At 59.6% G+C, this 68,563-nt stretch overlaps 2 protein-coding genes across 2 annotated transcripts in view; both read right to left on the bottom strand.

The window, feature by feature from the left end:
* LOC123353810 (adhesion G protein-coupled receptor E5-like) overlaps window positions 1-23,677 on the bottom strand; it is a 29,576-nt gene extending 5,899 nt beyond the window's left edge. The window contains exons 1-10 of the mRNA XM_044995224.1: window positions 23,550-23,677; window positions 11,873-11,980; window positions 11,212-11,268; window positions 9,796-9,933; window positions 8,928-9,083; window positions 2,876-3,007; window positions 1,781-1,830; window positions 1,270-1,371; window positions 706-877; window positions 67-183 (exon numbers count right to left, since the gene is read on the bottom strand). Coding sequence (XP_044851159.1) covers window positions 67-183; window positions 706-877; window positions 1,270-1,371; window positions 1,781-1,830; window positions 2,876-3,007; window positions 8,928-9,083; window positions 9,796-9,933; window positions 11,212-11,268; window positions 11,873-11,980; window positions 23,550-23,580 — 1,063 coding nt within the window. The 5' untranslated portion in view covers window positions 23,581-23,677. The remainder of the gene's footprint in view (window positions 1-66; window positions 184-705; window positions 878-1,269; window positions 1,372-1,780; window positions 1,831-2,875; window positions 3,008-8,927; window positions 9,084-9,795; window positions 9,934-11,211; window positions 11,269-11,872; window positions 11,981-23,549) is intronic.
* Window positions 23,678-33,735: 10,058 nt separating this feature from the next.
* On the bottom strand, window positions 33,736-67,217 carry LOC123353436 (adhesion G protein-coupled receptor E5-like). The gene is made up of 19 exons (XM_044994518.1): window positions 67,099-67,217; window positions 57,481-57,537; window positions 56,177-56,314; window positions 55,364-55,519; window positions 48,063-48,218; window positions 42,500-42,631; window positions 41,354-41,403; window positions 40,831-40,932; window positions 40,266-40,437; window positions 39,894-40,010; window positions 39,438-39,670; window positions 39,000-39,164; window positions 37,929-38,120; window positions 37,257-37,477; window positions 36,804-36,870; window positions 36,399-36,490; window positions 35,816-35,984; window positions 34,803-34,892; window positions 33,736-34,379 (listed from the first exon to the last, which is right to left on the bottom strand). The coding sequence occupies exons 1-19, from the start codon at window positions 67,127-67,129 to the stop codon at window positions 34,371-34,373; spliced, it is 2,349 nt and encodes a 782-aa protein (XP_044850453.1). The 5' UTR covers window positions 67,130-67,217; the 3' UTR covers window positions 33,736-34,370.
* Between the last annotated feature and the right edge of the window lie 1,346 nt (window positions 67,218-68,563).

Raw genomic sequence — 68,563 nt, 5'->3', positions numbered from 1 at the left:
GCTGCTCCCAATGCCCTGGCCGGGCCCATCGCTATGCACACCCCAGCACAGGGGATGACCACATACCTTCATTTTTATGCCCTGGGGCTCTGGCCCACTTTAATTCCATCTGTGTCTTCCTCTGCTGCAGCGTCACGGTCTCCTGGCTCTGGTTCCCAGCCTGCCTGACCGCCAGCCCCAGCTCTGCAACCACAATGCCAGCCAGGGCTCACAACAGAGAACAGGGAGAGGAAGCCTGTAGCTAGGCAAGGTGCTTTCCTGGCTGTTGGGGGAGCTCCCAGCTACTCCAGTCCCAGCCTCTCCCAGGAGGGGGCGCTGTGGGGAGTGGGGCAAAAGCACTGGCTGTCAGGGGGAGCTCCCTTCTCCCAGCAGGGAGCAGTGTGGGGAGCAGGGCGGGAGCACTGGCTGTTGGGGGGAGCTCCCATCTCCCAGCAGGGGGCACTGTGGGGAGTGAGGCGGGAGCACTGGGCTGTGGGGGGAGCTCCCATCTCCCAGCAGAGGGCGCTGTGGGGAGCAGGGAGGGAGCACTGGGATGTGGGAGGGAGCTCCCGTCTCCCAGCAGGGGGCGCCGTGGGGAACAGGGCAGGAGCACTGGCTGTGGGGGGGAGCTCCCGTCTCCCAGCAGGGGGCGCTGTGGGGAGTGGGGCGGGAGCGTAGACTGCGGGTGATGAAAGCCCAACTGGGGCCGCGTGGCCAGGTGTTGACCTGTGCCACTGGGGGATGCGATGCTGATCCTATCATGCAGGGACAGGGCCAGCGTTCCCAGCAGCTTCTCCACTATGGCCATCAGCTCCGTCGCGATCCGGTGTCTCCACTCCACGCTCTCTCTCTGCTGCCCGACCAGATTTATCTGCTTCTCCAGAATGTCCAAGAAGCCCTGGCCAAGCAAACGTGGGGGGTGTTGGTGTCACAGTGCCTGAGCCCCTGCCGCGCCCCCATTCCCAGATTGCTAGTCCTCCACTGCCTTCCCACAATCCCCTTGAAAGGAAAGACAAGTTCTCCTGCCATTGACATCGCTGCCTGGGAGGTCAGACTAGATGATCACAATGGTCCTGTCTAGCCTAGGAACCTAGGAGAGCCAGCTTCTTGGGCACAGAGCCCACTGGAGAGGCAGGCATGGGAATTTCTGGGCAGTGACACTGTTTATTTATCTCCTGTTCCAGGCGCTGCATCTCTATAGATCGCCCTGGGACTAGATCTGAGTAGGAGCAGCGATTCCTCCCCCTTACGAGAACAAACCCAGCAAGGCCCCGAACTTTGGCTTGGCACCTGCAGCTTCCGCTCAGCGTTCTGAGAGTTCATCTGCTTCAGCTCCTTCAGCATCACCTGGCAGAGGCTTCCCACCTGTGCCTGGAAGCTGCCCAGGAGGTTCTGCAAAACAAGGCCCAGGCCTGGCTCAGGAAAAGAGATCACAGAATTGCAGCCCACATCCCCCCGTCCCGAGAGGATCCCTCGGCTCAGAAGCCAGGCGCCAGAGGGAGCGCGGGCAATGCCCCGTCTGGCCCCCAGGGAGTGCATGGCATTTGCAAGGGATGGTGGGGGACGGTGGTTGCAAGCTGAGGTGTGTTGCAGCAGCCTGATGTTGCTGATCCTGGATGGTGAGAATCACCTCGGGGGCAAAGGCCTGGGCCGTGGCTGGACTCCAGGGGCTCCAGGGACTGGCCACTGGCTCTTTGCCCAGGGGCGAGTTTGGCCCCAGAATCCTTGTGGGGCGAGATCAGTGAAAAGCAACGTGGCCCTAAAGGGGAATCAGGTCTCCCGGTGTCTGTGCCCCACTCACCTTGGCTCCGGCAGAGCTGTCATCATCCAGCAGCAGGGGGCAGATGAGCTCTGGGGATGGAAAGGGAGGAGGAGTGAGAGATGGGCGGGGGAAATGTGGGGTCTGGCTGGGTAGGTGCATGCACCAGAGCCAGGCACAGAGAGCAGGACTCATTCCCTCCAGCAGGGGGAGCAGTGACCCTCCCCCGCTACACACACACATTCAGCCAGGGCCGCCCAGAGGATTCAGGGGGCCTAGGGTCTTCGGTGGCGGGGGGAATTGCTGTCGAAGACCTGGCACTTCGGCGGCGGGTCCAGGGATGGAAGGACCCCCCGCCACGGGTCTTCGGGGCACTTAGGCAGTTTTCCGGGACCCCCGGAGCGAGTGAAGGACCCTGCTCCGGGGCCCCAAAAAATTCTCGTGGGGGCCCCTGCGGGGCCTGGGGCAAATTGCCTCACTTGGCCCCCATCTGGGAGGCCCTGCACTCAGCCCCACACATGTGCGCAGCCCCTTCTGCCCATCCTCTGCCCGCAAACTGATCTCTGTGAAAGGATCCCTCCCGAACCCCGTCCTGGGGGGACTGAGCCGCAGTGGGGTGGGGCGGGGGCTGTGGAATCATCCCAGCCGTATCTCCCCTCAGCCCTCTCCCCCCAGCTGTGGATGGTTCTGGGGTGTGTTTGGGGAGCGGGGAGGAGAATCCAGCAGGGAGCCCCTAGTGGCCCCTAGGCACAGACTGCGCCCCCTGCTGCCTCTTCCCAGGGCAGAGAATCCAGCCGTGCAGCAGGAATACAGGCACTGCTGGAGGGGAGACACCCGGCCCCGGGCTGCTCTGCTCATCCCTCCCCGGCCTGGCCCCTGCTCCGCTCCCAGAGCCAGACCTGGGCTCGCTGGTGCCTGTGGCTCTGAGACAACCGGAAACACCCCAGTGGACGGACAGGCTGGGCTGGGGAGGTGAGGGCCTGGAGGCTGAGCCCTCCCTCCCCAGCTAGGGCTGGCGCAACATCACAGACCAGTTCCCAGCTCACTGCCCCCTCGGGCAAGACCTCTGCCTGTGTAACCCCAGGCCCTGCCCAGCCCCCCAGGTGTCCCCTCCATGCCCCACGCGGCAGGACCCACCTTGGCACAGGGTCGTGTTCCTGTTGGAGGGGACGTCGCTGGCCCGGCACTCACACCAGTAGCTTCCATAGGTGTTGATACACGTGACGTTGGGGCTGCAGACAGCTGGGGTCTTGTTGCACTCGTCGATGTCTGAGAGGGGAAAGTGTGTGTGGGGGTGTCACACACAGCATGGCTGGGGGCTCACGAGGGGAAAATGACCATGGAGACACCCCACCCCCATTGCAGGGGGTGTGGTCTGTCGGTCAGTCTGTCTGCTCCATCTACCCTCCCCCCCCATTCTATTCTCCTTTCTTCCCTGCTACGTGCAGGGCCCCAATCCCTGCGGCACAACCCCTCCCCCACCCCCCAGATCGGGGGCCCAACCTTTTCCAGACCAGGACCCTGCGATCCCCTCCCTGCACCGGCCCTGACAGAGCGGGGTTAAGGGGGGGCCCGATCAGCCAGTTAAGCTGCAAAGGGGAAGTGACTCAGGCTGCGTGCAGGGCGCTGGCTAGAAGGAAGCTCGCCTGGGAGGAGACAGGTGGGGCTTCTCTACAGCCCGAGGGCTGGGCCCAGTGGTGGGGGCCTGAGGCGAGGGGGGCTAGGAAGCCCCGAGGGGGGGCTAGGAGCCCCGGAGGAAGGGTTTCACTAGCAGGCATAGGACAGAGGGGTCTGACTTTGAAAGGCTCCCCCAGAATGGGGATCACAATGTGACCTGGCCGGACGGCCGAGACACGGGGCAGCCGCGACTCTGGGAGCTGCAATGGTGGAGGAGAAGAAAGGGGGCGCTGAACTGGAGCTAATCGCCAGAAGGGGGCGCCACACTCAGCATTACAGACCCCAGCCCCATGGGTCCCCTCCGCGTTCGGGATACACCCAGCCCCTCCCCTCCCCTGGAGCACTAGGAGAAGGGTGGGTGGGCTGCACCCAGGGGAGTGCAGGGAATTGGGTGGTGTCCCTTTAAACTAGTTTCTTTGCTCTCTGGTTGTGCTCACGGGGGTCTATGGCAGAAGCCCACAGACCCCGACATGCAGCCAGGCCCTGCACGGCTGGTAAACGGGTTGTTTGGAAGCCAGCTGGATCCAGGGGATCCCCCTATTCCTAACATCGTGCAGTGAGCAGCGGCCCAACGTCCTTTCCCGGACCCTGCTGTGACCCCCAGGCCCAGGGCCCTGCGGGGTGAATCCACTGAGCCCTCGGACGGATGATGCCAGCTCGACACTCGCTGCAGATCCGGCCTGTGGAAGCCAAAGCCAGAAGAGACCAGCTCAGCCTGACCCCCAGCATAGCCCCAGCCGGAGTTGCCAGCCAGCAAGTCACCAATCCAGCCCCAAATGGAGGGGACTTTACTGCCCTCGCTGGCTCCTGGGGCCTTTCACCATGGTGGAGAGTCTGATCTGATAGACGGGCCCCGCCCTGCCTGGGCACAGAGAGCCCTGCCGTGATCTAGCCAAACATTGGAGGGACGTGCACCCGCCAGGCTGCCAACGCGGGTAGCGCCAGCTGCCGGGCAGAGGGGGATACACAGGGGATGTCGGCGCTCCATGGTGCAGCGGGGTCACTCGCCCCGTGCAGGGAGTGGGGTTTTCTACCTAGGGACCTGGCTTGTTTGTGCAGACGCGCACTCATTCTGGCCAGCCCCTGGGGAGCCTGCAGTCCCGTCTGGGGCAATGAGAGATGGAGAAGCAGAGAAGGGATGAAAACCCCTTGAAGTCAGTGGTGCTGCACCAATTTACACTACAGGGGTTCTGGTCCCCACTTTGTGACCATTTCACATACAGCAGCACTGAGTTGGTGGCGACAGGTGCATCGTCCATCATTCCCATGGGTTGGGGGAAGCGGTTGACCTGCTGCAGAAATGGCCATGACCGATTCTCCCAGAAATCCCAGCCAGGAACAAGTGCTGGAATTCAACATTCGCCTGCTTATTAACCCAACATTTCAGCCGTCCAATCAGGAAGCAGAGAAAGACCATGGGACTGAGGCAACCAATTGTACAACATCAGTGACAACTTTTCAGAGCAAACAGTTAGCCAATAAAATCACAGACATTTATCCACCCGAACAATTGAAGGGTCAGCCGGTTTGCAGGCTTGGATCAGCATGCAGAGCTGTTCTGCTGACTCCCCGTGGTGTTCAGATCAGCAGTGGCTTATCAGTCACCATCCCTGGGGACAGATGGGTAGTGATCCTTCCTGAGGAAGTAGGGGCAGAGCCACAGAAGAAAGCTAAGTTCTCCCCGATATTTATCCATAATGCTTCTGCTTCTCACAGAAATCCTTGTGGCTAAAATCCCCTTCATCTGGACATCAGCAAACAAGTCAGTCAGCTGGGAGAGTCCAGAGCGCTCACGGATCCTTCCCTTGGGCTGAGTTCCAGCAGCTCTTTCTCAGACTCCACCCCCTCTCTTTCCCATGACAGCGTTTTCCTATTTCCCACTACGCCCCTTCCCTTCGGTCGTTATTTGCATAAAGGCAGCACCCAGAGCGCTGCACACACACGGCCATAAAGAGCTTCTAGTCTAAATAGACAAGAGGTGGGAGAGAAAACTGAGGCAGGGAATTGCCCAAGGAGACGTAGCAGGAACAGAGCTGGGACTAGAACCCAAGTCTTCAGAGTCTCACACCTGACCCACTAGACCTGTCTCTTTCAACTTGCTTCCGCCATAAAAGGGCAAGAATGTGTCTCCCCTGCCTCACCATGCGGGTTCTACCCTCTGCTCCTCTCACTGAGAGGCGCTTTGTGTCTCCTGGCTCACGGCCGGGAGTGCATCAGGGCTGGAAAAAAATCCCTTGTTCCTTTGGCAGGAAATTCAACTTTTGCTCCATTGTTAAACCTCTTGGAAGGCAACAGCCCTACACCATGCCTGTGAGGGGGCTTATATGTGCCAGCCTCTAGCGAATGCCGCTGAGCCACAGAACAAGGAGAGAGCAAGTTTGTCTTGGTCTAGCGGCTGGTTCCCATAAGTAGATAACAGCCTGCTACAATGACTGGTTGTCATTTTTGAGCCCAAGGTGTATTAAAGATTGTCCAACACAGAGTCCTCAGCCCAGTTTGCTTTGCAAAGACCTGACCTTCCCCGACCTCAAGCTCTGCTATGAAAGAGCATCTTGGGCTCTGATTGCAGCTGCAGGTTTGGGGGGATGCTGCCGCTTCTAATGACATCCCCAGTGCCCTACGCTCGTGCCTCAGTAGAATTAAGCAGCACAGCAAGAGACATGGCGACCTTCACTCCCCGGGCTCAGTTTCCAATTCGTAAGACAGGCTGGGAATCAGAACAGACACTTTGCCCACATGTGGCGCAGAGAAAGAGCGAGACCTCAGAGCAACCTGGTTAGTTTCCCCATCCATGAATGCTGGTTAGTGTCAGAGATCCCGGGTAAGCTCAGTGACGGTGCATTAACAGCATCGCCAGCACCAAGCAATCAATAAAAACCCCAAACCGTGAGCCAGGCTGCAAAAATGTCACGAGATTGGTTTAAAAATGACAAGATTTTTTTTTAAATCCATTTGATTTTAGCCAAAAGTGGAATCACGTGACTCTGGGAAGTGGGGCTTTAAGGCAACACCACACGTTAGCAACACTGCAGACAAGCCAGAAACATCAAGACTTTGCCACCACTGTTTCCAGCTTCTATTGTACCTGTGCAGATCTTAGCCGTATCCTTTTGACTCTTCCCAAATCCGCAACTGCATTTACACATGTAACGCCCTGGCATGTTGATGCAGTTCCCGTGGGGCTCACAGATTGTGGCATTTCACTGGCACTTGTCAATGTCTGCAAGGAGGGAGAAAGCGCTAGGCCAGGCTGATCTAGGAGCTGGACCTTGGGCACTGGGGGACGCTGCTGGGGGATAATCCAGGCGTCCGACATGCACCGTGCTCTGGGGAGACAGGACTGGTTAGAGCCAGGAGTTCAGTGACTGGGCCAGCAAACGGGAGCAAGTGGCTATTGTCCGGAATGAGCCGCTTCAGCTGGGAAGGGAATCGCAGCCCTGCCCGGACACGCGCTTGCTGCTTGCTAAAGCTCCCAAGCGGATCTGGCGATGCCCAGTGCCGCAATATCAGTGCAGACGGCAATGCCTGAATGAGCCGCCCGCCCCTGGAGGGGACAAATGGGGAGCTGCTTTGGAGGAAGGGGATAGAGAATAACATGAGGGCTGGTCTAATGCCTGGATATCAGTCAATGGGATGACCTCCTCTGCACCCCACGAGCTGCCCTGGGCACCCCCTTACAGGACAGTGCAGAACCAGAGGGGTTCAGAGACAGGCAATGAGAATGATCAGGGGCCTGGAAAAACCCTCTGCGTAGAGAGACTGAAAAGACTGGGACTGTTACCTTAGAGTGAACGTAAGAGGGGACGTGTTAAGAGTCTATAAATGCCTGACGAGGACAGAGAAGGGAGATGGGGAGCTTCTGTTCTCCCCACCTCATAACACGAGAGCCAGGGCCAGTCAGGGAAGTGAGAAGAGGGGAAATTCGGAACTGAGCCAAGGAAAGGCTGTTTCACGCAATGTGCGATTAGCCTGTGGAACTCCCCACCACAGGAGTCACTGAGGCTAAGAATTTAGCAAGATTCCAGGAGCGACTGGACATTCCTATGGATGATGAGAACAGCCAGAGGGATCATAGTTAACGGGCACAAACACTTGGGAAGAGAGAGAAAACCCCCTGCTGTGGGGCTTCAGCCCTGCTGAGTATTATTTGAGACCAGGAAGTGAGGGCAGATTATCCCCCAGCTGCCACTGCAGGGCTCTTCCACCGTCCTCTGCAGCATCTGGCTTTGGCCCGTTGAAGCCGGGATACCAGGCTAGATGGGCCTCAGCTCTGATCCCATCTGTACTGTGCAGGTGCCAGCGTTACTTGTGTCTCAGCCTGGCCAGCGCCCGGTTTTGCCTCTTCAGAGGCTGAGCTGCTCCTGGGGCAGAACCTACCGGCTGCATCCTGCCAAGTGCAGCCTCCTCCGCCCCTCGACCCTGCGACACTCGCGGGTTCTCCTGACAGCACCGAGACGGCTCCGCGTTTCCAGAACCTGCTTTATTCTGGAACCGACGTACAATCGGGTTCCGCCCCCGAAGGCTTCCAAGAGTCCATGCGGGATGGGAACGGAGCTTCCAGCGTCATTATCCATCCCGTCCTGGTTCCATTGGGATGTTTATAGCGGGTAGCGCCGCAGCTTGGGCCCTGTGGTGCCAGGTGCTGTACACACATCCAGCCACAGCACAGCCGCTGCTACAAAGCGCTTTCCCCAGCTCCGACGCTCTGTCTGCTGGAGAAGGGGGGCCATGCGCTGGGTTCTCGGTGGTGCGGCCAGAGCTCACCCCTCCCTCGGGCTCACGGGTGTCCCACGGCTTCCAAACTCGCTCCGAGTTGCAGGGAGCTCTGAGATTGGGTGTCTCTAGGGGCTTAAGTCCACGGGGAAATTGAGGGTAACAGCCCCTGTGGAATCGCTCCCCATCCGGACACTCTGGTCTGGAATAATCAGTGCGCTTCCAAAGAGAACAGCAATAGCCATCAATTCCCCCGGGGCCAAGCCCTAGGGATTCTCCACACGGCTCCCGATACCAGCTATCCCCGCACAATCCCCGGGGCGCTGGCTGAGATCCCTGCGGCGCTGATTTCTTCTTGTGCCTAGACCCGCCCCAGGGCACTGGCTGGGGTGATCCCACGCGGCCTGGGGCTGGCGCAGGAACGGCTGGGTGAGGTCTCTGCCAGGGGAAGCGTTTGAACCAATGGGCTCCTGAGTCCTCCCAGTGCTACGGGCCCGGTGCTCTGTGCCCCCCAAACGGGGGGGTAACGGGCGGTTTCCATGGGAACGGCCGGCTGGGACTTGACACAAGCTCTAACTACCGGCTGAACGTCACAAACAAGGGCCTGGAACGCCCCGGCCCCTTCTCCGGTCAGGCCGCCCTGGCTGCCTAAGGGGGCATAATGGCCCCCTAGGAAACACCCTCCCAGCCAGGGGGCTCCCTATCAGTGTGGGGCTGGAAAAGGCTCTGCTCCCAGCCCTGAGGGAGGGGGCAGATTGGGGGCCTGATCAGGGTGCGGTGGGGCCAGAGGAGAGCTCACCCCGGCAGCTGTTCTCACTCGCATGCGTGAAGTTGGCTTTCCCAGAGCTGGGCTCGTAGCCATCGATGCAGGTGCAGTAGTAACTCCCAGGCACGTTGTTACAGTTTGTGTTGGGTCCGCAGTCAGGCTGGCTCGGCCCCAGACACTTGTTAATATCTGTAATGCAAGAGGGGACGCTCTGTACAGTCCTGGCAGGGAGACACTCCCCATATCACCCCCCAACCCCCGCACTGAGCTGGGTGATGGGACCCAGGCAACTGGGGCCCTGATCGGTTAGTGATTAAGGGCTTGATTCTCAGTTACCCATTTCTGCTGCTGGAATGTCAGAAACAGCCCCCCCTACCCCCCTGTCCCAGGTACGTGGGGGTTGGGCCTCACAAACACCCAGATCCCCCATGGGAGGGGAGGGGAGGAGACGTCCCACTGCGGCTCCAGGCTCCCTGTGTGTTGCGGGGGGGTGACAAGCTGCCTCTCCTCTGCCCCCCTCCCTCCTTGGATCCTCGCATGGTGTGTGGGGGGGGGGAGTTTAGCCAGGGCTTCCCCATTCTGCTCCCGTGGGGCCCCTCTGCCCCTGCACACCCAGAGGCTGATTAGGGCCCAGGCTGGGATTCAGACGGGTCAGTGTGATGGGCCCCCCCCACCCTGTGCCCAATTCACAGAGCCCAACACTCCTGGCTCCTGCTGCTCACTCTGGAGGCCCCGGTTCGATCCCCAGGAGGGCGGCCCTCACCCGAGCTGCTGACCCCCCCCATTCCCCAGCCGGGCTGAGCACCCCCAGCAGGCCCTGCAGTCAGTGGATTTGGCTGCTCCGGCCCTTAATGCCCTGCTCTGTCCCAGCCCCCCCAGGACAATGTGGGAGCCCCGTTACCATCACAGGTCTCCGTTGAGTCAGTGAAGAAGCGATTCCCAAGTGGCTGGTATCCATCCAGGCAGGTGCAGTGGGTGCTGTTCACACACTTGGCGTTTGCTGGGCATATCACATGGCTGTTGCAGTCCCCAGTGGTACCTGCAGGGGCGGGAACAGCTGGGCAGGGTCAGCCAGTGCAGAGCGGCTCCACACCCCCCCCCCCACACACACACAGGGGGATCGACTCCTTTCACACGCCCCATTCGCTGATTTTCATCCCTGGGCGCCTTGCAAACAGCTCCGACGCCATCCACCACCTGGCCACAAGCTGCCCTCGGCTGCACAGGAGGCCTTGGCTCCCCAGGGTGTCCCTGGCACAGACAGGCAGAGCCCCCGGAGCCGGGCGTCGCTTCAAGTGAAACGTTTTCAGTCTCACCCAATTTTTCTCCTTTTTGTTGCTGTCGTCGTTACTCTCGTTGACGTTAATTTCAAACCCAAACCTCGCTTCGAACGGGAATTGTTCGTTTTGAAAATTATTTCATCTCCCTCCCTCCTACCCCCAGCACAATTTTTTCCCGGGTAAAACCAAACATTCCTCTGAACCGAATCGGCATTTTCTGGCAAAAAATGGTTCCTTGGGAAATCCCTGCCTGGCTCTGCTCTGGATTGACTGAGAGCGGAATCGGGCGCGAGGCTCGTTTCGATCCTGAGCTGCCTCCCATGACCCAGATTGTGACCTGCTTATGGGGGCTCCTGGATCCTTTAGCTGCCCGGTGTTTGGGGCTCTGCTGGGATCCGTCCCTCTGACCAGCGTGAGGGGAAGGATCCCAGCGCAGCTCAGCCGGCTGCAGGGCTTGGGATGGGAGCAGACGGAGCAGGGGGGTGCAGCACTGGGGGACCCCAGTGGGTCAATGGGAATTTGCCCAAATCCCATCTTGGAATTCGCAGCAGAGCTGGGCTCAGAGCACAGAGTCCTGATCCCAAACACCCCCCAGCTGGGCACGAGGGTCCTAGGTTTCAGTTCAGCCCAATTTTGGGAGGGGGGGAACCTACAAATGCCTCTTCTAACATCTGAGCAATCAGGGGTTTGATTCGGGCTGGTCAGGAACACGGCCCTTGGCTACAAAGGGGACCTGCCCCTCACTCCAGCCCCCAGTGTAGAGCCCTGGGCCCCAGGGTCTATTCTCTGCTGGCCACGGGGCTGGGAAGGGAAGGGGAAGGGAGGGCTACACAGGGGCCTTCTCCTCTCCCCTGCACGCACCCACTGTGCTCTGTAAACCCACCCCAAGACACCCATGCCAAGGGGCTGCTCCCGGCTCCCCAGACCCCTGACTCTGCTCTCCTCCCACAAGGGACAGGGGCCGGAGGGGGCGGAGGCAGCAGATCCCGGGCAGCCGGAAGCGCTGGGGAAGGTTAGCCAGGAGGAGTCGGCCTTACCTTGTACGCCAGGAGTCTGGGCCACGGTGCCCCACAGGCACAGGGCGATGCAGAGCCCTGGAAGGCAGAGACAGGGTGAGGCCCCATGGGCAGATGGTAACCGCCACTCAGCTGCACCCACCCCCAGCCACCCCAGTCCTGCCCATCCCGGGCCAATGGCCAGTCAGGGTCCTGCCGATGGTGGAATTAAAAATGCAGAAACCTGGTGCTCTGGGAAATCAGCCCCAGCTGGGATCCCTGGTCATATTTTTAACTGGTTCCAGTTGGGTACTGGGCTTTTGGCCACGGCAACTGAGTCTTCTATTGTGTGTATTAGCAACAAAGACCAGGAGCCCCCATTGTCAGCGCTGGATTTACACTTTGGGTGCCCCAGGCACAGGGGTTCGGTGAGCGTCCCTGTCCCCCCCGCTCCCCCCCGCCGGTTTGGAGCTTTGGGGGCCCCGCCACCCGGAGGCGGCCAGGAGCTGCAGGAGTCCCCTGCTGCCTGGAAGCTATTAACCGCCATCGGCAGCGAGGGTTCCCCACCACTTTTAACTTTTAGTTGCCGCCCAGCACCCCGTCCACCCACTGCCCAGCACCCCCCACCCCTCTGCCCAGAGCTGCCCCATGAACTCCCACTGAGACCCACTCTCCCAAGCCCTGCCCCCCGGCCCGCACTCACTGCCCGCCTGGGAGGTGACGCTGTCTGCCGGGCGGAGGGAGGAGCGCTCCAGCAGCAGGGCTGTGTGGGGCTGTCTCCCCATCAGCCGGCCCTGCCCCTTGCTGGGACCTGGGAGCGGCAAAATTTCAATTTTTAGGCACCCCATAAAATGCTGGTGCCCCCAGGCATGTGCCTCCTGTGCCTAATTGGAAATCCAGCCCTGCCCATTGTGCCGGGTGGCATCCAGAGCCCACCAAAATCAGGGCTCCCATTGTGCCAGGTGCTGCCCAGAGCGGACCGAGATCAGGGCCATGTCATGCTCGGTGCTGCACAGACACACAGTGAGCCAGTCTGTGACCCACAAGACTCATGGCAATAGGCAAAGGGAGGATAGGGAAACTGAGGCACAGCGAGGGGTAATAACTTACCCAAGGTCACCCAGTGCGTCCATGCAATGGACAAACCCACTTGGAAAGGGGAAGCACCGAGCAGGGGATGGGGCACAACACAGGCTGCGGTTGATCTGCTTTTCACTCAGGTATCGGCCCAGATCCGCCCCCTCCTGCTGGTGTTTATTTAGAGTCTGTTGCTCTGAGTCATTAACCACACGTGGGTATGCAGAACCTGATGCTAAAGGACCCGGGGCCGAGTGCCCGAGGTGCTGTGCAAAGGGGAAGCCCAGCGGGCTGGGGAACCCCATTGTGCTTTCCTAGGAAGGAAGCTAGAAAGGGGGCGCGGCTTTGAAATTCAGCTCCGGCCGATCTCCCCCGGGGAGACTCCATGGAGGACGAGGGAGCTGGGGAGGTGACGGCACCACAGGTCCCCTGGGAGCGAAGGCCGAGCCATTAATTCAGAGAGTCTAAGGCCAGGACGGGAGCAGGCTGATCCGGCCTCTCGCACTGCACGGGCCAGAGAATGACCCAGGGATTCCTGCATCCAGCCCGTAGCTGGGGATGGAGCTAGCGCAGAGCTGGAGAGGGGACAGCCCGTCTGTGCGACTCCACGTGATGGAGAAGCTGCCACGTCCCAGGGCAGTCGGCCCTGAGGGTGACGTCCCCTCCCCGTTAAAACACGAGCCGTCGTCCTGCCCTGAGAGGGGACGTGTTGGCTATTCGGGCTCTTTATAACAGGGGCAGCAGCAGGGCCTGTTCCCAGGCAGCCCCAGCCTTGCTGGGACACTCCCCACCCCACCCGGGGCGAAGGGCTTTGTCCCTTGGAGGCCTTTCTTCTGAGATGGGCCATTGGTGCAGGGGCAGAGCTAGGAATAGAACCCAGGAGTCCTGACGCCTACCCCTGCTCTAACCACTAGACCCCACTCCCCCCATCCCAGAGCTGGTTCGGAACCCAGAAGTCCTGATGCCCAGCTTGGAAGCAGGGCTAAACTCATTTCGTACGATGCCTGTCAGCAATTTTTAGTCTCCACCATCGTGGGCTAGACTGGAGCACAGGGGACCTGATCCTCAAGGCCAGTCCAGCCCCCCATCGCCTTCCCCTGCCCCCGTCGAACCTTTGTGTCCACAGAGCGGCACTGCACAGCCTCAGCCACTAGGGGGCGCCACAGCCTCACACCAAGGCCACAGCCCCAGGGTCCATGCTGGGCTGGGGCTGGTCCCTCAATTGTCCCCTGAATCCCCATAGTGCCTGAGCAGGATAGTTACCCACACGCCAGACACACGCATTGCACATGCTAGTGCTCACATGCACACACACTCCGGCATGCACACAAATGTGCAGATGTGCGCTCACGTCTGTGAACAAGTACCGATGTACATACCGGAGCGCCCACACTCACGCACAGGCACACACGTGTGCCGCACACTCATGCACGGGCACAGAGGTACAGACATGTATGTTCACACATACCAGCAGCCTGCTGCAGCATCAGATACAGGGACAAGGAGCCCCCAGGACCCTCCCTGCTGCTCAAACACCAGCCAGGCCGGAATGGAGGGAGAATCCTTCAAACCCTCCTGCCGGCGACGAGCTGCTGTGACTCTGCCCAGAGAGGAGTGATCGTGGGGCCCTGTCCCCTCTCCACCCTCCAGGGACATGGCCAGAATCTCCCATGTACGTACCCCCTGCTGGGTCAGCCCAGGACTGCAATAATAACACTCCAGCACTTTACCCAGGGCTTGCTGCTGCTGCTGCTCCTGGGGTCCCGTGTAGCCGGCAGGAGCCGGGGTATCGCGCCACCCCCAGGCTGCCCCCTCAGACGGCAACGGCCGGGCGGTGACCACTACCAGTGAGCGCCGTCCCCTCCCACCGCGCCGGGAAGCCGTGAATCACGGAGCAACCCCTCAACTCAGTCGGGGTCTGTAGCTGTGACCATAATACACCTAATGCACGAGAGGAAGTGACCTGACTCAATCTCAGCAGAAAGGCCACAGACGGGCTGCACCTAGAGACCCAACACCCAGGGCTGAAACAGTGGGGCAGGGGGGAAGGGGCAGGGGGAAAAGGGAGGGGGCAGTAGTTTGCTAGGCCAATGGGGCGAGGCTGTCACCCCAGCTGGGGGGCTGCCCCACGGAGCGAGATCGTGGGATCTGGGGGAAGAACCAAGGCCGGCTCTGTTGTGAAAACATCCGGGGGGTAACTAGGGGTTTTATCGGTTCCCTTTTCACGAGCCACTTATCTCCTGGCTACTTCCCCCCACTTCTCTGCAGGGCAGGACTCAAGCGGTGTCGAAAGCCCTGAGCCGTTAGGGGCGGCAGTGGGGCCGGTTGCTAACAGGGCTCGCTGAGGTCATCCTAGCTACAAGTGCTGAGCACAGAGCCTGTCCCACTAGGGAGCCTGGCCCTGCGACAGCTGTTGTGAGGGACCCTGGTGCTAGTGCCCGGGTGTGTGAGACACCCAGAGGCCGGGGATTGGTGCAAGGCTGACTCCCCCTTTGCTCTAACCACTAGGTATTAGTGTGTGGACAGGGGTTGAGTTAGGGGGAGCTGTGTCTCCTGTTAACTCACTAGGGAAGACAGGCTCTTAGACCTGGATTGGCCAATGAGATCCAAGCACGGGGGGTGGGGGGAATTCCCACTGGGGAATTTGGCCCCAAAACCTTTTACAAATCTGCCTCTTGGTGCCTTTGCCGGCACTTTGCATCCTGCCTGTTTCACGGCCTCTCCCCGCCCTCCGGCCCCAGCCTGTTCCTTATTCTGAGGTCGTGTCAGAAACCCAGCCCGCCCGTCAGTCTCCTCAGTGTTTGTGTGGATTTGTCGCTCAGCAACAGCAGAGAGGAAAAAACACACGTGAACGGGGACATTGCGGTTGTAAAACCACAACATTTGCCTGGGATGGAGGAGGGAGCTGAAAGGCAGCCTTTGAATTCCACTAGACGGCAGGTGTCCCCGGGAAAGGTTAAGATCTGTGTCCCTGCAGCGCCAGTCCAGAGCCCAGCTGGGGTCAATGGGCCAGGTTCCCGGGTGGGGTCAATCCGCATTGCTCCACTGGAGTCAGTGGGGTCACTGTACATCTGCTGGGGACCTGACCCCACTGCCTCATTTTTAACCCTGGGATCATAGGGAGGAGCCATTCCATTTTACTAGTAACATCAGGGCATAATGCTGGCTGGAGGCAGCACCGCCTAGCAGCTCGGCCACAAGCCTAGGAGTCAGGACACCTAGGTTCTAGTCCCACCTCTGCCACTGGCTTGTTGGGTGACCTTGGGCAAGTCACTTCCCCGCTCTGTGCCTCAGTTTCCCCTCCCACACATCATCAATGTCTATTGTGAGCGCTTCAAGGCAGGGGCTGTCTCTCTTAGGTGTCTGTGCAGCACCCACCACATTTGGGACTCCTAGATCTTGGGCAGGGTCTGTGCAGCACCCATGACAATAGGGGCCTCTGATCTTGGGTGGGGTCTCTGAGTTTCTGTAATCTAAGTACTAAGAGTGTGATAGCCAAACCAGACACTGGTCAGTAGAACAGTGTGAATCCACTGGCATAACTGGAGCGACTCTGGATTAGGTGGAGGGGCAATAAGAAGAGGATCGGGCCAGGGGCTCCCACCGATAACAACGGAGACCTGCCCCACCCCCGCTTTCCTTCCCACCGAGCAGAATGCCAGGCGCTGGACATGTGGGCAGAGCTAGATGCCGGCTGACAAAATCCTCCCCGGTCTCCTATTAATACTCAGGCCCCTGAAATAAAGAAGGCAGCTGGGGGCAGGAAATATCCCCGGCTGGGGGCAGAGGAGACGGGGGACAGGGAGCCAGGGCTCCATTGTGGAATGGGGCCAAGCGGAGACACCGGGGGTGGATTGGAGTCAGAGCGGCAGCAGGCTGGGAGCGCTGGCCTGTGCGATTCGCTTCCTGCCCAGGCCCCGTTAGTCACCAGGAGAAACGTTCCCAACAGGGTCAGTGCCTGGTGCTCAGCGGTTATTGAGACGGGGGCCTTGTGCCCCAGTGACCTCAGCCCTGGGAGGGCCGGGAGGGCAGAGCCCCAGCCGCTGGGAGCAGGGTTAGAGCACACGGCACAGATCGGGCTCTGGGGCGGAGCCTCAGCTGCTGGAACCGGGGTAAGTGCATTGAAGTCGATGGAAGCTGTGGGGTCCGGCCTCACTGACTCCCAAGGAGCGACGGCCAGTTTACACCAGCTGGGATCTGGCCTCACCGGAGTGACACCTCTGTAAGGGAGAAACGTCTTTCATCTGCTCGCTCAGCCAGATCCTGGCCCTGGTGTAACCTCCTCCCCCAGTGCAGCCATTTACCCCAGATGGATTGGGCAGCACTTTCAAACCCAGTCCCCTCCCCAAGCTGGGGAAAGCCCCCAGGAGTCAGCCCCAACCCCAACTCCTCCACCCAGGGCCGGCTTTAGGAAGTGCGGGGCCCAATACGAACATTTTCGGCGGGGCCCCAGCAGAGATGACTAAAAAAAACCAAAACATGTAAAAAAAAGCCTTTAATTTCTTAGCAACCTGTTCCCTATAAAAAGTTCTGACTTAAGGGATGTGCCACAATATGTATTTTTTTGTACCAATAGGGTTACCATACTCCATATTTTCCCAGGTGGAATTTTTAAATTTTAAATTTTAAAAATTCCTCCCGGATGGCAATTTAAGAACCAAAAAGCCGAACATGTCCCGGAAAATACGGCTGTATGTTAACCCGACCTAAAGTTCTTTTTTAAAAAGATGGGCCTGAACTAGAACTGAGCTCCATTTCACATGTGTGGGTCCACGCCACTCCCTGGGGGTGTGCTAGGGTGACCAGATGTCCCGATTTTATAGGGACAGTCCCAATTTTTGGGTCTTTTTCTTATATAGGATCTTATTACCTCCCACCCCCGTCCTGATTTTTCACACTTGCTGTCTGGTCACCTTAGGGTGTGCACATGTGTGGGTCCCAGCTGCTCCCTGCCCCCCCTCATTGAAGCAGGTGTGCTGGGAGCCCCAGGCCCTTTATATTGCCCCCTGGGGAAGCCGGGCCACCCTGGGACAGCGCACCGGCTCTTGCCAGTACACCGTACTGGGGCTTGGGCGCAGGGCCCTCTTAGGGGCGGAGCCCGATTCAGGGGAATTGGCTGAATCGGCCTAAAGCCGGCCCTGCCTCCACCCACCAGCCCACACACGTGCAGCTCACAGGCTGGCAACGTGCCCAGCGAGGTGCTGTTTGGCCGGGACACGGGAGCTCCGGACCAGCCCCACCACTCTCAGGAGGGTCAGGGGGGAAACCCTGAGCTGGGCGGGTGACGCAGAGTGAAAGCCAGTGTCATCCTGCCCAGGGAACACCCCAGGGCAATCCCCTGCCCCCCCTCCCCGGAGTGCTGGCCCGTGGGAGGCAACAGCTTCCCCCAGCCCCACTGGTCCCACATTCCCAGCCACACACCAAGCAGAGACTCCCCCAGCCCGGCCCGGCGGGAAAGAGCAGATCTGAGTGCCCCCCTCCATGCACCCGGCCTGGGAGGGGGCGGCAGCAGAACCCCTGGCTCCCAGCCCCCCTGTTCTAACCGCTACACCACACTGCCCTCCCAGAGCTGGGGCTAGAACCCAGGAGTCCTGGCTCTCCCCCACCCACCGGACACCAGTCCCCTCTCGAAGGGGACACTTCCACCCCTCTTCTTGGAATCAGCCCCTGATGTTCTGGGCAAGTCCCCAGCTGGTGTAAACTGGTCTAGCCCTATTGAGCTCAGTGGAAGGAGGCTGATTCACACCAGCCGGGCTCTGGCCCCCCTGTGCTTTCCTCTGCCCTGGGTAGTTTCTAGGAATCGCTGTCACCTCAGCATCTCGCTGCTACTGAGTAACCCTGCGGGCAGGGGCGGCTCTACGTTTTTGGCCGCCCCAAGCAGTCATGCGCGGGAGGCGCCCCGGAGCCGCGGGAGCAGCGGACCTCCCGCGGGCATGACTGCAGAGGGACCGCTGGTCCCGCGTGGCTCGGCTGGACCTCCCGCGGCTGCGGACGGTTCGCGGGTCCGGCGGCTCCGCTTGAGCTGCCGCAGTCATGCCTGCGGGAGGTCCAGCCGAGCCGCGGGACGAGTGCCCCCTCCGCAGTCATGCCTGCGGCAGGTCCAGTCGTCCCGGGGCTCCGGTGCACCTCCCGCAGGCATGACTGCGGCAGGTCCGCCGGCCCAGCCTGCCGCCCCCCCCGGCCGCAGGGGACGCCCCCTAGATTTTGCCGCCCTAGGCACCAGCTTGTTTTGCTGGTGCCTAGAGCCGCCCCTGCCTGCGGGGACCTGGAGAATTGCCCCCCCCCCTCCTTGATACTGTATCTGCATTTCTGCCCAGCCCCCGCATCTCACAACGGAGGCCTGATCCCCCAGCTGGGCCTGATCCACCACTGATCTGCTCCTTGCATCATCAATTCCACCAGCACCAAGTGGGGGGGGCGGTGCCTGCGCTGCTGCCATGGTGACCTGGGAGAATTTACCCCCCCACACATGCTGGCTCATGCTCACTCTGCCCATGTGCCAGCCCTGGCACAAGACGAGGGGGTCTTGGGGGGGATGAGGAGAGGTTACGGGACCCGTCATTTCTCAGACCTCTCACCATTTCCCCACAACTCAGCACCCGCCTTTCAGTTTTGTTCTTGATTTCGAAATCAGACGCGCAACTCCTCACCCGGCAAAACAGAGCCTGCTTCCCCACCTGCCAGGTTAACTCATCCGCCAACTCCCCCCGCAAGATATGAGGTGTCCCTCTCCCAACCTCCAGCCCCTGAGATACAACCAATCCCCACCCCAACCCCCAGCCAGCCATTTCTTCCAAAGCTCCGGGTCCCGATACAGGAGACAAAGGACATCACGGTGCTGCCGACACTTGTGATTTTACCATCGGCCTAGTGACAATTGTTGCTTTTCTTAAAGCCCCAGCTTCTGGGCTCCTGGGATTGTGAAGATCTGGGCTCTCATTAAAAGCAAGATTCTAACCCTCCGGATGGCAGAGTGGAGCTCAGAAATGTGACACCCCCCAGAGGGCTACGAGACCACAAGGAACCCAACATTGCGATCTCACTATCTTCTTCAAGCCACTCGGGATTTTTGAGGGCCTGTCTCAATGCTTCAAGGCTTGGGGCAGCAAGGTTGGAGTTAGTATTACGTGTATTATGGTAGCGCTTAGCCTGGGACAAGTCCCCACTGTACCAGAACTACGGGCCCTGGCAAAGAGGAGACAGGCCAAGGAGGAATCTGCCGACAGATCCCGGCAGCTCAGTTCCCACCCAGGCCCGTAGCTCAGGACACTGGTGAGACTAGACACGTTCGCTCCGTCAGTTCTCGCGTTACAGCCCTGCCAGCCAAGGGGCGATGGGGAGAGATGCTGCCAGGCCAAGGCCGACACCCAGACACGAGCGCTGCCGGCCCCTCCCTGACAGCGCGTTGGCGGCACTTCGGCCCCATCCAGCCCTAAAGCGCCTCATGGGCATTCACAGCGCGCACGGCCCCACTGCTGAGAAAGAGCTGCCACCAGCCCCATTTTACAGCTGGGAAAACTGAGGCACTGAGAGACAACTCACCCACTGTCTCAGAGCAAATGGCAGCTGGGAAGAGAACCCAGGAGTCCTGGCTCCCAGCTCCCTTCTCTAACCACTAGACCCCACTCCCCTTCCAGAGCCAGGAACAGGAGTCTTTGGCTCTTTGCTCCATATTATCATTGGCTCTTTGCTCCATATTATCTCCCCGCACGACATTTTATGAAGCCAGGAAATCAAATGTAAAAAAACAAAGCCACTGATCTAACAAACGGCTGTCATGCAACTCCACCATCACAGACACAGCTGGTATTTATTAGCCATACTGCTGTGGCACCAAGGCCCCATTGTGCCAAGCTTGGCACCTACAAGCCTTGGCATTGAAACCCGATGGCCCAAACAGACAAGGCAAGTGAAGGACCATTTGCCCCATTTTACTGCTGTGGAAACTGAGGCACAGAGTGATTCAGTGCCAGAGCTGAGAACTGAAGCTGGATTTTCCCTGTGCCAGTGTAGCCCCTGAACCACTCGGGCACCTGTGCCACAGAGCTGCTGCCAGCCGGGCTGTGCCACACAGATCTCAGGAGGCATCAAAGATAACAGCAGCTACAGGAGCTCAAACTACCCCTGGATCCAATCCTGAGCCCATCGCACCAGCAGGACAGCGCCTGCCTCCAAAGGGAGCTGAGTTGGAACATGCAGTGCAGGATCCAGCCCCCAGCTGGGGACTCACCTGCCAAACTTGGGCACCTAAAAGCTGGCACCTAAATCCATATCAAGGCTCCTAAAATAGCTGGCCTGGCTGGCTGGTTATGCCCAGATTCTGCAGGATCTGGGAATGCTCGTTATTAAGTGAATTACGGCATCAGCCCTGACCAAAATTGAGGCCCTATTGTGCCAGGGGCTGCACAGACCCCAGCCAAGATTGGGGTCCCCATCGCAAAAGGTGCGGCACTGACCCACAGCGAGAGACAGCCCCTGCCCCAAAGGGCTCCCAGTCTCAACTGACAAAAGACAAGTGGGGAAACTGAGGCACGGAGCAGGGAAGCGACTTGCCAAATCAGTGGAAAGAACCCAGGTGTTCTGACTCCCACCCCGACACTCTGTTGACTAGACGGTGCTGCCTGCCTACAAATCACAGCCCCTTTGTAAGTCAGGCTTCTCATTTCAGGAGCCTAAATCTGGATTGAAAAGCAGATGCCCCAAAGCTCTGGGAAGGTGGGTGGGCACAGACCCAGGGCAGCACTGATGTCTCCCTCTCCCTCCCTCCTTCCCCAGAGGGCGGCTGGACTGGCAGAGCCAAGCAGGGCAGGGAATGCTCCATTTTATTAATTACTTGGCACAACATGGACAGAAATATTTCTGAAAATGAGGCTTCTCTGATGGCGTCACAGGCATGGCACCCCCCGCAGGACATAGGAGGCACAGAGGAGTGGGGCACTGAGCACCCAACAGGATCCAGCCCTTTCTATAGCCAGCCACTTAGACAAGAACTCTTGGCCAACACCCCTCCCCCAGCTGTGGGGATAGAACCCAGGATTCCAGGCCCAGCCGCCCCTGCTCTAGCCACTAGACCACACTCCCCTCCCACTGCTGGGATAGAACCTAGGTTTGCTTTTAGCCCTGAAGGCATCTAAAGCCAGGCAAATGCTCCTTTAAGTGAAAGACATAAGAACATAAGAACAGCCCTGCTGGGTCAGACCAAAGATTCATCTAGCCCAGTGTCCTGTCTGCTGACAGTGGCCAGTGCCAGGTGCCCCAGAGGGAATGAACAGAACAGGTTATCACCAAGGGATCCATCCCTTGTCGCTCATTCCCAGCTTCTGGCAAACGGAGCCAAGGGACACCATCCCTGCCCATCCTGGCTAATAGCCATTGATGGACCTATCCTATATGAATTTATCTAGTTCTCTTTTGAACCCTCTTATGGTCTTGGCCTTCACAACATCCTCTGGCAAGGAGTTCCACAGGTTGACTGTGCGTTCTGTGAAGAAATACTTCCTGTTGTTTGTTTTCAACCTGCTGACTATTCATTTCATTTGGTGACCCCTAGTTCTTGTGTTATGAGAAGTAGTAAACAACACGTCCTTATCTACTTTCTCCACACCAGTCATGATTTTATAGACCTCAATCATATCTCCCCTTAGCCGTCTCTTTTCCAAGCAGAAAAGTCCCAGTCTTATTAATCTCTCCTCATATGGAAGCTGAAGACTTCGAAGACCCTAAAGCAAAGGACCTTGACCCACATTCCAACCCGCCCCCTCCCCATCCAGCCTCCTCTGAACCCCGGGGCACCAGGCACCCAGCTCCTGATGCTGCAGCTCCCAGCTCCGAGGTGGATCCCAGCACCACCCACAGCCCAAAGGGGGTGCAACTGCGGATGCATCAGTGGCCGGTGGGGGTGGGGAAGGTGACCCTGGAACTTCCCCTGCCCCCAAAGATCAGATCAAGTCTGGATGAAGCTTGGAAGGGGAGTTGACTGGACCCAGGATGACCAGGGACCAGAATAGCTGGTAAGGGGGGTGTGCTGACACTGGGATGTGCTGACACTGGGATGTGTGCACCTGGGATGTGCTGACACTGCAGGCCAAGGGTAGACATGGCCTTGTCTCCAGTGGGGACAGGACAGCCGCAGAGGCAGGCAGAGCCAGGACACATGCAGGCAATTGCATCCAGCCTTCTGCACTGTCATCAACCACTCAGGACTCGTCTGAACAGCCCACAGACATCACCAGCACACACACACCCCTGCTCTGATAGTGCCTCATACCCAACGATTCCCCACTGGAGGAAATGCAAAGCCTGATCACCCCAAAAGGCTTTCAAACCTGGTCCCTGGGCCTCTCCATCCTTGGTGTAAAGTCCACCCCGGACAGCACAGTTTACAAACCCGGGGGAATCAGTTTACAAACCCTGCTTCTGCAGCCTGAGGGAACAGGGTCTAGTAGTTAGAGCGGGGGGTGGGGGGGCTGGTTGTCAGGACACCTGGGTTCTATTCCCAGCAGGGAGAGGGGAGTGGGGTCTAGTAGTTAGAGCTGGAGGGTTGGAAGCCAGGACTCCTGGGTTCACTTCCCAGCACCAGAACCATCTTGCCAGGAGCCTGGAGAAACCACCTGGCTTCTCTGTCAAAGAAGGATCATCTCTCTCTGGAGTACAAGCCAGGATGGGACAACCTGTGACACACACACACCCATAACCCGCTGCTCCCCAGGGTGTCAGAGAGGAGCCCAGCCCAGCCGGACAAATAGCACAATCCTCTAGTGCCCGGGACAGCCCAGCAGATCCCTGCCCCGCCAGAGACAAGTGTCCTGGTCCCATTCACACCAGCACGGGATCCTGGAGTCACTCCCCTGGAGTCACACAAGGGGAAAGTTGTAGGAGCAGAATCGGGCCCAGTTGCTCCAGATTTCCACCGGAGGAGGGGGAGAATCAGCCCCCGGCGGCGCTGGCTGGGCCCGATCCTGCCCTCACTCGGTCAAGACACTGTAAAGGCAGAGGGTGTAAATGAGCGTCACTCCCCGGGAGTCCAGGCAGCAAAACACACCAGCCGGGGACCCGGCCCCGGGGATTCACACCACAGTAAGTGGCGTCAGAATCGGGCCCACCCCCCACGGACCCCAGGTCGGACTCGGGGCCCAGTCCGCGGGGATCCCAGCTCTACCGGGGGCCGGAGCCCACCAGCAGCTACGGCGGAGCGACTCCGGAGTCACTTCCGAGGAACCGAGCTCCGCAACGCGCGCGGGGAGCAGCAGCCCGGGCCGAGCACATGGTGCAGCCGGGCGGCGGGGCCGGGGTCGGGGGCTCACCGAGGGGCAGCAGGCGGCGAGCCGGGTCCATGCTGCGGGGCGAGGGAGTCCAGCGAGCGGCGCGCACCGAGCTGCAGCCAGAGGGCAGCGCCCCCGAGCCAGGGCCGGCTCCATGGGGGGCGGGGGGCCCCGCCCAGGAAGGGTGGGACGGGGGAAGGGGAGGGCCGTGTGTGGGGAGATGGGACGGGGAGAGCTCGGGGGAGCCGTGGGGGTGTCAGAAAAGGGCCCAGCTGACAGGCAGCTGCGGGCAATATTTTAACCAGGGGCTCCCACTAAATGACAGACCCCGGTCTGGGCTGAGCCCCCATCCCAGGGGGGCTCGTGGGGGCAGGACATGGGTTCGGTTCCCGTTTACACAGCTGCTCCCGACCAGGCAGCCACATGGGGCAATCGGGGCGCCCCGGGGGCTGCTACAGTGGGTGTCTGCCCAAGTCCCGAGCTGCAGAGTGGGGGCAGAAGGAGCCCCCCTTCCTGGGGTTAGCAATGGGGGAGACCAGGGGGAGAGGTGCCCGGATAACACCTGAAGACGGGATGGAGCAGGGGGCTGGATGGGTGTGGATGGAGGCTGGATAGATTGATGGAGGGGGGGAGGGGTGTGGCTGGAGGGAGGTGGGGAAGGCGGGGTGGGGTGAGTGAGTGGATGGAGGGGTGTGTGGCGGATTGAGGGAGGTTGGCTGGGAGGGAGGGGTCCGGTGTCTATGGGGATATCTGCCTTGGAGACCAACGTGCTGGGCTCCCACCCGCTCTGACACACACAGACACTGCTCTAAACTCCCCAGGCCCCGGACTCCTTCTCTGGACCAGAGACGCCCCGACCCCTGGACGCTTCCCCTGAGATGGCCCCAGGAATGACCCAGCAGGGCCCGTACCAGCCCGGCCCCCAGCCCCAAGCTTATCTCCACCCCAAGCCACCTCTGCTCCTGTCTGTGCCCCCCCCATACACCCCTGTTGTCCCCTCTCGTGCCTCCTGGAACGCAGCCCCAGCACGGTGCGGAGCCCAGATTAGCAGGGCCGGGCAGCCGGGGGCTGCTTTTCCCCTTGGAGCCCAACAGCTGAAGAGCTGCCGACATTCCAGCCCAGCTGGGGCCAGATCCAAGTCCTGGGGCAGATCTGTGCTTGGCTGGGAGCTCACGTCCCGCACTCACCCCCACCATTACCTGTAAATCCCTTCAGCCTTGTGTTGTTAACCCGGGGAACTCCCTGCCACAGGAGAGAGGGGAAGACAAGAGCATCCCAGGGTTCAGATATTGGGCTGCGATACTGATACAGGGGCAATGTGGCCATCCAGTGTGATGCTATTCAGGAGGAGGGAGAGATGGTAAGGAAAGGAATAGAACCCACGAGTCCTGATGCCAAGATCCCCCTGCTCTAACCACTAGACACCACTTCCTTCCTCAAACTGCAGCTAGAACGCAGGAGTCCTGACCTCCAGCCTGCTCTCACCCCATAGGCTGCCTCCTGCTTGACAGGGTCATGCCCTTTGGGATGTAGGGGGCAGTTCAGGTCAGGCTGCTGGGGACCCATGGCTGGAGTCCGGGGGATTGTGTTACCGTGGGGATATCCTGGCCACCCCTTGGGCAGGCACCAGAGATCTCATGGAAACATTGCCCCAGCAGAAACAGGAACCAGCGTGAGATCAGCTGGCGGGATGGGGGTGGGGGGAATGTCCAGCTGTGGGGCGCAGGGCTGGGATAGCAGGGGCCTGTGAGTCAGGACTGAGGGGCATCAGCAAAGTTGGGGGACAGGGCTGGAACAGACCCTCCATCAATACACCCCAACCCCTGGTACCCCCCAAGTGTACGCTGACCCCCCCACCAACAACTCAAATACACCCCATCTCCTGTGCCCCCCCAGCCCTCTCCCCACGGTATTGGGGGTCAGGCCCCAGCAGCAGGGCTCTCCCCAGCGTGAGGTTAGAGGCCGGGTGCCCGGGGCCCCGTCCAGTCGGGGGCAGGTTTCCTGATTGCGATTGTCATTCTGTGGAGTTCCTCAACCCCCTCCTGCCCCAGTCGGCCCCGGGGTTTTTCCATGGGCAGTTTCATGCCAAGGGGATCAGTTTCCCCCCGGCCGGCCTGGATTCCGGGGGGTGGGAATTGGCGCTGACCCTGCTGCTCCGGAACCAGGCAATTGAACCACAAACCAGCCCGGCCCCAGGGGTTCATGCTTCACTGGAGCGAGAGAGGCCGAGAGCAATGAGAGACGAGCGCCAAACGCTGCAGCTAGGCCCACGGGCTCGATCCTGAGATGGGCCCCCAGTGACTAGAGAGGAGAGAGGACGTGACCAGGCCAGTGGGGGCAGCACCCCAGCAGCACAGCGCCCCCTGGTGCCAGGCTGGGGTGTGTATGGGGGCAGGGCACAGACAGGACATTGGGGACAGCACCCCCAGCAGCACAGCGCCCCCTGGTGCCAGGCTGGGGTGTGTATGGGGGCAGGGCACAGCCGGGGCAGTGGGGGCAGCACCCCAGCAGCACAGCGCCCCCTGGTGCCAGGCTGGGGTGTATATGGGGGCAGGGCACAGCCAGGGCATTGGCGCCAGGCTGGGGATGCAGCTGGACATGTGCCCTGGCTCTCCTGGGATATCAGCTGTGTTGCCATAAGGAAACATCGGCGACGGCTCCCGAGCTGAACAATGGGCAGGAAAATCAGGAGCAGGAGAAGTGAAAGTGCCGACAAACCAGGGCCCCTCCTCACTCGTGGGCTCCTGCTGTTTTTCTGGGGAAGTGGCTGTCCTGGGCCGGCTGCATTGCAGGCACTCGGACACCCTGGCGCTGGCTCTGGGCCACACCACTATGGTGCTGGAGCGTGGGCCGGCTCCTTCCTCTGGTAGCCGTGCTCAGCCCGTGTCCATGGCACAGGGCTGGCTCCAGGGTTTTTGCTGTTTTAAGCAGTGGAACAACAACAACAAAAAAAGCTGCGAAAAACCCAGCGTGCCGCCCCCTCCCCTTAGCCGCCCGAAGCACCTGCTTGCTGAGCTGGTGCCTGGAGCCGGCCCTGCTATGCCACATTGGCAGCTCCCGTCCAGGTGCCGGGGGGTGGGCGAAACAGGGGATCCCACAAATGGGCCGGGAGGATGCAGTCTTGGGAAATCAGAGCCACAAATTGGATCTATCTACCCGTGCGGAGCAGGGTCTCATTTTGTCCAGCATCTTCAACATTTCTGGTGCAAATGACATAGGGGGTCTGCTGGGTTAGAAGGTGGGGGGGGGGGGCGAGTGTGCTGGTGTCAGGACTCCTGGGTTCTATTCCCAGCTCTGGAAGGAGAATGGGGTCAGAACCCAGGAGTCCTGACTGCTAGTCCCTCTGCTCTAACCTCTAGACACCACCCCAAATCATCCCTGTGATCAGCCCATTGTCCTGCCCCCTTATCCCCCAGCGAGATGCAGGGATGGCTCCAGCCCTGTCTGCTCCTTGGTGCAGATGGGAGGGAAGAGTTTGTTTTATTAAATAAACTGGGCGCCTAGTCCCCACCCCTCACTTCCATAGTGTGTGAACAACAACACAGCACGGGACAGCCCAGGCCGAGAGGCCAAAACTAGCCAGTGCTGCACATTTGGTGTTTGCTTTATCTGGGGGAAGATCTGTACCGGGGGTTAGTCATGATTTCTCTGTTGTTTGAGTCCTTATCACTACAGGCAGCTGTTACAGTTTCAACATACAGGGCACCAGAGTGCATCCCTGACAGACTCAAATGGGGCCAGTTCAGATCCAGGTAACTTCACGGATTATTTCTCTTTAATACTGTACATGTAGAAATGCCAGTCATGGACCAGCTCTGGGGGAGGAGTGGGGTCTAGTCGTTCTGCCTCACAGCCCCCTCCTGCCCTAACCACTAGACCCCACTCCCCTCCCAGCACTGGGAATGGAACACAGGAGTCCTGATTCCCAGCTCCCCCTGCTCTAACCACTAGATCCCGCTCCCTTCCCTGAGCCCCACAAAGAGGTTAAGGGACAACTTGATCACAGTGTAGAAGTACCTCTATGGGGAACAAAATATTGACCATGTGCTCGTCACTCTAGCAAAGCTGGAAGTTGAAGCTGGACACACTCAGACTGGAAATAAGGGGCACGTTTTTCACAGTGCAGGGAACGAAGCCTTGGAACAACGTACCAAGGGCCATGGTGGATTCTCCCTCGCTGGCTATTTTTAAATCAAGGCTGGATGTTTTTCTAGCAGATCTGCTCCAGTTCCCACAGGAATTAAGCCGGGGACGTCCTAGGGTCTGCGTTATGCAGGCGGTCGGATGGGATGGGATGATCACACTGGACCTGTCTGGACCTTGGGGAAGGGGGAGCCATAGAAACGGTGCTAGGTGCTGTACAACCCACACCCAGAAATCCAGCCGCCCATCGGCTGTAGATGAAAGGAAGGTGGAGGTTTGTGTCTCCTTGGTGCTGCATGTGGTCGTCACACCTCAGCCCCTCAGAGAATCACCAGCGCAGCTTCAAACCTGGCGATCCTGTAAAATCTGAACCACTGGGCTCTGTTCATTTGCCATCTGCCTCCCAGTCAGTTTACAGCCCAAACTGGGTCCTGCACAAAGCATCATGGGGGGTGCCCCACTTATCCCAGTGGTCAGAGCCTCTTCCAGGATGTGTGAGACCCAGGCTCTAATCTCCGCTCTGCCAGATGCAGCACAGGGCTCCCAAGCAAGCACCTTATGGGATATTCAGAGCTGGGGTGTTCTCACTCGCTCCTCTTGGAGCCGCTCTGCTCTGTAGAAATACTTAAATCCGCATTGGGGGAGGGGGACTGGACCCGAGCTAGCAAATAATTCTCAATCGCAGCCCAGCGTTTCCCAGAATGCACTGGGACAAACTCCAGCAGCCAGGAGGAGGCAGGTGGGAAAGGATGTTGTGTGGACACCTGCCTGCGTGTTGTTAGTGGGTCAGCTGAGAGAGTCACAGCCAGGGCACAAGGGCTGGACACAAACATGTCTACTGCAGAGCAATGGGCTTAGGCAGCTGCAGTGTACTGTGCTTGCACATCTATAGTTGCACAGTGCCCTTGGAGCCTAGTGTGGTTGCACTGGTAGCATATTGTGTTTGCACACTTGTACTTTCCGTGTGGTGTGCTTGCACCACTGTCATTATACTTGTGAGCTTGCCAGGTTGTTGTACAATTGCACTTTCAGCATAAAGGTGCTTGCATGCTTGCAGTTGCACCATTGCATTTGCAGCATATGGTGCTCGCATGGTTGCACTTGTAGTATAGTGCACTTGCACAGCTGTGCAATTTTCCTTGCAGTGTCGTGTTGCACAGTGGTAGTTGCACAGTTACACTAGGAGCATTGTGTGCTCGTACGGTTTTAGCTGCACAATTGTTCCATTGAACTTGCAGCATTGTGCTTTTGTACAGTTGTAGTAGAGCTGTTGCACCTGTAGTGTAGTGTTTGTACAGCTGCACCATTGTACTTGCTGCATTGTGTGCTTGCCTTGCCGGCGTTACCCAGTTGTAGTTGTGGTGTAGCGTACTTCCCTGGTTCTAGTTGCATTTGCAGCCGATTGTGCCTGCAAGGTTGTAGTTACGTGGTAGTTGCACTAGATCTTGACAGTTGTCCAGTTGTACTTACAGCAGATTGTGTTTGCACAGCTGTAGCTACGGCAGCTTACACGGTTGTTGTCACACAAATGCATTTGTGGCATCGTGTGTTTATACAGTTGTACTTAACCTAGAAGTACAACCTGTTCCCTCAAACCCATGTACCCTGCAGTGGCCCAGGCCAGTTCCTCTTTCTCATCGCACCAATGGGTGCCTCGGTGGGGGGAGGCGGGGCACAAGTGGGGCAGGCTGGAAATAGCAGCATTTATAAGGCCGGCACCGGCTGAGGAAGTTGCACCGAGCGAGAGAACAAGACAGAGGGAGCGAGTGAGCGAGAGCCTGACACCATCAGCCTGAATCATGTCGGTGCCTCCATGGGGCCTGCAACAGCCAGGGCTAATGGAAAATAATCACCAAGGCTTGATAATAACCAGATATTATATGTCACCAAGCAAACAGCTCCCCCTAGAGGCCAAGTGGGTCAGGCTCTCTCTGCTCTCAGTGGGAGCTGATCATTAACAGCGCCAGGAGATCAAGTGAGACAAACCCCAAAATCAGGAGCTCGGCCCCCAAATTGGGAGATTTTAGTAAAAAAAAAAGATGAGATTGTGGTGTGGGGGTTTGTCTGTTGCTATGAATTAAATAACTTGCAGTGGATGCGTGAAGAGGGGAAGCTCAGGTAGGAGTAGGGAGATTATTTTACTCTGTATCTGGCACTGGTCTGAGTGCCGCTTAACTAGTGTCCAGTTCTGGTGTCCCCACTTCCAGACAGATGCTGATAAATTGGAGAGAGGCCAGACGGCCCGTGAGGATTCACAAACCTGCCCTGTAGTGACAGACTCCAGGAGCTCAGTGGGCAGGGCCGGCTCCAGGTTTTCTGCCGCCCCCAAGTGGAAAATTCAGCGGCAATTCAGCAGCAGGTCCTTCGTTCTGACAGGGACTGAGGGACCTGCCGCCGAATTGCCGCCCAGGACCCGGACGTGCCACCCCAATAGCAGCCGGAGAGCCCCCCCTTGGTATTGGCCGCCCCAAGCACCTGCTTCTTTAGCTGGTGCCTGGAGCCGGCCCTGTCAATGGGATTAACAAAGAGACAGGGTGTGACGAAGTGGGAGATTTTCTTGTTTTTTTTCATGGGACTGTGTCCCTGGGTGTTACTGGTTTAACAAGGGGAGGGGAGAGGGAGTTTGTTGTTACAGAGGACTGGAGAGGGAACTTGGGACCCCGGCCAATGACCTGGAGGAGGGACACCCCAGCGACTGGTGACCTGCTGACCCGGAGACCCAGCTCAGGAGTCGCAGCCAGTTCTGGCCAGTGGGAGGACAATGGACTGCGAAGAGAGGACCCCATGATCTAACCAGCTGGTTCCAGCCAGAGGAGGGCGGAAAGGAGAGGAGGCCCAGACAACCCTGTTTACCTGGAAAGAAGACAATGGACAGAGGCGGGGCCAGTAGCGTAGCTAGAGGGGTGCAGGGGAAGCAGCTGCTTCCCCTCAGCACATTTTCAAAAAGCAGCGCCTGCCGGGCCGGTGGTGGCAGCAACACGGCCGGAGGAGCCATGGGGGGGTGGCCGGCGCGGCCGGAGGAGTGAAGGGGCCAGCTCCTCAGCCATCGTGCCCCACGCTCAGCGTGGCCCCAACATTGCCACAGCCACCTCCTGCGGTGGCTCAGGGCTCGGCGGCCAAGCACTCCCTGCCCCTTGCTAAAGCGCCGGGTGGGGGGAGGCGAAAGGGCCCCTGCACCTTTAAGGCCACCTGGCTGGTGAGCCCCGCATGGAGCGCACCGAGCGCCAGGAGCAGGCTGGGGACAGGCGGTGGCGCAGGACGGAAGGTGAGCGACAGGGGTCCGGTGCCTTGCACTGGGGGGTCTGGGTGAGGGGCTCCCCGGGGCCGGGCCTGCAGGGCAGGGACGCAGGCTGCGCTGTCTGGACGGGGGGCCCTGTCGTGGCGCAGGAGCCTGGAGCCCGGGGTGGGGGAGACGGGACCCCATGGTTGGGGCTAGGCAGCGCAGCCCGGCGGGGGACACCTGCAGAGCGCACTGGGCAGGAGAGACTTTCCTGGGACCATGGAGGGACAGGGGTATCCGCAGCCCTGGGAAGCCCGCAGGAGTCCTGAGCCGGGCGCCGAGGTTAATCTGGGGGGGAAACGGGAGGAGCCGGGGGGGCATGGCGAGGAGGAGCCGGGGGGGGACCTTTTTTATGTTTGCTCCCCCCACACTTAGAATTTGGCTGTGTCATTGGGTGGTGCCTGGGGCTGGTGATATTGGAGGCCCAGCTGGGAAGCAGGGGGGCTCTTGGCTGGAGACAGGGAGCAGGTGGAGCCCACCGGATGCTGGAGAGACTTGGATGTGCTGGGCTGAGGGAGGCCAGGCCTGAGGATCAGTTTCCTGTGCTGTGTTCAGACGCTCAATAAACCCTCCTGTTTTACACTGGCTGAGAGTCACTCCGGTCTAGAGAACAGGGTTGCATCAACCCCTTCAGGGGCACAGGCCCTGGGGGTCCAGAGCGAGTGGAGTCCCTGAGGGGCCCATGGCGAGGGACAGACATGCTAAGGCTCAGGGAGGTGGAGGGGCCCCTGACTCCGAGGGAGGGTGGACCCCTGGGAAAAGGGCTGTCTCACTGAAAGGGCCCCCCCACGGACCGCATGGGGCCAAGAGTGGGCACAATCTGTGAGTCTGTGACATGGGGAACAGGTGACTCGGTCAGTCTATGGGGACTGTGATCATGGGCTCTTCAGTCTAGCAGCCAAAGGGCTGGAAGCGAGACCCTCACATCAGAAATCGACAGAGATGGCAGGGGTGAAAGTAAGTCCAGTGACTTACTGGTATGCTGGGGCTGGCTCTGGCCCCCGGAAGGGGGGGGGGCCTAGGGTGGAAGAGGCGGGGCTGAGAGTCAGAGCCAGCCCCAGCCCCCCCTGTAAGGTAAGTGCCCCCCCCCGGGGGTAGCAGCAGCAGCCCTGGGCTCCAGGGGCTATTTAAAGGGCCTGGGGCTCCCCTGCTTCTACCGCCCCGGCCTTTAAATAGCCGCCGGAGCCCTGGAGTAGTGGCGGTGGGGCTCCGGTGGCTATTTAAAGGGCCGGGGCGGTAGAAGCAGCGGGAACCCCGGACTTTTTAAATAGCCCTCAGAGCCCCGCAGCCCTACCCCAGGGCTCCAGCAGTGGGGCTCTGGTGGCAATTTAAAGGGCCTGGGGCTCCCAGCAGGGGCTGGAGCCCCAGGCCCTTTAAATTGCCCCCTAGGGGAGCCGGGCCACCCCGGTACAGCAAACCGGCTCTTGTGCTACGCCGTACCGGAGTGTACCGGCTTACTTTCACCTCTGAGGCAGGGTAAATTAACCCCGGGACAGCTTCCCAGGGGCGTGGTGGATTCTCAGCCCTGGCTCTTTCCAAATGGAGCTGGGACGTTCTGTACTCAATGGAGCAGGAGTGAATCCAGGGAGGGCGGGGGCCTGTTCTGCAGCTGGTTGGTGTGACGTTATTGATATAATCTGGGACCATATAGAACATGGTTGCAACCAAGGTCCTGGAGTGGCACCAAATCTTATGTAAAGGGGGTCATATAAGGTGTCTAAGACCAGGTTATGGGTTGCTGGTTATGATTATGCTGTGTGCATGTGTCATTTTGTAGTTAAAGTTATGAATATTGGCTCTATCCTGTCCATATTTCAAACTTGTGCTGTGATTCTGGGTGACATCCCAGACAAGTTGGTGTTAGCTCTGCTTAGCCTGCTTGATGGCCCATTAAGGACCATCAGCTACACAACTGACCCATGGAGAGAAGGCAGACACGCCTTGTAACTCAGCAAAGTGCAGGGACTTGCCCATGTGACTCCAGACTCCATTTTGCTGTAATTTTCCACAGTAAGAACAAAGAGATTCTTACACCTGCAAAAAACTATAAAAGGCTGATGCCTCATCTCCATCTTGTCTTCAATCCTGCCTCTTACCTCTGGAGGGACTTTGCTACAAATGGAAGCTCTGAACAAAGGACTGAATGACCCATCCCAGCGCGGGATGTACTCCAGAGACTTGATTTGAACCTGCAGTTTATACTATCACAGCTACAAGCCTGAACTAAGAACTTTGCCATTACTGTATGTAATTGATTCCATTTAACCAATTCTAACTCTCATCTAGATCTTTTTCCTTTTATGAATAAACCTTTAGATTTTAGATTCTAAAGGATTGGCAACAGCGTGATTTGTGGGTAAGATCTGATTTGTACATTGATCTGGGTCTGGGGGAAGGTCCTTTGGGATCGAGAGAACTTTTTTCCTTTATTGGGTTGTTGGTTTTCATAACCATTCATCCCCAGGACGAGTGGCACTGGTGGTGATATTGGGAAACTGGAGTATCTAAGGGAATTGCTTGGCTGACTTGTGGTTAGCCAGTGGGGTGAGACCAAAACCTCTGGTTTGGTTTGACTTACTGGTGGAAAAACCCAAGCCTTGGGCTGTAACTGCCCTGTTTTAAGCAATTTGTCCTTAATTGGCACTCTCGGTTGGGTCCCGCCAGAACCGCATCATCACAGTTGGACTCAGAGGATCACTGTGGGCCCAGCTGCCCTTAGAACGTGTCATCTAGGGGGTTAGAGCAGTGGGGGCTGGGAGTCAGGACTCCTGGGTTCTCTCCAGCCACCACACACGTGGCTCCTCGAAGCAGCTGTTTTTGTCACAAAACTCAATATTTTAATAACTTTAAAAAGATCATTTAAAAAAAAAAGTGTCACCAGTGAGACACAGACAGCCGAGCCCTGGGGGCCGCCGCAGGCTGGGGCCGCTTGCCTCCTTCAGCTCAGGCCGTGTCGTACCGTCATCGAAGCCAAGGGCGGTGGCTGATGCTGCAGGCCCTGGTTGGAGGGCGGGGTCCTCTGGGGGGTGGGTTCATCACTGCTGGCTGGATTCATCTCCACTGCCCGCGCTCAGCCCAGCCCAGCATTGCACCGCAGGCGGGGCCAGGGACCCGTTCGTACCGAAGGGAAAGGCGCCCCCTGTGGCCAGAGTACGTCGCGTCGGAGCTGAGCGGCTGCCCTGCTGCCCGTCGCTATTGCTGGTGATGCTGGCAGCGCGCAGGCCTGGGGCTGGTGAGTGCCCAGCAGGTGGGGGCAGCTGGGCAGCATAACGGTTCCACTGGGCAACCATCTGCATGCGGCGAGTCCAGGTGCAAGGTGGGTCTCTGCTCACGGGCAGGGCCAGGCTGGGGGCAGGGGGCCGGGTTTTCTCATGTGCAAAGCTGCGGTGTCCAGAAATGGGCTGAGCACAAGAGAGCTACAACCCTGACTCCTGCGACGGCTACAGCCCCTGTTGGAAGTGGGGGGGGGGAAGTTAGAGCAGGATTCGACCCCCACTGTCCTCTCCCCCCAGGCTGCCTCATGGTGAGTCAAAATGACAAATGGGGTCCTGGCTCTCAGCCCCCCCCCCGCCAACTGGGGCAGACCCAGGGGTCCTGGCTCCTAGATCCCCCTTCCCCCTGCAGAGCTGGGGACAGACCCCAGGGCTCCCAGCCCCTCTCTGGTTTGTAATTCCTTTTCAGCCCAGCTCTGCCTCATTTCTCTTCTAACACCCCCCCCCCCCCAACACAGGCAGGAGGCAGTGAGCACTTGCTGGGTGGGGTTTAGCCATGGGGGCCGGAGCAGGAGGGGAGGGAAGGGGGGTGGGGGGTAGAAGGGCTGCAGGGCAGAAGGCTCCTGCGCTGTTGTGGAGCGTAGTCCGGCCCCCCCTTACCCGCGTGGTGGTCGAGCTGGAGAACCTGGAGTACTTGGCCGGTCCTTTGAAGCTGCCGCAGCTCAGCCACCTGCGGTACTCGTCCCTCACCTGGCAGGAGAGAGGAGAGGGCTGGTCACCCCACGGCGCAGGGGAGCTCATGGGGGTGGTGCCTCAGCTGTAGAGAGACAAGGGACCAGAACTGGCCGGGAAGGGAGGGAGCAGAGGGGACTTGGGGGAGCTCCCAGTGGGGGCGCTGTGGGGCAGGAGCGCTGGCTGGTGGGGGGTGTGATGAAGTGGGAATATTCTTAAAGATTTCTCTGAATACTGGGTGGGTGCCTCAGTTTCCCCTACGCATTTCTCAAGTCTCTAGGTGGTGGGATAAGGGGGTGTGATTGGTGCAGAGCCCGAGAGGGCCAGTGTGATGGTGTCTGCACAGAGAATGGCCGACACCCTGTCTCCTGGCAACTGATGGCCTGGGCCCTCCCCTGCAAAGTGCCAACTGAAGGTGTTGGAGAACAAAGCGATCAGGTGACCTCCTGGCCCGGAAAGAGACAAAGGCCAGAGGAGAGGCTGGGGAGTTTCAGTTTGGAGCTGGCTGGGGAAACGGGGGGAGCCCCAAAGCTGGGGTCTAAGCTCCCTGCCCCCCAAGATGGATCTGACTGAGGGGTCCTGTTCTCTGTACCTACAAGCTCTGTGTTGGCCTGCGATCCTGTCAGCTAATCATCCGTCTGTTTCACTGGGTGGCTGAGAGTCACGGTGAATCGCAAGAAATGGGGGGGGGGGCCCTGACTCCCCCACACACTGTGACAGGGGGAGCTCCCAGTGGGGGGGCTGTGGGGCAGGAGTTTAGCACCAGCTGTGAAAGGAGCCTGGGGGTGGGGCAGGGCGTTGGGCGCTGTGGGGCAGGAGATGAGTGCTGGCTGTGGGGGTGCCCAGGGGGGTGCTGTGGGGTGAGGGTTGAGCGCCGGCTGGGGGGGTGCCTGGGGAGGGTGCTGGGGTGCGGGGGTTGAGCTGGGGGGGGGGGGACTGGCCTGTTTCTTGAGCAGACAGTGCAGCAGGAAGATGAAGAGCCCCTGCAGGCTGTTGAGGATGGTGAAGATGTAGGAGGCGACCAGGCTGCGCTGGTTGAACTGGAACATGCCGAAGATCCAGGTGGTGCCCAGGACGCAGAGCTGGGCGATGGCCGTGATGGTGAGCACCCTGCGGGGGAGGGGAACCAGTCACATGGCCCCGCCCCTCCACCAGGGCCCACCTCCCCTCCCCCCTTGAGGCCCCGCCCCTCAGTCACAGCCCATCTCCCCTCCCTCCTCAGGGCCCCGCCCCTTGAGGGCTTACTCCACCTCCCCTTCTCTCCTAGGGCCCCGCCCCTCGAGTCTGAACCCCCCCCCCCATGTGACTGACGTCTCCTGCACACAGCCCCATCGCCCCAGACTCTGCCCCCCAGCCAATAGGCAGTGGGGGAAAATTGCACTCATATGTGGCTCCCTCCCCCCACTCATGGGGGGGGTGACATCTCACTACTCTAATCCCCCCCCCCCGCACAGCTCCCCCTCCCCCGACGGGGGCAGCAGGGCAGTGCCAGGGTCTCTGCTGCCCCGGGGCCGCGCCCGCTACCTGAGCTTCTTCAGCTGGCTCATGTCGGGGTTGATGTCAGCGAATTTCAGCGACAGCTTCCAGACGGTGACCACGAAGATCACGGCGTTGACCTGCCGGGGGCAGAGGAGAGGCGGGTTGGGAGGGGGGCAGCTGTGTCCCGGGGGTGGGGGCTATGGGATCTGCCAGCTGTGCAGCCCATGGGGCAGCCCCTTGCCTGGGCCAGGGCACCCCAACCCCCATAGTGACTCTCCTATGCCTCTGGCGACTGGGGGGGACGGGGAATGACCAGCGAGGGGCCCAGCTGCCCCGGAGCGGGGGCTGGGTGACAGGGGAAAGAAGCGAGGGCAGCTGCCAGCCAGGCCCTCAGGGGCCGGCCAGGGGGCCAGGTGCTGGCAGGGGGCTGGGCTGGGGGAGGGGATTTACCAAGATGATGATGCAGACGGGCCCCAGGAAGCTCCAAATGAATTGCTTCTCCAGCGAGAGCCAGCAGCTGTGGGGGGAGGGGCAGACACGGGTCAGTCACTCACCTGCCAGCAGGGGGCGCTGCAGGGTGGGGTCTTCCCCCGCTACTAGCAGAGTGGGGGATGGAGACTTGCCAGTCCCCCCGCCCTCCCCGCTTCATGCCCGGGAACTTCCCTGTGTTGTACAAGTGTCCTGGGCTGGGGCCCTGGCCCAAGCAGCAGGAAGGTGCCCCCCTCCCTCACGCTGGCCTCACCCACCCCATGGGGTCCCACCCTCCCCTCCCCTGGTGGGCCCGGATGGCAGCGGCCGCCCGGCTGAGCCGCTCCTGCCCCCGTGTGCTGCCTGGGCACGGTGCCCTGTTCCCCTCGAGCCCCTGGCTGCGAGCACTGGGCCCCCCCCGGGCCGGTGACTCACTGGCGCGCCGTGCCGTAGCCCTCGCTGTAGGTGGCGGCCGAGACGCCCACGATGAGGGCCGGCACGCCGTAGCCCAGCAGGAACATGTAGCGGCGCCTGAGGCCGTGGGGGGTGAAGACCTGAACCACCAGCAGGTAGAGCTCGGCGCCCTCCAGGCACATCCAGCAGAAGGCGGCCAGGAAGAAATAGTGCAGGAGCCCGGCCACCACGCCGCACACCACCTGCAGCCAACGGGACGTGGACGTCAGGGCCGGGCTCCCGGCTCCTCCAGCCCCAGCCCCCGGCAGCAGGGGGTGCAGTGGGGAGTGGGGCAGGAGCACGGGCTGTGGGGGGAGCTCCCGGGTACTTCAGCCCCAGACATTGGGGGGCACTGTGGGGAGCAAGGCAGGACTGGTGGCTGTGGGGTAGCTCCTGGCTTCTCCAGCCCCAGCTTGTGCAGGGAGCGGGGCCCAAGGTGGCTGGGGGGAGCTGCCAGCAGAGGGCTCTGTGGGGAGTGGGGGCTGAGGCTGGCTGGAGAGGAGGTCAGGGGAGGGGGGCGCTGTGGGTCGCAGGGACCGAGGCTGGCCTGGGTGGGGGAGCACCCAGTGGGGGGCACTGTGGGGAACATGGCCCAAGGCTGGCTGGAGGGTCGCTGTTGGGAGCGGGGCCCGAGGCTGGCGGGGGGGCGGGTACCTTGTTGCCGGTGCTGGAGGTGCCGGTGAGGAAGACGGTGTAGGCGATGAAGAGCGCCAGGCAGAGGTGCAGGTGGATGGTGGTGCGGGGGCCCTTGAGGGCGCGGCAGAAGAGGAAGGTGACGATGGCCAGCAGCAGGCACAGCAGCGAGATCACCAGCCCCACCTTGGTGATGACGTCCAGGGTCCAGTCCTGTGCCGGGGGTGGGTGGGGTGAGTGGGTTAGTCAGGGTCCCCCCGCCCCCAAGGCAGCAGCCAGGCCGGGCGTTAGGGGACAGCCGGACTAGCCTGTCGGCCTCGCTCTGCGCCGCGGCTGGGAGCGCCCCCTAGTGGCGACACCGGCAGCCTGCGGGAATCAGAGTCTAGCTGGGTCCAGCCGCCCAGATGAATTCAATGCTGCCCAGCCTGCCCCTTCTCCCCACGGCTGACCCACAGCCCCAGGCCCATGGGAAGCCGAGGGGGCTCTAGGGTCACCACCCACCAAGGGGGAGTCCCTGGCACCGATCCCTGCAGGACGGGGGCGCCAGAAATTGCCAGGGGCCAGGGCCGTTCCCCTGTAGCAGAGAGCAGAGCGCCCCCGCCTGGCGGGAGGAAGCCCCTGCCCGGCAGGGAGCTGCTTTTAGACCAGACGGATGCGCTTGTGGCTAAGGTGCTGCAGCTCAGGACTCCTGGGTTCTACCAGCTCTGGGAGGGGAGCAGGATCTAGGGGTCAGAGGAGGGGGCTGGGGGCAGGACTCCTGGGTTCAGTTCCCAACTCTGATGTCACCTCCCTGTGTCTCCTTGAGTGAGGCATTTAACCCCTCCCTGCTTCTGAGCGATGGGGATGGGGATGCTCCCTGCCCTGCAATGCAACGGGTGAGCCCCCTGCCCCTGCTGCCCCACAGCTTCCTGGCCAGGCACATCGGTCGCTGCTACATGGGGAGTCCCCCTGATCAGATCCAGGGCCCTGCCTGCCGGTGGGGAATGGGTTTACTCTGGGAGCAATCTGGAGTGACTCCTGCTCCACAGGGGAGGATTGAGGGGAACAGCAGAACCAGCCCAGCCCCGAGGCCCCAGCGAGGGCCGCGCCTACCTCCAGCTCGTAGAAGGCCATGAGCACGGCGAAGCTGGTCAGGTGGTTGCACTGGCAGCGGGTGATGGTGGCGTTCAACTTCTGCAGGGTGCAGCCGTCGGTGGCCCAGCGCCTGCTGCCAGGCTCCCAGTAGGCGCAGAGGAGACGCAGGTCGGTCTTGTTCTCCTGGGGACAGACAGATGCTTGGTGCATGGGGGGGCAGGAGCGGGAGTTGGGGGGCTGGCTGGGGCCGCACAGGGAGCACGACTCCCCAGGCCCCGAGAGGGCAGGTCGGGGGGGTACGAGGGGCTAGGCTGGGGGCACAGAGCATCAGTTTCTCCCTGTGTGGGAGGCGGATTCGCGTGCTGCCCGGGGTAGAGGGTGTTACTAGAGATGGGCCCAGGCTCTGCCCCCCAGTGCCCCAGGCTCTCCTCCCCCATGTCCAGCCCAGGGGCTCACCGGCACCGGGTGGCTGAAGCGGATGCTGACGGAGAGGCCGAGTGCCTGGGGGTTCGGGTCACTGATGAAGGCCGACACCACCGGAGACAGCACACGGTAGCTGGGCTGCCCCGACTCATGCGCCCACTTCCCCGTCCGGCCGATCTCATCCCACTCGGGCGCCTCCACCCGCCGAGCACCGTCCAGGATGGGGCTCATCCCCTGGTATGTCAGCAGCCCGGCCAGCGTGAAGCCTGCAAGAGACAGGGGAGAGGGATGAAATGGGGGGCAGGAGGTGCCCTGGGGCAGACTGGTGCCAGGGGGCGCTGTGCTGCTGGAGGTGCTACCCCCAATGCCCTGGCCATGCCCCATCCCCCTACACACCCCAGCCTGGCACCAGGGGGCGCTGTGCTGCTGCTCCCAATGCCCTGGCCGTGCCCATCACTACACACCCCAGCACAGGGGATGACCACATACCTTCATTTTTCTGCCCTGGGGCTCCGGCCCACTTTAATTCCATCTGCGTCTTGCTCTGTTGCAGCGTCACCGTCTCCTGGCTCTGGTTCCCAGCCTGCCTGACCGCCAGCCCCAGCTCTGCAACACAATGGAGAGGGAGAACAGGGAGAGGAAGCCTGTAGCTAGGCAAGGTGCTTTCCTGGCTGTGGGGGGAGCTCCCAGCTACTCCAGTCCCAGCCTCTCCCAGTAGGGGGCGCTGTGGGGAGTGGGGTGAAAGCACTGGCTGTCAGGGGGAGCTCCTTTCTCCCAGCAGGGGGTGCTGTGGGGAGCAGGGCGGGAGCATAGTCTGTGGGTGATGAAAGCCCAACTGGGGTCATGTGGCCAGGTGCTGACCTGTGCCACTGGGGGATGTGATGCTGATCCTATCACGCACGGTCAGGCCCAGCGTTCTCAGCAGCTTCTCCACTAGGGCCATCAGCTCCGTCGCAATCCGGTGTCTCCACTCCACGCTCTCGCTCTGCTGCCCGACCAGATTTATCTGCTTCTCCAGAATGTCCAAGAAGCCCTGGCCAAGCAAACATCGGGGGTGTTGGTGTCACAGTGCCTGAGCCCCTGCCGTGCCCCCCATTCCCAGATTGCTAGTCCTCCACTGCCTTCCCACAATCCTCCTGAAAGGAAAGACAAGTTCTCCTGCCATTGACATCGCTGCCTGGGAGATCAGACTAGATGATCACAATGGTCCTGTCTAGCCTCGGAACCTAGGAGAGCCAGCTTCTTGGGCACAGAGCCCACTGGAGAGGCAGGCATGGGAATTTCTGGGCAGTGACACTGTTTATTTATCTCCTGTTCCAGGCGCTGCATCTCTATAGCTCACCCTGGGACTAGATCTGAGTAGGAGCAGTGATTCCTCCCCCTAACAAGAACAAACCCAGCAAGGCCCCGAACTTTGGCTTGGCACCTGCAGCTTTTCCTTGGCATTCTGAGAGTTCATCTGCTTCAGCTTCTCCAGCGTCACTTGGCAGAGGCTTCCCACCTGCGCCGGGAAGCTGCCCAGGAGGTTCTGCAAAACAAGGCCCAGGCCTGGCTCAGGAAAAGAGATCACAGAATCGCAGTCCACATCCCCCCGTCCTGAGAGGATCCCTCGACTCAGAAGCCAGGCACCAGAGGGAGTGTGGGCAATGCCCTGTCTGGCCCCTAGGGGGTGCATGGCATTTGCAAGGGATGGTGGGGGACGGCGGTTGCAAGCTGAGGTGTGTTGCAGCAGCCTGATGCTGCTGATCCTGGAGGGTGAGAATCCCCCCAGGGGCAAAGGCCTGGGCCGTGGCTGGACTGCAGGGGCTCCAGGGACTGGCCACTGGCTCTTTGCCCAGGGGCGAGTTTGGCCCCAGAAGCCTCATTGGGCGAGATCAGTGAAAAGCAACGTGGCATGTAAAGGGGAATCGGGGTCTACCCCCCCCCCACGGGGTCTGTGCCCCACTCACCTTGGCTCCGGCAGAGTTGTCATCACCCAGCAGCGGGGGGCAGGTGAGCTCTGGGGATGGAAAGGGAGGAGGAATGAGAGATGGGCGGGGGGAAATGCAGGGTCTGGCTGGGTAGGTGCATGCACCAGAGCCAGGCACAGAGAGCAGGACTCACTCCCTCCAGCAGGGGGCAGCAGGGACACAGCAGGACTCGTTCCCTCCAGCAGCCGGAGAAGTGACCCCCCCCCCCACACACACACGTTCAGCCAGGGCCGCCCAGAGGATTCAGGGGGCCTGGGGTCTTCGGCGGTGGGGGGAATTGCTGTCAAAGACCTGCAATTCAGCGGCGGGTCCAGGGGTGGAAGGACCCCCCGCCACGGGTCTTCGGGGCACTTAGGAAGTTTTCCGGGGCCCCCGGAGCGAGTGAAGGACCCTGCGGGGCCTGGGACAAATTGCCTGACTTGCCCCTCCCCCCCCCGGGAGGCCCTGCATTCAGCCCCACCCATGTGCGCAGCCCCTTCTCCCCATCCTCTGCCCGCAAGCCGGTCACTGTGAAAGGATCCCTCCCCCTCCCCGTCCTAGGGGGACTGAGCTGCAGTGGGGTGGGGGCTGTGGAATCATCCCAGCTGTATCTCCCCATAACTCTCTCCCCCCAGCTGTGGGTGGTTCTGGGGTGTGTTGGGGGGGAGAATCCAACAGGGAGCCCCGGGCTGGCCCCACAGTGGCCTCTAGTGGCCCCTAGGCACAGACTGCGCCCCCTGCTGCCTCTTCCCAGGGCAGAGAATCCAGCCGTGCAGCAGGAATACAGGCACTGCTGGGGGGAGACGCCCGGCCCCTGGCTGCCCTGCTCACCCCTCCCCGGCCTGGCCCTGCTCCGCTCCCAGAGTCAGACCAGGGCTCGCTGGTGCCTGTGGCTCTGAGACAACCGGAAACACCCCAGTGGACGGACAGGCTGGGCTGGGGGAGGGGAGGGCCTGGAGGCTGAGCCCTCCCTAGCCAGGGCTGAGACCCAGAGGGACCCCGTCCATGGGGGGCAGGGGGGCTGGCGCAGCGTCCCAGACCAGTTCCCAGCTCACTGCCCCCTCGGGCAAGACCTCTGCCTGTGTAACCCCAGGCCCTGCCCAGCCCCCCAGGTGCCCCCTCCATGCCCCCCGTGGCAGGACCCACCTTGGCACAGGGTCGTGTTCCTGTTGGAGGGGACGTAGCCGGCCCGGCACTCACACCAGTAGCTCCCGATGGTGTTGATACATGTGGCGTTGGGGCCGCAGATATCTGGGGTCTTGTTGCACTCGTCGATGTCTGAGAGGGGAAAGTGTGTGGGGGGGTGTCACACACAGCACGGCTGGGGGCTCACAAGGGGCAAATGACCATGGAGGCACCCCCCACCCATTGCAGGGGGCGTGGTCTGTCCGTCAGTCTGTCTGCTCCATCTACCCCCTTCCCCCCATTATATTCTCCTTTCTTCCCTGCTATTTGCAGGGCCCCAATCGCACAGCCCCTCCCCCACCCCCAGATCGGGGGGCCCAACCTTTTCCAGACCAGGACCCTGCGATCCCCTCCCTGCACCAGCCCTGACAGAGCGGGGTTAAGGGGGGGGGGGCGAGCAGCCAGTTAAGCTGCAAAGGGGAAGTGACTCAGGCTGCGTGCAGGGCGCTGGCTAGAAGGAAGCTCGCCTGGGAGGAGACAGGTGGGGCTTCTCTACAGCCCGAGGGCTGGGCCCAGTGGTGGGGGCCTGAGGCGAAGGGGGCTAGGAAGCCCTGAGGGGGGGCTGGGAGCCCAGAGGAAGGGTTTCACTAGCAGGCATAGGACAGAGGGGTCTGACTTTGAAAGGCTCCCCCAGAATGGGGATCACAGCGTGACCTGGCCGGACGGCCGAGACACGGGGCAGCCGCGACTCCGGGAGCTGCAATGGTGGAAGAGAAGAAAGGGGGCGCTGAACTGGAGCTAGTCGCCAGAAGGGGGCGCCACGCTCAGCATTACAGACCCCAGCCCGATGGGTCCCCTCCGCGTTTGGGATACACCCAGTCCCGCCCCTCCCCTGGAGCACTAGGAGAAGGGTGGGTGGGCTGCGCCCAGCGGAGTGCAGGGGAATTGGGTGATGTCCCTTTAAACTAGTTTCTTTGCTCTCTGGTTGCGCTCATGGGGGTCTATGGCAGAAGCCCACAGATCGCGATATGCGGCCAGGCCCTGCACGGCTGGTAAACGGGTTGTTTGGAAGCCAGCTGGATCCAGGGGATCCCCCTATTCCTAACACTGTGCAGTGAGCAGCAGCCCAACAACGTCCATTCCCAGACCCTGCTGTGACCCCCAGGCCCAGGGCCCCGCGGGGCGAATCCACTGAGCCCTCGGACGGATGACACCAGCTCGACACTCACTGCCGATCCAGCCTGTGGAAGCCGAAGCCAGAAGAGACCAGCTCAGCCTGACCCCCAGCATAGCCCCAGCCGGAGTCGCCACCCAGCGAGTCACCAATCTAGCCCCAAACGGAGGGGACTTTACTGCCCTCGCTGGCTCCTGGGGCCTTTCACCGCGGTGGAGAGTCTGATCTGACAGATGGGCCCCGCCCTGCCCGGGCACAGCGAGCCCTGCCGTGATCTACCAAACGCTGGAGGGACGTGCACCCGCCAGGCTGCCAACGTGGGTAGCGCCAGCTGCCGGGCAAAGGGGGATACATGGGGGATGTCAGGGCTCCATGGTGCAGCGGGGTCACTCACCCCGTGCAGGGAGTGGGGTTTTCTACCTAGGGACCTGGCTTGTTTCTGCAGAGACACACTCGTTCCGGCCAGCCAGCCCCTGGGGAGCCTGCAGTCCCCTCTGGGGCAATGAGACATGGAGAAGCAGAGAAGGGATGAAAACCCCTTGAAGTCAGTGGTGCTGCACCAATTTACACCACAGGGCTCTGGCCCCCACTTTGTGACCATTTCACATACAGCAGCACTGAGTTGGTGGCAACAGGTGCATCGTCCATCATTCCCATGGGTTGGGGGAAGCGGTTGAGCTGCTGCAGAAATGGCCATGACCGATTCTCCCGGAAATCCCAGCCAGGAACAAGTGCTGGAATTCGATATTCGCCTGCTTATTAACCCAACATTTCAGCCGTCCAATCAGGAAGCAGAGAAAGACCATGGGACTGAGGCAACCAATTGTACAACATCAGTGACAAGTTTTCAGAGCAAACAGTTTGCCAATAAAATCACAGACATTTATCCACCTGAACAATTGAAAGGTCAGCCGGTTTGCAGGCTTGGATCAGCATGCAGAGCTGTTCTGCTGACTCCCCATGGTGTTAAGATCAGCAGTGGCTTATCAGTCACCATCCCTGGGGACAGATGAGTAGCGATCCTTCCTGAGGAAGTAGGGGCAGAGCCACAGAAGAAAGCTAAGCTCTCTCCGATATTTATCCATAACGCTTCTGCTTCTCACAGAAATCCTTGTGGCTAAAATCCCCTTCATCTGGACTTCAGCAAACAAGTCAGTCAGCAGGGAAGTCCAGAGCGCTCACGGATCCTTCCCTTGGGCCGTGCTGCAGCAGCTCTTTCGCAGACTCCCTTTCTCTCTCTTTACCGTGACAGAGTTTTGCTATTTCCCGCTATGCCTCTTCCTCTTGGTCATTATTTGCATAAAGGCAGCACCTAGAGCGCTGCACACACACTGCCATAAAAAGCTTCTAGTCTAAATGGACAAGAGGTGGGAGAGAAAACTGAGACAGGGAATTGCCCAAGGAGATGTAGCAGGCACAGAGCTGGGACTAAAACCCAAGTCTTCAGAGTCTCACACCTGACCCACTAGACCTGTCTCTTTCAACTTGCTTCCGCCATAAAAGGTCAAGAACGCGTCTCCCCTGCCTCACCATGCAGATTCTAGCCTCTGCTCCCCTCACTGACAGGAGCTTTGTGTCTCCTGGCTCACGGCCGGGAGTGCATCAAGGCTGGAAAAAAATCCCTTGTTCCTTTGGCAGGAAATTCAACTTTTGCTCCATTGTTAAACCTCTTGGAAGGCAACGGCCCTATGCCACGCCTGTGAGGGCCTTGTATGTGCCAGGTTCTAGCGAAGGCCGCTGAGCCACGGAAAAAGGAGAGAGCAAGTTTGTCGTGGTCTAGTGGCTGGTTCCCATAATCTAGGAGCTGATCTAGGAGCTGGACCTTGGGCACTGGGGGACGCTGCTGGGGGATAATCCAAGCGTCCGAAATGCACCGTGCGCTGGGGAGATGGGGCTGGTTAGAGCCAGGAGTTCAGTGACTGGGTCAGCGAATGGCAGCAAGTGGCTATTGTCCGGAATGAGCCGCTCCAGCTGGGAAGGGAAAAGCAGCCCTGCCGGGACACGCGCCTGCTGCTTGCTAAAGCTCCCAAGCGGATCCGGCGATGCCCAGTGCCGCAATATCAGTGCAGACGGCAATGCCTGAATGAGCCGTCCGCCCTGGAGGGGACAAATGGGGAGCTGCTTTGGAGGAAGGGGATAGAGAATAACATGAGGGCTGGTCTAATGCCTGGATATCAGTCAATGGGGTGACCTCCTCTGCAGCCCACGAGCTGCCCTGGGCACCCCCTTGCACACAGGACAGTGCAGAACCAGAGGGGTTCAAAGACAGGCAATGAGAATGATCAGGGGCTGGAAAAACCCTCTGTGGAGAGAGATTGAAAAGACTGGGACTGTCACCTTAGAGTGAACGTAAGAGGGGACGTGTTAAGAGTCTATAAATGCCTGACGGGGACAGAGAAGGGAGATGGGGAGCTTCTGTTCTCCCCACCTCATAACATGAGAGCCAGGGCCAGTCAGGGAAGTGAGAAGAAGGGAAATTCGGAACGGAGCCAAGGAAAGGCTGTTTCATGCAATGTGCGATTAGCCAGTGGAACTCCCCTCCACAGGAGTCACTGAGGCCAAGAATTTAGTAAGATCCTACGGATGATGAGAACAGCCAGAGGGATCATAGTTAATGGGCACAAACGTTTGGGAAGAGAAAGAAAACCTCCTGCTGTGGGGCTTCAGCCCAGCTGAGTATTAGAGACCAGGACGTGAGGGCAGATTATCCCCCGGGTGCCACTGCAGGGCTCTTCCATCGTCCTCTGCAGCATCTGGCTCTGGCCCGTTGGAGCCAGGATACCAGGCTAGATGGGCCTCAGCTCTGATCCCGTCTGTACTGTGCAGGTGCCAGCGTTACTTGTGTCTCAGCCTGGCCTGCACCATGGTTTTGTCTCTTCAGAGGCTGAGCTGCTCCCGGGGCAGACTGAACCTGTCAGAACCTACCGGCTGCATCCTGCCAAGTGCTGCCTCCTCCGCCCCTCGACCCTGCGACACTCGCGGGTTCTCCTGACAGCACCAAGGCGGCTCCGCGTTTCCAGAACCTGCTTTATTCTGGAACTGACGTACAATCGGGTTCCGCCCCCGAAGGCTTCCAAGAGTCCATGCGGGATGGGAACGGAGCTTCCAGCGTCCTTATCCATCCCGTACTGGTGCAATTGGGATGTTAATAGCGGGTAGCGCCGCAGCCAGGGCCCCGTGGTGCCAGGTGCTGTACACACATCCAGCCACAGCACAGCCGCTGCTCCAAAGTGCTTTCCCCAGCTCCGACGCTCTGTCTGCTGGAGAAGGGGGGCCATGCGCTGGGTTCTCAGTGGTGTGGCCAGAGCTCTCCCCTCCCTCGGGCACACGGGTGTCCCGCGGCTTCCAAACTCGCTCTGAGTTGCAGGGAGCTCTGAGATTGTGTCTCTCTAGGGGCTTAAGTACACGGGGAAATTGAGGGTAACAATTCCTGTGGAATCGATCCCCGTCCGGACACTCTGGTCTGGAATAATCAGTGCGCTTCCAAAGAGAACAGCGATCGCCATCAATCCCCCCCGGAGACAAGCCCTAGGGATTCTCCACACGACTCCCGATACCAGCTATCCCCGCACAATCCCTGGGACGCTGGCTGAGATCCCTGCGGTGCTGATTTCTTCTTGTGCCTAGACCCGCCCAAGGGCACTGGCTGGGGTGATCCCACGCGGCCTGGGGCTGGCGCAGGAACAGCTGGGCGAGGTCTCTGCCAGGGGAAGCATTTGAACCAATGGGCTCCTGAGTTCTCCCAGTGCTACGGGCCCGGTGCTCTGCGTCCCCCAAACAGGGGTGTAACGGGCGGTTTCCATGGGAACGTCCGGCTGGGACTCGATACAAGCTCGAACTACCGGCTGAACGTCGCAAACAAGGTCCTGGAACGTCCTGGCCCCTTCTCCGGTCAGGCCGCCCTGGCTGCCTAAGGGGGGATAACGGCCCCTGAGCAAACACCCTCCCACCCAGGGGGCTCCCTGTCAGTGTGGGGCTGGAAAAGGCTCTGCTCCCAGCCCTGAGGGAGGGGGCAGATTGGGGGCGTGGCCGGGGTGCCCTGTGCTGGGGCTATTCCCTGCTCCCCAGGCCCATAGGGGGCAGAGCGCACTGTGCTGTACATGGACCATACACGAGGCCCCTTCCCAGGCTCAGGGGCACTAGCAGCCTGGATTCTGTGTGCTGGGGACAGCGAGGGCCCCACCTGCCTCCCCGGCACCCCCCCTGCAAACCTAGGGGAGATCCTGGCCCCCAAATGCTGGGGCAGCAGTTGAGGGTCATGGCTGATCACAGCCCCGGTGAGCGAATCTGGTGCCTTTGCTGCAGCTGGCAGCAGCCTCTGGTGCAGCACCAGGCCTGGAATGAGCCCAGGGGTGTGTGGGAAGTGGGGGGCAACTGAGCAGGGTGAAGTGGGGGCAGGGGAGAGCTCACCCTGGCAGGTGTCCCCACTCGCGTACGTGAAGTTGGCTTTCCCAGAGCTGGGCTCGTAGCCATCGATGCAGCTGCAGGAGTAATTCCCAGGCACATTGGTGCAGTTTGCGTGGGGTCCGCAGTCTGCCGGGCTCGGGCCCTGACACTCGTCAATATCTGCAACACAAGAGGGGACATTCTGTACATTCCTGGCAGGGGACGTTCCTGTATCACCCATGTCATAAACAGATAGTTAAGGGTTAATGTCTCTTTTACCTATAAAGGGTTAAGAAGCTCAGTAAACCTGGCTGACACCTGACCAGAGGACCAATAGGGGGACAAGATACTTTCAAATCTTGGTGGAGGGAAGTCTTTTGTTTGTGTTCTTTGTTTTGGGGGTTGTTTGTTCTCGGGACTGAGAGGGACCAGACATGAATCCAGGCTCTCCAAATCTTTCTGAATCACTCTTATGTTTCAAACTTGTAAGTAGCACAGGCAAGGTGTGTTAGTCTTATGTTTGTTTTCTCAACCTGTAAATGTTCCTTTTTGCTGAGAGGATTTTATCTCTGTTTGCTGTAACTTTGAACCTAGGGCTAGAGGGGTTTTTCTCTGGGCTATATAAATCTAAGTACCCTGTAAAGTATTTTCCACCTTGATTTTACAGAGATGATTTTTACCTTTTTCTTTAATTAAAAGCTTTCTTTTTTAAGAACCTGATTGATTTTTCTTTGTTTTAAGATCCAGGGAATTGGGTCTGGACTCACCAGGAGTTGGTGGGGGAAAGGAGGGGGGAATAGTTAATTTCTCCTTGTCTTAAGATCCAAGGGGTTTGGATCTGTGTTCCCCAGGGAAGGTTTTGGGGGGACAGGGAGTGTGCCAGACACTGATTACTGGCTGGTGGCAGCGTTACCAGATCTAAGCTAGAAATTAAGCTTAGAAGGGTCCATGCAAGTCCCCACATCTGTACCCTAAAGTTCAGAGTGGGGGAGGAAACCTTGACACGCCCAGAGGATTCAGGGGGCCTGGGGTCTTCGGCGGTGGGTGGAATTGCTGCTGAAGACCTGGCACTTCGGCGGCAGGTCCAGGGGTGGAAGGACCCCCCGCCGCGGGTCTTCAGGGCACTTAGGCAGTTTTCCGGGGCCCTCGGAGCGAGTGAAGGACCCTGCTCCAGGGGCCCCAAAAACTCTCATGGGGGCCCCTGCGGGGCCTGGCGCAAATTGCCTGACTTGCCCCCCCTCTGGGAGGCCCTGCATTCAGCCCCACACATGTGCGCAGCCCCTTCTGCCCATCCTCTGCCTGCAAGCCGGTCTCTGTGAAAGGATCCCTCCCCCCTCCCCATCCTAGGGGACTGAGCCGCAGTAGGGTGGGGGCTGTGGAATCATCCCAGCCGTATCTCCCTTCAGCCCTCTCCCCCCAGCTATGGGTGATTCTGGGCTGTGTTGGGGGCAGGGGGTGAATCCAGCAGGGAGCCCCGGGCTGGCCCCACAGTGGCCTCTAGTGGCCCCTAGGCACAGACTGCGCCCCCTGCTGCCTCTTCCCAGGGCAGAGAATCCAGCCGTGCAGCAGGAATACAGGCACTGCTGTGGGGGAGACGCCCGGCCCCTGGCTGCCCTGCTCACCCCTCCCCGGCCTGGCCCTGCTCCGCTCCCAGAGCCAGACCTGGGCTTGCTGGTGCCTGTGGCTCTGAGACAACAGGAAACACCCCAGTGGACAGACAGGCTGGGCTGGGGGAGGTGAGAGTCTGGGGGCAGCCGTGACTCTGGGAGCTCAATGGTGGAGGAGAAGAAAGGAGGCGCTGAACTGGAGCTAGTTGCCAGAAAGGGGCGCCACGCTCAGCGTTACAGACCTGATGGGTCCCCTCCCTCTTCGGGATACACCCAGCCCCGCCCCTCCCATGCAGCACTAGGAGTGCAGGGAATTGGGTGATGTCCCTTTAAACTAGTTTCTTTGCTCTCTGGTGGCTCTCACAGGGGTCTATGGCAGAAACCCAACATGCGGCCAGGCCCTGCACGGCTGGTAAACGGGTTGTTTGGAAACCAGCTGGATCCAGGGGATCCCCCTATTCCTAACACTGCGCAGTGAGCAGCAGTCCAACAACGTCCATTCCCAGACCCTGCGGTGACCCCCAGGCCTAGGGCCCCATGGGGCGAATCCACTGAGCCCTCGGACGGATGATGCCAGCTTGACACTCGCTGCCGATCCAGCCTGTGGAAGCCGAAGCCAGAAGAGACCAGCTCAGCCTGACACCCAGCATAGCCCCAGCCGAGTCGCCAGCCAGCGAGTCACCAATCCAGCCCCAAATGGAGGGGACTTTACTGCCCTCGCTGGCTCCTGGGGCCTTTCACCGCGGTGGAGAGTCTGATCTGACAGACGGGCCCCACCCTGCCGGGGCACAGAAAGCCCTGCTGTGATCTACCAAACGCTGGAGGGACGTGCACCCGCCAGGTTGCCAACGCGGGTAGCGCCAGCTGCTGGGCAAAGGGGGATACACGGGGGATGTCGGGACTCCATGGTGCAGCACTGAGTTGGTGGCGACAGGTGCATCGTCCATCATTCCCATGGGTTGGGGGAAGCGGTTGAGCTGCTGCAGAAATGGCCATGACCGATTCTCCTGGAAATCCCAGCCAGGAACAAGAGCTGGAATTCAACATTCGCCTGCTTATTAACCCAACATTTCAGCCATCCAATCAGGAAGCAGAGAAAGACCATGGGACTGAGGCAACCAATTGTAGAACATCACTGACAATTTTTCAGAGCAAACAGTTTGCCAATAAAATCACAGACATTTATCCACCCGAACAATTGAAGGGTCAGCCGGTTTGCAGGCTTGGATCAGCATGCAGAGCTGTTCTGCTGACTCCCCGTGGTGTTCAGCTCAGCAGTGGCCTATCATTCACCATCCCTGGGGACAGATGGGTAGTGATCCTTCCTGAGGAAGTAGGGGCAGAGCCATAGAAGAAAGCTAAGCTCTCCCCGATATTTATCCATAACGCTTCTGCTTCTCACAGAAATCCTTGTGGCTAAAATCCCCTTCGCCTGGACATCAGCAAACAAGTCAGTCAGCTGGGAGAGTCCAGAGCGCTCACGGATCCTTCCCTTGGGCCGTGTTCCAGCAGCTCTTTCTCAGATTCCCCTTCTCTCTCTTTGCCGTGACAGCCTTTTGCTATTTCCCGCTATGCCCCTTCCCCTCGGTCGTTATTTGCAGAAAGGCAGCACCTGGAGCACTGCACACACACGGTCATAAAGAGCTTCTAGTCTAAATAGACGAGAGGTGGGAGAGAAAACTGAGGCAGGGAATTGCCCAAGGACACCCAGCAGGAACAGAGCTGGGACTAGAACCCAAGTCTCCTGAGTCTCACACCTGACCCACTAGACTTGTCTCTTTCAACTTGCTTCCGCCATAGAAGGTCAAGAATGCATCTCCCCTGACTCACCATGCGGGTTCTACCCTCTGCTCCCCCTCACAGAGAGGAGCTGTGTGTCCCCTGGCTCACGGCTAGGAGAGCATCAGGACTGAAAAAAATCCCTTGTTCCTTTGGCAGGAAATTCAACTTTTGCTCCATTGTTAAACCTCTTGGAAGGCAACAGGCCAATGCCATGCATGTGAGGGCCTTGTATGTGCCAGCCTCTGGCGAAGGCCGCTGAGCCACGGAACAAGGAGGGAGCACGTTTGTCTTGGTCTAGTGGTTGGTACCCATAAGTAGATAACAGCCTGCTACAATGACTGGCTAATGGAGTTACTCCCTTAGCTCCAGCAGCTGAGCTGTGTGCTTTCAACAGACAAGTCCTGGGTTTGATTCCTCCTGATGACCCAAGCTGGTTCCTTTGTGATACCAGCTGCTGAGGGTTCACTTAATGGGGTTCCAGGAAACTACTGGGCTTTTTGAGCCCAACCTGTATTAAAGATTGTCCAACACAGAGTCCTCGGCCCAGTTTGCTTTGCAAAGACCTGACTTTCCCCCACCTCAAAGCTCTGCTATGAAAGAGCATCTTGGGCTCTGATTGCAGCTGCAGGTTTGGGGGGATGCTGCCGCTTCTAATGACATCCCCAGTGCCCTACGCTCCTGCCTCAATAGAATTAAGCAGCACAGCAAGAGACATGGCGACCTTCAGTCCCCGGGCTCAGTTTCCAATTCGTAAGACAGGCTGGGAATCAGAACAGACACTTTGCCCACGTGTGGCGCAGAGAAAGAGCGAGACCTCAGAGCAACCTGGTTAGTTTCCCCATCCATGAATGCTGGTTAGTGTCAGAGATCCCAGGTAAGCTCAGTGACGGTGCATTAACAGCATCACCAACACCAAGCAATCAATAAAAACCCCAAACCGTGAGCCAGGCTGCAAAAAAGTCACGAGATCGGTTTAAAAATGACAAGATTTTTTTTAAAAAATCCATTTGATTTTAGCCAAAAGTGGAATCATGTGATTCCGGGAGGTGGGGCTTTAAGGCAACACCACACGTTAGCAACACTGCAGACAAGCCAGAAACATCATGCCTTTGCCACGACTGTTTCCAGTTCCTGTTGTATCTGTGCAGATCTTAGCCGTATCCTTTTGACTCTTCCCAAATCCCTTTCTGCATTTACACATGTAACGCCCTGGCATGTTGAAGCAGTTCCCGTGGAGCTCACAGATTGTGGCGTTTTGCTGGCACTCGTCAATGTTTGCAAGGGGAGAGAAAGCGCTAGGCCAGGCTGATCTAGGAGCTGGACCTTGGGCACTGGGTGACGCTGCTGGGGGATAATCCAGGCGTCCGACATGCACCGTGCGCTGGGGAGACGGGGCTGGTTAGAGCCAGGAGTTCAGTGACTGGGTCAGCGAACGGGAGCAAGTGGCTATTGTCCGGAATGAGCCGCTCCAGCTGGGAAGGGAAAAGCAGCCCTGCCAGGACACGCGCCTGCTGCTTGCTAAAGCTCCCAAGCGGATCTGGCGATGCCCAGTGCCGCAATATCAGTGCAGACGGCAATGCCTGAATGAGCCGTCCGCCCCTGGAGGGGACAAGTGGGGAGCTGCTTTGGAGGAAGGGGACAGAGACTAACATGAGGGCTGGTCTAATGCCTGGATATCAGTCAATGGGGTGACCTCCTCTGCAACCCACGAGCTGCCCTGGGCACCCCCTTGCACACAGGACAGTGCAGAACCAGAGGGGTTCAGAGACAGGCAATGAGAATGATCAGGGGCTGGAGAAACCCTCTACGGAGAGAGATTGAAAAGACTGGGACTGTCACCTTAGAGTGAACGTAAGAGGGGACGTGTTAAGAGTCTATAAATGACTGACGGGGATAGAGAAGGGAGATGGGGAGCTTCTGTTCTCCCCAAGTCATAACACGAGAGCCAGGGCCAGTCAGGGAAGTGAGAAGAGGGGAAATTTGGAATGGAGCCAAGGAAAGGCTGTTTCGTGCAATGTGCAATTAGCCTGTGGAACTCCCCACCACAGGAGTCACTGAGGCCAAGAATTTAGCAAGATTCCAGGAACGAGTGGACATTCCTACGGATGATGAGAACAGCCAGAGGGATCATAGTTAACGGGCACAAACTCTTGGGAAGAGAGAGAAAACCTCCTGCTGTGGGGCTTCAGTCCAGCTGAGTATTAGAGACCAGGACATGAGGGCAGATTATCCCCCGGCTGCCACTGCAGGGCTCTTCCACCGTCCTCTGCAGCATCTGGCTTTGGTCCGCTGGAGCCGGGATACCAGGCTAGATGGGCCTCAGCTCTGATCCCGTCTGTGCTGTGCAAGTGCCACGTTACTTGTGTCTCAGCCTGGCCTGCACCACGGTTTTGTCTCTTTAGAGGCTGAGCTGCTCCCGGGGCAGACTGAACCCTGTCAGAACCTACCGGCTGCATCCTGTCAAGTGCTGCCTCCTCGACCCTGCGACACTCGCGGATTCTCCTGACAGCACCAAGGTGGCGCCGCGTTTCCAGAAACTGCTTTATTCCGGAAATGACGTACAATCGAGTTCCACCCCCGAAGGCTTCCCAGCGGTTTAATAGGCAGCAGGTTTAAAACAAATAAAAGAAAGTTCTTCTTCAGGCAGCGCACACTCAACTTGTGGAACTCCTTACCTGAGGAGGTTGTGAAGGCTAGGACTATAACAGTGTTTAAAAGCAAACTGGATAAATTCATGGTGGCTAAGTCCATAAATGGCTATTAGCCAGGATGGGTAAGGAATGGTGTCCCTAGCCTCTGTTTGTCAGAGGATGGAGATGGATGGCAGGAGAGAGATCACTTGATCACTGCCTGTTAGGTTCACTCCCTCTGGGGCACCTGGCATTGGCCACAGTCGGTAGACAGATACTGGGCTAGATGGACCTTTGGTCTCATCTGGTACGGCCGTTCTTATGTCCATGCGGGATGGGAACGAAGCTTCCAGCATCCTTATCCATCCCGTCCTGGTGCCATTGGGATGTTTATAGCGGGTAGCGCCGCAGCCAGGGCCCCGTGGTGCCAGGTGCTGTACACACATCCAGCCACAGCACAGCCACTGCTCCAACGCGCTTTCCCCAGCTCCGACACTCTGTCTGCTGGAGAAGGGGCGCCATGCACTGGGTTTTCGGTGGTGCGGCCAGAGCTCACCCCTCCCTCAGGCACACGGGTGTCCCACGGCTTCCAAACTCGCTCCGAGTTGCAGGGAGCTCTGAGATTGGGTGTCTCTAGGGGCTTAAGTCCATGGGGAAATTGAGGGTAACAGCTCCTAGGGAATTGCTCCCCATCCGGACACTCTGGTCTGGAATAATCAGTGCGCTTCCAAAGAGAACAGCGATAACCATCAATCCCCCCCGGGGCCAAGCCCTAGGGATTCTCCACACGGCTCCCGATACCAGCTATCCCCGCACAATCCCTGGGACGCTGGCTGAGATCCCTGCGGTGCTGATTTCTTCTTGTGCCTAGACCCGCCCAAGGGCACTGGCTGGGGTGATCCCACGCGGCCTGGGGCTGGCGCAGGAACAGCTGGGCGAGGTCTCTGCCAGGGGAAGCATTTGAACCAATGGGCTCCTGAGTTCTCCCAGTGCTACGGGCCCGGTGCTCTGCGCCCCCCAAATGGGGGTGTAACGGGCAGTTTCCATGGGAATGGCCGGGTGGGACTTGACACAAGCTGTAACTACCGGCTGAACATCGCAAACAAGGGCCTGGAACGTCCCGGCCCCTTTTCCGGTCAGGCCGCCCTGGCTGCCTAAGGGGGCATAATGGCCCCCCTAGGAAACACCCTCCAAGCCAGGGGGCTCCCTGTCAGTGTGGGGCTGGAAAAGGCTCTGCTCCCAGCCCTGAGGGAGGGGGCAGATTGGGGGCCTGATCCGGGTGGGGTGGGGGCAGGGGAGAGCTCACCCTGGCAGCTGTTCTCACTCGCGTGCGTGAACTTGGCTTTCCCAGAGCTGGGCTCGTAGCCATCGCTGCAGGTGCAGTAGTAACTCCCAGGCGCGTTGTTGCAGTGTGCATTGCGTCCGCACTCTGTCTGGCTTGGCCCCAGACACTCGTTAATATCTGTAATGCAAGAGGGGACGCTCTGTACAGTCCTGGCAGGGAGACGTTCCCTGTATCACCCCCCAACCCCCGCACTGAGCTGGGTAACAGGATCCAGGTGACCGGGACCCTGAGCGTCCTCAGTTAGCCATTTCTGCTGCTGGAATGTCAGAAAGAGCCCCGCCCCTCCCCCCCCGCCAAGCCTCCTGGCCCAGGTATGGGGGGGGGGGGTTCAGCCGCACAAACACCCAGATCCCCCATGTGACGGGAGGGTGGGGAGACTCCCCCTGGGGCTCCAGGCACCCTGTGTGTTTGGGGGGGGAGGGTGACAAGCTGCCTCTCCTCTGCCCCCTCCCTCATTGGATCCCTGCAGGTGTGGGGGGGGAAGTATAGCCAGCGCTGCCCCATTCTGCTCCCAGGGGCTGATTAGGGTCAGTGTGATGCCCCCCCCCCTGTGCCCCATTCACAGAGCCCAACACTCCTGGCTCCTGCTGCTCACTCTAGAGGCCCCGGTTCGATCCCCAGGAGGGCGGCCCTCACCCGAGCTGCTGCCCCCCCTCATTCCCCAGCTGGGCTGAGCACCCCCAGCAGGCCCTGGAGTCAGTGGAGTTGGCTGCTCCGGCCCTTAATGCCCTGCTCTGTCCCAGCCCCGCCAGGACAACGTGGGAGCCCCGTTACCGTCACAGGGCTCTGTTGGGTCGGTGAAGAAGCGATTCCCCCTTGGCTGGTATCCATCCAGGCAGGTGCAGTGGGAAATGTTGACACACTTGGCGTTTGCTGGGCATATCACATGGTTGTTGCAGTCCCCAGTGGTACCTGCAGGGGCGGGAACAGCTGGGCAGGGTCAGCCAGTGCAGAGCGGCTCCCCCCCCCCCACCACACAGGGGGATCGACTCCTTTCACACGCCCCATTCGCTGATTTTCATCCCTGGGTGCCTGGCAAACAGCTCCGACGCCATCCACCGCCTGGCCACAAGCTGCCCTCGGCTGCACAGGAGGCCTTGGCTCCCCGGGGTGCCCCCGGCACAGACAGGCAGAGCCGCCAGAGCTCACCCAATTTTTGTCCTTTTTGTTGCTGTCGTCATTACTCTCGTTAGCATCAATTTCAAACCCAAACCTCGCTTCGAACCAGAAAACGGGAATTGTTCGTTTTGAAAATTATTTCATGTCTGCCCCTCCTACCCCCAGCGCAATTTTTTCCCAGATAAAACCAAAAATTCCATTGAACCGAATCAGCATTTTCTGGCAAAAAATGGTTCCTTGGGAAATTCCTACCCGGCTCTGCCCTGGATTGACTGAGAGCGGAATCGGGCACGAGGCTAGTTTGGATCCTGAGCTGCCTCCCATGACCCAGATTGTGACCTGCCTACGGGGGCTCCTGGATCCTTTAGCTGCCCGGTGTTTGGGGCTCCGCTGGGATCCGTCCCTCTGGCCAGCGTGAGGGGAAGGATCCCAGTGCAGCTCAGCTGGCTGCAGGGCTTGGGATTTGCAGCAGAGCTGGGCTCGGGGTGCAGAGTCCGGATCCCAAACGGCCCCCACCCCCCCAGCTGGGCACGTGGGTCCCAGGTTTCAGTTCAGCCTGATTTTAGGTGGGGGGCTCCTACAAATGCCACTTCTAACGTCTGAGCCATCAGGGGTTTGATTCGGGCTGGTCGATAACCCAGCCCTTGGCTACAAAGGGGACCTGCCCCTCACTCCAGCCCCCAGTGTAGAGCCCAGGGCCCCAGGGTCTATTCTCTGCTGGCCATGGGGCTGGGAAGGGAAGGGGAGGGCTACACAGGGGCCTTCTCCTCTTCCCTGCACGCCCCCACCGTGCTCTGTAAACCCACCCCAAGACGCCCACACCAAGGGGCTGCTCCCGGCTCCCCAGACCCTGACTCTGCTCTCCTCCCACCAGGGAAAGGGGCCGGAGGGGGTGGAGGCTGGAGACCCCGGGCAGCCGGGAGCGCTGGGGAAGGTTAGCCAGGAGGAGTCGGCCTTACCTTGTACGCCAGGAGTCTGGGCCATGGTGCCCCACAGGCACAGGGCGATGCAGAGCCCTGGAAGACAGAGACAGGGTGAGGCCCCATGGGCAGATGGTAACCGCCACTCAGCTGCACACACCCCCAGCCACCCCAGACCTGCCAATCCTGGGCCAATGGCCAGTCAGGGCCTTGCCGATGGTGGAAGTAAAAATGCAGAAACCTGGTGCTCTGGGAAATCAGCCCCAGCTGGGATCCCTGGTCATATTTTTACCTGATTCCATTTTGGAACTGGACTTTTGGCCTGACACCTACCCCTGCTCTAACCACTAGGCCCCTCCCCTCTGAACTGGAGATAGAACATAGGACTCCTGATGCCCAGCTTGGAAGCAGGGCCAAACTCATTTCGTACGATGCCTGTCAGCAATTTTTAGTCTCCACCATGGTGGGCTAGACTGGAGCAGAGGGGACCTGATCCCCAAGGCCAGCCCAGCCCCCCAACACCCTCCTCCGCCCCCATCGAACCTTTGTGTCCACAGAGCGGCACTGCACAGCCTCAGCCACTAGGGGGCACCACAGCCCCACACCAAGGCCACAGCTCCAGTGTCCATGCTGGGCTGGGTCTGGTCCCTCAACTGTCCCCAGAGTCCCCATAGTGCCTGAGCAGGATAATTACCCCATGCCAGGCACATGCACCACACACACTAGTGTTCATATGCACACACAGTCCAGCATGCATACAAACGTGCAGATGTGTGCTCACGTCTGTGAACAAGTACCGATGTACATACCGGTGCGCCCACACCCACGCACGGGAACACACGTGTGCTGCACACTCATGCACGGGCACAGAGGTACAGACACGTACGTTCACACACACCGGCAGCCTGCTGCAGCATCAGATGCAGGGACAGGGTCTCCAGAATCTCCCATGTACGTACCCCCTGCTGGGTCAGCCCAGGACTGCAATAATAACACTCCAGCACTTTACCCAGGGCTTGCTGCTGCTGCTGCCCCTGGGGTCCCGTGTAGCCGGCAGGAGCCGGGGTATCGCGCCACCCCCCAGGCTGCGCCCTCAGACGGCAATGGCCGGGCGGTGACCACTACCAGTGAGCGCCGTCCCCTCCCACCGCGCCGGGAAGCCGTGAATCATGGAACAACCCCCCAGTTCAGTCGGGGTCTGTAGCTGCGACCATAATACACCTAATGCACGAGAGGAACTGACCTGACCCAGTCTCAGTAGAAAGGCCACAGACGGGCTGCACCTAGAGACCCAACACCCAGGCCTGAAGCAGAGGGGGGGGCAGGGGGAGAAGGGAGGGGGCAGTAGTTTGCTAGGCCAATGGGGCGAGGCTGTCACCCCAGCTGGGGGGCTGCCCCACGGAGCGAGATTGTGGGATCTGGGGGAAGCACCAAGGCCGGCTCTGTTGTGAAAACATCCGGGGGGTAACTAGGGGTTTTATCGGTTCCCTTTTCACGAGGCCACTTATCTCCTGGCTACTTCCCCCCACTTCTCTGACGGGCAGGACTCAAGTGGTGTTGAAAGCCCTGACCCATTAGGGGCGGCAGTGGGGCAGGTTGCTAACAGGGCTCACTGAGGTCATCCCAGCAACAAGTGCTGAGCACAGAGCTTGTCCCACTAGGGAGCCTGGCCCTGCGGCAGCTGTTGTGAGGGACCCTGGTGCTAGTGCCAGGGTGTGTAAGGACACCCAGAGGCCGGGGATTGGTGCAAGGCTGACTCCCCCTCTGCTCTAACCACTAGGAGGCACCACAGCCCCACACCAAGGTGTTAGTGTGTGGACAGCATTGAGTTAGGGGGAGCTGTGTCTCCTGTTAACTCACTAGGGAAGACAGGCTCTTAGAGCTGGATTGGCCAATGAGATCCAAGCACGGTGGGGAGTCGGGTGTGTTTGGGCCACTGGGGAATTTGGCCCCAAAACCTTTTACAAATCTGCCTCTTGGTGCCTTTGCTGGCACTTTGCATCCTGCCTGTTTCACGGCCTCTCCCCGCCCTCCGGCCCCAGCCTGTTCCTTATTCTGAGGTCGTGTCAGAAACCCAGCCCGCCTGTCAGTCTCCTCAGTGTTTGCGTGGATCTGTCGCTCAGCAACAGCAGAGAGGAAAAAACACACGTGAACGGGGACATTGCGGTTGTAAAACCACGACATTTGGCTGGTGTGGGGGGAGCTGAAAGGCAGCCTTTGAATTCCACTAGATGGCAGGTGTCCCCAGGAAAGGTTAAGATCTGCATCCCTGCAGCGCCAGTCCAGAGCCCAGCTGGGGTCAATGGGCCAGGTTCCCAGGTGGGGTCAATCAGCATCGCTCCATTGGAGTCAGTGGGGTCACTGTACATCTGCTGGGGACCTGACCCCACTGCCTCATTTTTAACCGTGGGAACATACAGAGGAGCCATTCCACTTTACTAGTAACATCAGGGCGTAATGCTGGCTGGAAGCAGCACCGCCTACCAGCTCGGCCACAAGCCTATGGGTCAGGATATCTAGGTTCTAGTCCCACCTCTGCCACTAGCTTGTTGGGTGACCTTGGGCAAGTCACTTCCCCCCTGTGCCTCAGTTTCCCCTCCCCACACATCATCAATGTCTATTGCGAGCACTTCAAGGCAGGGGCTGTCTCTCTTAGGTGTCTGTGCAGTACCCACCACATTTGAGACCCCTAGATCTTGGGCAGGATCTGTGCAGCACCCATGACAATGTGGGCCTCTGATCTTGAGTGGGGTCTCTGAGTTTCTGTAATCTAAGTACTAAGAGTGTGATAGCCAAACCAGACACTGGTTAGTAGAACAGTGTGAATCCACTGGCATAACTGGAGTGACTCTGGATTATGTGGAGGGGCAATAAGAAGAGGATCGGGCCAGAGGCTCCCACTGATAACAACGGAGACCTCCCCCGTCCCCGCTTTCCTTCCCACCGAGCAGAATGCCGGGCGCTGGACACGTGGGCAGAGCTAGATGCCGGCTGACAAAATCCTCCCCGGTCTCCTATTAATACTCAGGCCCCTGAAATGAACAAGGCAGCTGGAGGCAGGAAATATCCCCGGCTGGGGGCAGAGGAGACAGGTGAGGGCTCCAAGGGAATGGGGCTAAGCGGAGACACGGGAAGGCCAGGAGGGCAGAGCCCTGGCAGCTGGGAGCAGGGTTAGAGCACACGGCACAGATCGGGCTCTGGGGCGGAGCCTCAGCTGCTGGAATCTGGGTAAGTGCATTGAAGTCGATGGGAGCTACAGAGTCCGGCCTCACTGACTCCCAAGGAGCGACGGCCAGTTTACACCAGCTGGGATCTGGCCTCACTGGAGTGACACCTGTGTAAGGGAGAAACGTCTTTCATCTGCTCGCTCAGCCAGATCCTGGCCCTGGTGTAACCTCCTCCCCCAGAGCAGCCAGGAGTCAGCCCCAGCCCCCAGCCCCCACTCCTCCACCCACCAGCCCACACACGTGCAGCTCACAGGCTGGCAACGTGCCCAGCGAGGTGCTGTTTGCCTGGGACGTGGGAGCTCCGGAGCAGCCCCACCACTCTCAGGAGGGTCGGGGGGAAACCCCGAGCTGGGCGGGTGACGCAGAGTGAAAGCCACGTGTCATCCTGCCCAGGGAACACCCCAGGGCAATCCCCTCCCCCCCCGCCCCCCGGAGTGCTGGCCCGTGGGAGGCAACAGCTTCCCCCAGCCCCACTGGTCCCACATTCCCAGCCACACACCAAGCAGCGACTCCCCCGGCCCGGCCCGGCGTTCCCAGCCGAGTAGATCTGAGGGCCCCCTCCATGCACCCAGCCCAGGCGGGGGCAGCAGCAGCTGATGCAGCGCCCCCTCCCCCGACGCAGCTGCCCCTGGAAAGTCCCTGCCCCTCTAACGAGGCAGGAAACTCACTGCACTTTTCCCTGCCTCTGCACCCCTCAGGAGCCCAGTCTTGCTGCTGCTGCTTCAAACCACAGCCCTGTGCAGGGAGCCCTGCTCTAACCACTACACCACACTGCCCTCCAGGAGCTGGGGCTAGATACAGGAGCCCCGGCTCCCAGCATCCCCTGTTCTAACTGCTACACCGCACTGCCTTCCCAGAGCTGGGGCTAGATACAGGAGCCCCGGCTCCCAGCATCCCCTGTTCTAACTGCTACACCGCACTGCCCTCCCAGAGCTGGGGCTAGATACAGGAGCCCCGGCTCCCAGCATCCCCTGTTCTAACCGCTACACCGCACTGCCCTCCCAGAGCTGGGGCTAGATACAGGAGCTCTGGCTACCAGCATCCCCTGTTCTAACCACTACACCACACTGCCCTCCCAGAGCTGGGGCTAGATACAGGAGCTCTGGCTACCAGCATCCCCTGTTCTAACCGCTACACCACACTGCCCTCCCAGAGCTGGGGCTAGATACAGGAGCCCGGGCTCCCAGCCCCCTTGTTCTAAACGCTACACCACACTGCCCTCCCAGAGCTGAGGCTAGAACCCAGGAGTCCTGGCTCTCCTCCACCGGACACCAGTCCCCTCTCAAAGGGGACACTTCCACCCCTCTTCTTGGAATCATCCCCTGACGTTCTGGGCAAGGTCCCAGCTGGTGTAAACTGGTCTAGCCCTAGTGAGCTCAGTGGAAGGAGGCTGATTCACACCAGCCGGGCTCTGGCCCCCCTGGGCTTTCCTCTGCCCTGGGTAGTTTCCAGGAATCGCTGTCACCTCAGCATCTCGCTGCTACTGAGTAACCCTGCGGGGACCCGGAGAACTGCCCCCCCCCCATGATACTGTATCTGCATTTTCTGCCCAGCCCCCGCATCTCACAACGGGGGCCTGATCCCCCAGGTGGGCCCGATCCACCACTGATCTGCCCCTTGTGTCATCAATTCCACCGGCACCAAGTGGGGGGGCGGTGCCGGCGCTGCTGCCATGGTGACCTGGGAGAATTTACCCCCCCACACATGCTGGCTCATGCTCACTCTGCCCAGGTGCCAGCCCTGGCACAAGACGAGGGGGTTTGGGGGGGGATGAGGAGAGGTTACAGGACCCGTCATTTCTCAGACCTCTCACCATTTCCCACAACTCAGCACCCGCCTTTCGGTTTTGCTCTTGATTTCGAAATCAGCCGTGCAACGCGTCACCCGGCAAAACAGAGCCTGCTTCCCCCCCGCCAGGTTAACTCATCCGCCAACTCCCCCCCCCGCAAGATATGAGGTGTCCCTCTCCCAACCCCCAGCCCCTGGAGATACAACCAATCCCCTCCCCAACCCCCAGCCAGCCATTTCTTCCAAAGCTCCGGGTCCCGATACAGGAGACAAAGGGCGTCACGGTGCTGCCAACACTTGCAATTTTACCACCGGCCTAGTGACAATTGTTGCTTTTTTTAAAGCCCCAGCTTCTGGGCTCCTGGGATTGTGAAGATCTGGGCTCAAATTAAAAGCAAGTTTCTAACCCTCCGGATGGCAGAGTGGAGCTCAGAAATGTGACACCCCCCAGAGGGCTACGAGACCACAAGGAACCCAACATCGCGATCTCACTATCTTCTTCAAGCCACTCGGGATTTTCGAGAGCCTGTCTCAATGCTTCAAGGCTTGGGGCAGCAAGGCTGGAGTTAGTATTACGTGTATTATGGTAGCGTTTAGCCTGGGACAGGTCCCCACTGTACCAGAACGACGTCCCCTGGCAAAGAGGAGACAGGCCAAGGAGGAATCTGCCGACAGATCCCGGCAGCTCAGTTCCCACCAGGCCCGTAGCTCAGGACACTGGTGAGACTAGACACGTTCGCTCCGTCAGTTCTCGCGTTACAGCCCTGCCAGCCAAGGGGCGATGGGGAGAGATGCTGCCAGGCTGAGGCTGACACCCAGACACGAGCGCTGCCGGCCCCTCCCTGATGGCGCGTTGGCGGCACTTCGGCCCCATCCAGCCCTAAAGCGCCTCATGGGCATTCACAGAGCTGCCACCAGCCCCATTTTACAGCTGGGGAAACTGAGGCACTAAGCGACAACTCACCCACTGTCTCAGAGCAAATGGCAGCTGGGAAGAGAACCCAGGAGTCCTGGCTCCCAGCTCCCTTCTCTAACCACTAGACCCCATTCCCCTTCCAGAGCCAGGAACAGGAGTCTTTGGCTCTTTGCTCCATATTATCATTGGCTCTTTGCTCCATATTATCTCCCCCCCCCCCCCCGACATTTTATGAAGCCAGGAAATCAAATGTAAAAAAACAAAGCCACTGATCTAACAAACGGCTGTCATGCAACCCCACCGTCACAGACACAGCTGGTATTTATTAGCCATACTGCTGTGGCACCAAGGCCCCATTGTACCAAGCTTGGCACCTACAAGCCTTGGCATTGAGAGCCAATGACCCAAACAGACAAGGCAAGTGAAGGACCATTTGCGCCATTTTACTGCTGTGGAAACTGAGGCACAGAGCGATTCAGTGCCAGAGCTGAGAACTGAAGCTGGATTTTCCCTGTGCCAGCATAGCCCCGAACCACTCGGGCACCTGTGCCACAGAGCTGCTGCCAGCTGGGCTGTGCCACACAGATCTAAGGAGGCATCAAAGATAACAGCAGCTACAGGAGCTCAAACTACCCCTGGATCCAATCCTGAGCCCATCGCACCAGCAGGACAGCGCCTGCCTCCAACGGGAGCTGAGTTGGAACATGCAGTGCAGGATCCAGCCTCCAGCTGGGGAGCCACGTGCCAAACCTGGGCACCTAAAATCTGGCACCTAAATCCATATCAAGGCTCCTAAAATAGCTGGCCTGGCTGGCTGGTTATGCCCAGATTCTGCAGGATCTGGGAATGCTCGTTATTAAGTGAATTACGGTATCAGCCCTGACCAAAATTGAGGCCCTATTCTGCCAGGGGCTGCACAGACCCCAGCCAAGATTGGGGTCTCCATCGTAACAGGCGTGGCACTGACCCACAGTGAGAGATGACCCCTACCCGAATGGCCTCCCAGTCTCAACTGACAAAAGACAAGTGGGGAAACTGAGGCATGGAGCAGGGAAGCGAGTTGCCAAATCAGTGGAAAGAACCCAAGTGTTCTGACTCCCACCCCGACACTCTGTTGACTAGACGGCGCTGCCTGCCTACAAATCACAGCCCCTTTGTAAGTCAGGCTTCTCATTTCAGGAGCCTAAATCTGGATTGAAAAGCAGATTCCCCAAAGCTCTGGGAGGTGGGTGGGCACAGACCCAGGGCAATACTGATGTCTCCCGCTCCCTCCCTCCTTCCCCAGAGGGCGGCTGGACTGGCAGGGCCAAGCAGGGCAAGGAATGCTCCATTTTATTAATTACTTGGCACAACATGGACAGAAATATTTCTGAAAACGAGACTCCTATGCTGGCGTCACAGGCGTGGCACCCCCCCGCCCAGGACATAGAAGTGGGGCACTGAGCACCCAACAGGATCCAGCCCTTCGTATAGCCAGCCACTTAGACAAGAACTTTTGGCCAACACCCCTTCCCCAGCTGTGGGGATAGAACCCAGGAGTCCGGGCCCAGCCTCCCCTGTTCTAGCCACTAGACCCCACTCCCCTCCCACTGCCGAGATAGAACCCAGGAGTCCTAGGTTTGCTTCTAGCCCTGACGTCATCTAAAGCCAGGCAAATGCTCCTTTAAGTGAAAGACATAAGAACGGCCCTACTGGGTCAGACCAAAGGTCCATCTAGCCCCGTATCCTGTCTTCCGACAGTGGCCAATGCCACGTGGCCCAGAGGGAATGAACAGAACAGGTTATCACCAAGTGATCCATCCCCTGTCACTCATTCCCAGCTTCTGGCAAACAGAGGCTAGGGGCACCATTCCTGCCCATCCTGGCTAATAGCCATTGATGGACCTGTCCTCCATGAATGTATCTAGTTCTCTTTTGAACCCTGTTATGGTCTTGGCCTTCACACCATCCTCTGGCAAGGAGTTCCACAGGTTGACTGTGTGTTGTGTGAAGAAATACTTCCTGTTGTTTGTTTTCAATCTGCTGCCTATTCATTTCATTTGGTGACCCCTAGTTCTTGTGTTATGAGAAGTAGTAAACAACACGTCCTTATCTACTTTCTCCACACCCGTCATGATTTTATAGACCTCAGTCATATCTCCCCTTAGCCGTCTCTTTTCCAGGCTGAAAAGTCCCAGTCTTATTAATCTCTCCTCATACAGAAGCTGAAGACTTCAAACACCCCAAAGCAAAGGACCCCGACCCACATTCCAACCCGACCCCTCCCCATCCAGCCTCCTCTGAACCCTGGGACACCAGGCACCCAGCTCCTGATGCTGCAGCTTCCAGCTCTGAGGTGGATCCCACGCTCCAGCACCACCCACAGCCCAAAGGGGATGAGACTGTGGATGCATCAGTGGCCGGTGGGGGTGGGGAAGGTGACCCTGGAACTTCCCCTGCCCCCAAAGATCAGATCAAGTCTGGATGAAGCTTGGAGGGGACTTGACTGGACCCAGGACGACCCAGGACCGGAACAGCTGAGAAGGGGGTGGGGGGGGGGCGCTTTGGGGCATCTCCACCTGGGATGTGCTGACAGTGCAGGCCAAGGGTAGACCTGGCCTTGTCTACAGTGGGGACCGGATCAGGCCCAGAGGGGGACAGAGCCAGGACGCATGCAGGCAATTGCATCCAGCCTTCTGCACTGTCATTAACCACTCAGGACTCGTCTGAGGGTTCGGAGGAGCAGCCCACAGACAACACCAGTGCACCACCCCCCCGCTCTGATAGTGCCTCATACCCAACGATTCCCCGCTGGGGGAAATGCAAAGCCTGATCACCCCAAAAGGCTTTCAAACCTGGTCCCTGGGCCTCTCCGTCCCTGGTGTAAAGTCCACCCCGGACAGCACAGTTTACAAACCCGGGGGAATCAGTTTATAAACCCTGCTTCTGCAGCCTGAGGGAACAGGGTCTAGTAGTTAGAGCTGGAGGGTTGGAAGCCAGGACTCCTGGGTTCACTTCCCAGCACCAGAACCATCTTGCCAGGAGCCTGGAGAAACCACCTGGCTTCTCTGTCAAAGAAGGATCATCTCTCTCTGGAGTACAAGCCAGGATGGGACAACCTGTGACACACACACACACCGCTGCTCCCCAGGGTGTCAGAGAGGAGCCCAGCCCAGCCGGACAAATAGCACAATCCTCTAGTGCCCGGGACAGCCCAGCAGATCCCTGCCCCACCAGAGACAAGTGTCCTGGTCCCATTCACACCAGCACGGGATCCAGGAGTCACTCCCCTGGAGTCACTCAAGGGGAAACTTGTGGGAGCAGAATCGGGCCCAGTTGCTCCGGATTTCCACCGGAGGGGGAGGGGAAAATCAGCCCCCTCTGGCACTGGCTGGGCCCGATCCTGCCCTCACTCGGTCACAACGCTGTCAAGGCAGCGGGTGTAAATGAGCGTCACTCCCCGGGAGTCCGGGCAGCAAAACACACCAGCCGGGAACCCGCCCCGGGGATTCATACCACAGTAAGTGGCGTCAGAATCGGGCCCACCCCCCACGGACCCCAGGTCGGACTCAGGGCCCAGCCCGCGGGGATCCCAGCTCTACCGGGGGCCGGAGCCCGCCGGCAGCCACGGCGGAGCGACTCCGGAGTCACTCCAGGGGAACCGAGCTCAGCAACGCGCGCGGGGAGCAGCTGCCCGGGCCGAGCACATGGTGCAGCCGGGCGGCGGGGCCGGGGTCGGGGGCTCACCGAGGGGCAGCAGGCGGCGAGCCGGGTCCATGCTGCGGGGCGAGGGAGTCCAGCGAGCGGCGCGCACCGAGCTGCAGCCAGAGGGCAGCGCCCCCGAGCCAGGGCCGGCTCCATGGGGGGCGGGGGGCCCCGCCCAGGAAGGATGGGACGGGGGGAGGGGAGGGCCGTGTGTGGGGAGATGGGAGGGGTAGACCACGGAGGACAGGGAGCCGGGGGGGTGTCAGAAAAGGGCCCAGCTGACAGGCAGGTGCGGGCACTATTTTAACCAGGGGCTCCCACTAAATGACAGACCCCGGTCTGGGCTGAGCCCCCATCCCGGCGGGGCTCGCGGGGGCGGGGCATGGATTCGGTTCCCGTTTACACAGCTGCTCCCGACCAGGCAGCCACATGGGGCAATCGGGGCGCCGCGGGGGCTGCTACAGCGGGTGTCTGCCCAAGTCCCGAGGTGCCGAGTGGGGGGCAGAAGGAGCCCCCCTTCCTGGGGTTAGCAATGGGGAGACCAGGGGGAGAGGTGCCTGGGGAACACCTGAAGATGGGATGGTGCAGGGGGCTGGATGGGGGGGGGGGGGGTCTGGATAGATTGATGGAGCGGGGACGGATGTGGGGCTGGAGGGAGGTGGGGTGGGGTGGGTGAGTGGATGGAGGGGCGTGTGGCGGATTGAGGGAGGTTGGCTGGGAGGAAGGGGTCCGATGTATATGGGGATATCAGCCTTGGAGACCAACGTGCTGGGCTCCCATCCACTCTGACACACACAGACACTGCTCTAAACTCCCCAGGCCCCGGGTTCCTTCTCTGGACCAGAGACACCCCTGCCCCTGGACGCTTCCCCTGAGATGGCCCCAGGAATGATCCAGCAGGCCCCGTACCAGCCTGGCCCCCAGCCCCAAGCTTATCTCCACCCCATGCTGCCACTGCTCCTGTCTGTGCCCCCCCCAACACCCCTGTTGTCCCCTCTCGTGCCTCCTGGAACGCAGCCCCAGCACGATGTGGAGCCCAGATTAGCAGGGCCCGGCAGCCGGGGGCTGCTTTTCCCCTTGGAGCCCAACAGCTGAGGAGCTGCCGACATTCCAGCCCAGCTGGGGCCAGATCCAAGTCCTGGGGCAGATCTGTGCTTGGCTGGGAGCTCACGTCCTGCACTCACCCCCACCGTTACCTGTAAATCCCTTCAGCCTTGTGTTGTTAACCCGGGGAACTCCCTGCCACAGGAGAGTGGGGAAGACAAGAGCATCCCAGGGTTCAGATATTGGGCTGCGATACTGATACAGGGGCAATGTGGCCGTCCAGTGTGATGCTATTCAGGAGGAGAGAGAGATGGATAAGAAGGGAATAGAACCCATGAGTCCTGATGCCAAGGTCCCCCCCTGCTCTAACCACTAGACCCCACTTCCTTCCTCAAACTGCAGCTAGAACCCAGGAGTCCTGACCTCCAGCCTGCTCTCACCCCACAGGCTGCCTCCTGCTTGA

The sequence above is a fragment of the Mauremys mutica genome, chromosome 20 (assembly GCF_020497125.1).
Source record: "Mauremys mutica isolate MM-2020 ecotype Southern chromosome 20, ASM2049712v1, whole genome shotgun sequence".
NCBI classification, from domain to species: Eukaryota; Metazoa; Chordata; order Testudines; family Geoemydidae; genus Mauremys; species Mauremys mutica.
The sequence above is the reverse complement of the archived record's forward strand: the minus strand, read 5'-3'. Positions and strand labels throughout refer to the sequence as shown.

Bases quoted from the DNA above. Each gene is read 5' to 3' on its own strand.
- LOC123353436 (XM_044994518.1), bottom strand. From the start codon at position 67,129: ATGGACCCGGCTCGCCGCCTGCTGCCCCTCG. The intron at 40,011-40,265 runs GTCAGCACCTGG...ATTGTGTTGCAG, and splicing joins CACATCCCCCAGTGGCACAG to AGCTGGGGCTGGCGGTCAGG. The intron at 39,165-39,437 runs GTGAGCCCCTGG...GTCTGTCCCCAG, and splicing joins GCTTCAGCCACCCGGTGCCG to GAGAACAAGACCGACCTGCG.